The sequence below is a fragment of the Pipistrellus hanaki genome (genome assembly GCF_964339955.1).
Source record: "Pipistrellus hanaki genome assembly, chromosome: 5".
Taxonomy (NCBI): Eukaryota; Metazoa; Chordata; class Mammalia; order Chiroptera; family Vespertilionidae; genus Pipistrellus; species Pipistrellus hanaki.
The window spans coordinates 86,216,211-86,288,299 of record NC_140507.1 but is presented as its reverse complement, the minus strand read 5'-3'; the positions used below and the strand labels follow the sequence as shown (position 1 = coordinate 86,288,299).

The window sequence follows — 72,089 nt, the reverse complement described above, 5'->3', positions numbered from 1 at the left end:
ATCAAAAAGTGTAATTTCGTGTGTAAAATCTGTATTGTAGAAGGGCATGCTGAGATTAATATTCACTGCTATTGAAAGAGAAGTGTGTGTTTCAATCAGCATTCCAAGACATGTGTGGATTCTGAGTGCTTGATACTGTAATGCCATTATCTTGCTCATTATTCCCATCGGGAGGAGGGACAGTTCCATTTTCCAGTTGGGGAAGCATTGGGTTAACTGCCCTAAGCCCACACACTAGCCATTTCCAGGCTTGTTCTTTCTTGCTAGTAAATGCCACCATCATTCAAATATGTCAAACAGAGAAATTTATAAAATGCACTTAAAACTTAAGTGGTTGAAAGAGCTCGTTGTTGCCTAGCAACAGAGCTTCCAGAGATAAGTAATGTGACATGCTGAAGAGATCTCTAGAGAAGAGGGGAAACCTTGCTTCCAGCTGTAGCTTTCTCACTGTATTAGGTGGAAAAGCATTTCGGTGGTGGGGGAACTCAATGATAAAATGATGTCCTTGAACTAGATGGTCATTAGGCTTCCTTTCACTATTTTATCTATTACTAGAGGCCAGGTGTATGGATTTGTGCATTGGTGGGGGTCACTTGGTCTGGCCTGCACTCTCTCATAATCCAGGACCCCTCAGGGGGTGTCAGAGAGTCAGTTTTGGCCTGATCCCCTGATCCCCACAGGCCAGTATGAGGGGACCCCCCCCCCCACCACCAACCTCAGTACAAATGCAATGGGCCTCTAGTATGCATATAAGATTTTTGGTTAGTCTCTTCCTGCCCTCCTCTTCCCCCATTCCCTCTGAGATTCATCAGTCTGTTTCATGTTTCCATGCCTGTGCATTGAGCATTTGACCTTGTTGGTGGTCATTGTGCATCATAGCTACCTGCTGGGTGGCTGATCTGCCTTTAGGCCAGTTGCTTAGGCTTTTACATATATATAGATTGGATGAACCATCAAGTTATTACAGCCTTAGCCTCTGAAACATGGCATTGGGTTTTTGATCCTAAATTTATAATTGATTACAATATCTTTGGCCATTTACAAATAAAAAATCTTACCTGTTTATGTAAGGTACCATAAATGGTTAATATGTGGTACCTTTGCATTGTTTACTTAAGAACAAATATTTCTTGAGGAAGCATTTTATGCAAGACACTGTACTTGTGCTAAGGGAGTAAACATAAGTAAATCATGAATTCTATCTTCCAGGAGCTCCTACCTCTTTAGAGGTCAAGAAAATGTACATAAATATCTTTAAAACACAGAGAGGTTCATGAAAATTGGAGTGTCCTGAGAGATCACCTAGCAAAGAGTCTTTTCATCAACACCCCCCCCTACCCCCCCCGCCGAGATCTGGAAGGCTTTTGATTTATGAAAAGGTTATATTGTGAGTCCTGGAAAGTCTTATGCATCTGCCATATCTTAACAAAAGAGGAAATTGAGGTTCATATTAGATCACACAGCTAGTAAATGACAAAGGGACAATTCAAACTCATTCTTTCTGATTATATATTTAGTATTTTTTCTGCAAAATACAAGGTGGAAATTGATAGATGTATACAAGAGGTTTAAAAACAAATGTTCTTTGAAGGAGGAAGAAGTCACATCAGGAAGAAATTAGGAAAAAATGGAAGAGATGGAATTTTAATTAGGCATTGAAGGACACAGTGACTTAGGTCTCTGAAGATGGTAGAAAAGAAATTCTTGCCAGAGGGAATATTATGAACAAAAGAAACAAAATATGGATAGTAAGACCATATCATCCAGAGGTCTTGATTTTAATCAGTAGGAAATTGATATAAATTAACATGTTTTAAGCAAAAGAATGGCACCATCATATTTATGGTCTTAAAGAAGTTCTATTTATAATAGATATAAAATGCCTTTGTAAATATCAGTTAGGTGGCTGCTGCAATTGTCCAGGAAAAGGCATGAAGGCATGGGTATTTTCAGGTAGGGAGAAAAGAATGGCATCAGATACGTTTAGAAGCAGCAAGAATGGTACTGTGGGATTAAGTGAAGAAGTGCTAAATGACCATTCTGCCTAAGGTCTGGTGACAGGACAGGAGTGATGTCAGGGCCACAATTATAGATTTTGGCATCATCTACCCACAGGAAAATATTACTACGTTGAAGGTGGATAAATAGGCAAAGAAATGATCATCTATTATCTATAAACCCGTGTTCACCAAATAAAGTAGCAGGGACTATATTTTATGTTTTAAATATACTTTTAGAAAAATTCACAGATATTAAACATGAAAATGTCTTTAGCAGTTGCAATAGGGCAGAAAGTGCATTTCCAAAGAAAACCTCATGTCTTATCTTAGTTTCTTTCTTTTCTCCCCAGAGGTAACCGCTATTCCCACTTAGTTTTGCTTGGTTTCTCCCTTTATAGAAACACAATAATCTAGCATATTCTCTTTTGTGTTATTTTCTTTTATTCAAAATTGTGCTTATAAATCCTTCTGCAATATTCCATGTATCAGTAAATCATACTTTTTCAATCCCCGAAATAAATGCTAATGAGGCCTAAGTCCTATCTAGTTAGCTACGCTTTAGCTCCAATTTCCAATGCCATCAAGAATTAGAGTGCCCATCAGGAACCAGAGACAGAAGCCCAGGCCTGTGGTCTAGAAACTGATGATCGACAATAGTGCGAAACTACAGCTCAATTGACAACTGACTGTGAATAACTACAGATAGAAGAGATTCTGAGGTTGGTGAAGTAAGACCAATTCTTGACTCTATCTAAGGGTGCCAGCCAGTTTCCTCATGGACTTTGGTGTCATCAAAATTGGCATGAAGCTGAATTTTCACATGATAGGTCAAAAGCTATAATGAAGCCAGGAATAGGCTCATATCATGATAGTATAAAGTCTTCCAACCCTATGTTTTCAAGGGGGTCTAACTCCAAGTGGATTATCTGTGTGTTTTAAAGACAAAATTAGAAATTGTATTGCCTTATCCTTTTGGAAATGACTTCAATTTCTCAGTGGAATGTGAAATGAGGACAAGTTAAGACTCTAAGTTAAATGTAAGACAGAGAATGAGAAGTGCTTCCCTAGTGGGACTCTAATGAGTAGACATGAGGAGGAAGTGCCAGCAAATTAACCACGCTGGGTATGCATGAGGAGGAAATGCTAGTAAATTAATGGCCTCAAAGACAAAGCGTATAATAAACATCTCATGCCCAGGGTATTCTAATAAAAAAAAGAATGCAAACTGTAATAAGAATTCAAACAAGAAAATTAGGTAGCAAACCCATACTCTTGTTTTCTTTTGCAACTGTGAGGATTTCATTTCCAAAGTCCTGACCTAATGAGCAATGCATTGCTTTATGTAAGAGCATTGTTAAAATGCTTTGATTTGTTTATTTTCTCTAGGACATGAAAGCAACCTGGGGGATCTGGGATGTGCAAGATGCCTGTTCTTGTTCATTGGTTATTCATTGTTGCCTTCTCTTTCCCTTGCTCTTCATTGGCATTTCAGTATCCATAAATACCTTTAATAGGATATCATTGATGAATTAATGAAGCTATTTTCAAAACCATAATATTTGCTGACACATACTAATTTTTTTTTTATGTGCAGGCTCTGTCCTAATGGCTTTATGTATATTAACTCATTTAATCATTGAAATAACCTTCTGCTGTGGACACTTACATTTATATTTGAGGAAAGTGAGGCATGAGGAACTTACAGAACTTGACCAGGTATACATGTGTGAGTTGTGTAGTTAAGATTCAAATACTGGCTTTCTGAGCTCAACGTACAATTTTAGCCACCAAACAATGCTGCCTCTTAATGATAGGTGAGCACCTTAGGCAATAAGAAGACAAATCCTAATTTATCCAATAAACCAAACATTAGGATTATCTATAAATTAGATATTGTTCTGCTCCAGAACAGCAAATATGAGTAAGGCATCTTTTTATATATGCCTCAAACCACAGATGCGGAAAAAGGTACAAAAGTTCAAATTTTGTGTCTAAGCTTATTAAAACAAACAAACAAACAAACAAACAAAACAAACAAACAACAACAACAAAAAAAACCCAGCGGAAACCGGTTTGGCTCAGTGGTAGAGCGTCTGCCTGCGGACTGAAGGGTCCCAGGTTCGATTTCCGTCAAGGGCATGTACCTTGGTTGCGGGCACATCCCCAGTAGGGGGTGTGCATGAGGCAGCTGATCAATGATTCTCTCTCATCGATGTTTCTAACTCTCTATGCCTCTCTCTTCCTATCTGTAAAAAATCAATAAAATATATTTTTAAAAAATAGAAAATAAAATAAAATAAAATAAAATAAAAAAAAAAAAAAAAAAAAAAAAAAAAAAAAAAAAACAGGCAATGCTGAGCCAGGAGCAAGTTCAGACTTTTCTAGCACCTGATTTAGACAGTAGATTTTAGCCACAATGTTTCACAGAAGAATTATTTCTGTAGCTTATTCATGCCTGCTGGATAAATCCTTTATCACTATTTCATTTCTTATTTTTCTTTCTGTTCATGATCTAAATAGACTTCCGAAGTCTATTTATTTCTGTAGCTGTAGGTAGCTGAGAAGACTAACTCCCACCTTACTTCAACCTTGTAGCACCTTGATTTGACTTAAATATAAACCATTCTCAAGTCTGGTTCTGGGAACTATGAGGCAGGAGTTTCTGGAGCATTAGTGTTGCTAGAATTACTGCAGTATAAAGTAGAAAGGCATTTATGCTGTGTTTATGTAAATTCATGCAGCATAGTCAAGGCAGCCAAAGGAAATGGAAGTGGAAGCAGTCACTGCACTAGCCACTATATAGAAATGTAACATGGTGACACATTTCCTGTTCCCCACCCAGTGAATTTTTATTGCATTACTAGAGGCCTGGTGCATAAAATTCATTCACAGGGGTGTGTGTCCCTCAGCTCAGCCTGCACCCTCTCCAGTCTTGGACACCTACTGGGATTGGGCCTAAATGGGAAGTCAGGCATCCATCTCACAATCCAGGATAGCTGGTTCCCAACTGCTCACCTGCCTGCCTTCCTGATTGCTCCTAACCATTTCTGCCTCCGGCCTGATCACCCCCTAACCACTTCCTTGCCAGCCTGATCACCCCTTACCACTCCCATGCCAGCCTGCTTGATGCCTAACTGCTCTCCTGCCAGCCTGATAGCCCCTAACTGCCCTCCCCTGCAGGCCTGGTCACCCCTAACTGTCCTCCCCATCTTGTGGTAGCCATCTTGTGTTTACATGGGGGCAGCCATCTTGTGTGCTGAAGTGATAGTCAATTTGCATGTTACTCTTTTATTAGATAGGATGCAATATTAGCTGGCCAAGAATGCTGGCTCACCAGGTAGCATGGCTTCACTGATATTTCAGTGGTGTTAATGAGATTTCCACAGATCATAAACATGCATTTCTGTGATTCCCAGGTATACGTTTTTACAATATTCTTCATGCTGCTTTTTAACAGAGTGAGTTGGTATTTTAGAGAATAGTAGTAAATGGCAATTCTATACCAAGTTTGGACTTGATAGTGATGGGCTTATCAATCTAGAACATTGACAGAATCCAGGGAACTTTAATGTTTTAATAATTATTGAATTTATTGGGGTGACATTGGTTAATAAAATCATATAGATTTCAGGTGTGCAATTCTATAATATATCACCTGTTCATTGTATTGTATGTTCATCACCCTAGTCTGCTCTCATTTCATCATCATTTATCCCCACTTTTCTCTCTTCTACCTTTCCCAACCCCCTTTTCCCTCTGGTAATCACCATGCTGCTGTCTGTGTCTATGATGTGTTCATTTTTTATTTTTTAATTCTTTTTTTTAAATACATTTTATTGATTTTACACAGAGAGGAATTGAGAGGGATAGAGAGTTAGAAACGTCGATGAGAGAGATACATCGACCAGCTGCCTCCTACACACCTCCCACTGGGGATGTGCCTGCAACCAACGTAGTGCCCTTGACCAGAATCGAACCCGGGACCTTTCAGCCCTCAGACCGACTCTCTATCCACTGAGCCAAACTAGTTTAGGCTATTTTTTAATTCTTAATTTTTATTTTCCCTTAGTCCCTTCACCATTTTTATTCAGTCCCCCAAACCCAAGGGACTTTAAAAGTTCTAATCTTTCTCTGTCTCTGAGGCTATAGAATGTCAGAACCACCCCTGCTCTGAGCTCCCACTCCTTGCTATTTTTTGTTTTGTTTGTTTTATTTTTAATATATAACTATGACTTGCAAAAATCACTTATAAAGATTTTTCTCATTGAGCAAGCAATAAAAAAGGATGCAAAACACTTGGGAAATGCAAAATGCTCTATGTATTTAAGCATGGTTCTTTTCATTCTAAACCCAGAATTATACACATAGGATTACCTTGCATGAAAACAAATATTGCTTTTGCTTAATTTGGGGCACAGTAGAGGCACTTGAGTACAATGGTGCAGAGTGAAGAACATGGATTTGGGTTTAGGGAGACCAGAATTTTATTTCAACTTTGTCACTTATGAGGTATGTGACCTGGACAGGTTGCCTCTCAGAGCCTCAGTTTTCCAATCTATATAATAATGTTAATTGCAGACAGTGTCATGCCTCTCAGATTTGCAGGGCTGAATGAAATAGCATAGGCAAAGTGTCCAGCAAAATGTCTACCTTCCAGTTTTCCTAAACTTTCAAATGCTAAATCACTAGAGTGACCAGTGCTCAATATAAGATGCATGCTAACTAGTGGTACATCCCAGGAAAGTTGCCACAAAGAAAGAAAAACACCCTGTTGGTGTCATTCCTCTTATCCCAGCCACTCTGCTTGGAATAAAATCCATGAAGACCCACATCAGTGTTGAATGAGTTCACGGAACTCTTCTTAAAATAGCCTCATCATGGGTGATTGCAAGTTCACTAACAATGAAGAAATTGCATTGGCAAAGGTCTCAAAGAAACATGGTGCTGTGGAAGCCATATTGGGCAAGTGACAGGTGTTTAGAGATCTAGTTCCCTCTAGTTTCAGGTCACCTGGGTTGTGTGGGTGTCAGTTTCCTCACCTGAAAAATGAGGAAAATGGCATAATGACCTTCATAGCCTTGAATTACTCTGAATCTGTGAAATAAAATTTCCTGATGAAAGAGATTTTCTGCAGCTCAGCAAATAGGCCATCTGCTAAAAAAGGAGCTGTAAGCTTTCAGAGCAGGGAAGAAACCCATCTCATGGTTTTCTGAATGGGAATTTAGCTTAAACAGACTCTGGAGCCTTGGCTGTTGGCAACGCAGTGGGCTCCATCATTGAGGACCACAACATACATGACCTTATTCCAAGTGGGAATGTTGCCTGTAGAAGCAGAAATATTTTTCTAACAGTGGTATTAACAGAGCTATTCCAGACCTTGAGGAAATTACAGGAAAGTCATTTGGAATGTTTTTTTCTCTTTTTTTACATAATATTCATGCATTTTAATAAGTTCATTGGGCATTAAGATGCCACAATACATTTTGTTCTTACCTAACACACTGGGAATCCAAATGTGTTAATAAAGGTCTTGATTTTCATTTCAGTCTCCCCCATATGAATGAAGATCTTCTAGGGCAGAGACTGAAGCTATTTTTTTCTCACTATATTCAGAGTACATAGCATAGATACTCAGTTTAGTCTCAGCATGGATATTCAGTTTATGATGAGTCAATGGTCACAAAGATCATAGGAAATACTTATTTGTGAGCTAAATAAATGAACATTCAGTTCAATGACAATCTATTTAAGTTTGGAAGGAAGCACTATTCATACTCTATTAGATCCCATTAAGGAATTTTCACCTCTCTGAGTTTAGATATCTACCTTAACTAGTGAGAAGCCAAAACAAGGTGATTTAAAAAGTATCTCCCAGTCATAAATTCTATGTTTTTATTCTATATTTATACTGAAACAATTGATAATCTCAAAGTTGTATTTGGAAATTATATAGGTGTAAGGGATTATAGAATGACTTTTCTTCTCAAAAATATAAAATCAATGCCTACTTAAATTTCAAGTTCCTTAAAGCTGGTATTCAAAATTCTTATAGCACACAAATAGTCACTTCAACATGATACATTTTCCAAGGTTATTTTTAATATACAACACTTAATATATAATAATTTCAGGATATCAATAATATTTCTTGTCACAATTATTTATCCATAACCTTAGAAAAACAACTCCAACTCTTAGAGTAAGGAATTATAGTTTTATTTTTAGTTCTTATTAATAACTTATATATAGGGGGTGCTGCTGGGTCCTCTGGCTCAGGCTGTCTCTACAAGGCTTCAATCCAGCCATCAGCCAGGGCTATGGTTTCAACTGAAGATTCAACTGGAGAAGAATCAGCTTCCAAGCTCACCCACACTGCTGTTGGCCGAAGGCCTCCCTCAGCTCCTTGCCCTATGGGACATCTCCATACAGCTCACAAGGTAGCAAGTGAGAGAGAAGGGAGGTCAAGCATGGTCTTTGTTACAATTGTGAGAATAAACAAGTCATCTTTTCTGTAAAAAAAAGAAAAAGAAAATATAAGTTTAAAAATGACATAAAATCTTATTTTCTTTCAAACACAATGAATGAATAAAAAAGAAAACAAAAAGAAAGCCCAGTGACAGTGTAGGGATAGAGAGTGGGTCTCCTTTAACTAGAGACTTGATGTTGATCAGGAATACAGATCTGGCTGCAATCAGGCAGAAACTTAGCTCTCCAGCACATCTGGGAAGAAATTCTTGGAAGACAACACATATCCACCAAGTTGAACATGTATAATATTCAAACAAACTACTTCTGCTCAGGTACACCAGGTGAGTAGCACATGAAAAGCATTGATTGTTGAGAATGGACTGTCATAATTTAAAACCCTTTGCTGAATATAATGAACAACATAAACTTATGAACAAAAATAGATCCAGAGACATAGAAACAATGAATAGACTGTCCAACTTCAGAAGGAAGGCAGGGGAAGTAGGGAGGGGGAGATCAACCAAAGGACTTAAATACATGCATATAAACATAACCCATGGACACAGACAGTAGGGGGATAAAGGCATGTGCTGGGGGGTGGGAATGGCTGGGAAGAGGTCAGTAGGGGGGAAAGGAGACTTAGGTAATACTTTAAACAATAAAGAATTTAAATTAAAAAAGAAGCCCTTTGCCTTATAATTCGGAACAAACTATTTAAACACCCTGGCTTAATAATACTGCTATTTAAACGAGAAAGTTCTAAGAATATAGCACAGCCTTTAGTCTTTATTAAATGTTCAAAAACATATTAATTTTCCCTCTACTAATTTTGTATTCCTTATCCTTCCTTCTGAGATAAAAAGAAGAAGTCATATGCAGACCATTTAGGTGATTAAAAAGCATAGATCACTTCATGACCTATAATCTTATTGGATTTCATGCCAAAGGGACTCTGCAACCTTCTCTGATCATTTTCATCTCTTTGGCTTTTTCTGCATTATTGGTTCTTCCAGACTGCAAATCAAACAATATGTCCTAATAGATGTAGGATGGGACTAAAGAATTGTTATTGACTAATTTCCTCAGAAATGGAAATTAGGGAAACTTTCCTGTGGGCATCCACTTCTGGGTGAGTTTCTAGACCCTTTGAAAGCTTTTCAGTCTCCACATACAGAACTGTATCCATAGTCTATTTATCTGCCATTTCTCTATTTTTGTGCAGAGATTTAGCAAAGCACCATAGCACTCTCTTAACTAAAGATTTCAAGATTTCCATATGGCCATTATGGAAGAACTAGAGGTCTGGTGCATGGATTCATGCACTGGTGAAGTCCCTCGGCCTGGGCTGCCGGGATTGGGCCAGAACCACCTCTCCAACATCCCCAAGGTCCTGGATTGTGAGAGGGTGGTTCTCAGATGACACACCCCAGAATTCAGCTCACTCCTCTCTGGTTCCTTGTGCATCACCCTTGAACCACAGATACCAAGTCACCACACAGCCTGACAACTCCTGCGTTGAGCATCTGACCATTGGTGGTCAATGCACGTCATAGCTACTGGCTAGTTGGCTGGCTGTTTAGGCTTTTATATATATAGATTTCTTTGGCCTCTATTGGCTTCCACATCTTCCTGAAAGTCCAACGTGTCTTTCTGAGGATAGTGCCATCAGAGCTCCAGATCCTGCTAAATTAACTACATTGCTAGAACAGAATTCTCCCTAGTGGTGATTATGGTTAGCATATAACTTCCATGTTTTTCTATTGATGAATACATCTAATTTTAATATTTCTACCTAACTTTCAAGCTCTTCTATCAAGGAACCTTATCCCATCCATCTTCCCTTACTCCTGAGCACCTACTGCACACAATCTGTTACTGCTGAACCTCTTTGCCTTTACCGAGAAAAAACCTTTTCCTGAAATGCTTTCTAAACTCTTAATGAATCCCAAATCATTTCTTGTCATTAAGGTCAATTTGGAATCATCCCATCTATAAAAGCTTTTATGATTAGTCCAACCTGTGTGATTATGAGTTTCTTACCATCCCCAACTATTCTCCCAAAATTATATGATTAGACTGAGATTGTTTTATTGAATATGTTACTATCCTGTAAGCCAAGCTTTCTCTCCTTGTGACCCCCATCAACCATGCCTCTTTTATCCATATTTTATGCTTGAAAGAGGTGTAGTGAATAGAAGAAAGGAATAATGAGAAGATGGAGAGAAATATTTGAAATGATTTAAATCTTTAAAGCTTTAACTGGTTTGGCTCAGTGGAAAGAGCATTGGCCTGTGGACTGAAAGGTCCCAGGTTCGATTCCAATCAAGGGCTTGTACCTTGGTTGCAGGCACATCCCCAGTAGGGAGTGTGCAGAAGGCAGTTGATTGATGTTTCTCTCTCATCAATGTTTCTAACTCTCTATTCCTCTCCCTTCCTCTTTGTAAAAAATCAATAAAATATATTTTTAAAAAACCAAAAACTATTTTTGACCTATTTTCTAAGATTGTAGGAAATTGAATTTCATGAGATTTGATGAAACTTAACCAGCTACAGGCTGATTTACTTTAGGGCCATTGTAATTGCATATGGCACCAAATGAGAGAAAATTATGAATATTTCTGCTACCTCTGCATAAAACTAAGGAGAATTTTCACTTTGTAGCCATCAAGATCCAGGCAAATGCCACACTCAAATGGGGATAATTAATGAGTATTCAGGAAAGGAGTAGCAGGAAGAGAATTTATTTTGTGAAAAGTTGTGGTAGGGTTTCAGGACATTTAAAATATGGTAAAACACCCTGAGATTATGAATAGCAGCTATCTCTTACCACCCTTAGTCAAAAGTTGTCAATGGAGGGAGCCATTACTGGGCGAGTGACAGAGAGAGGGGGAGAGGGAGGGCGGGAGGGAGAGAGGGGAAGAGGGGAGGGAGAGAGAGAGAGAGAGAGAGAGAGAGAGGGAGATTGCTGGTGGAGAGGGTATATTTTGGTATAGAAGTCATAGCAACTTCCAGCCCTATTTAGAAGGATCAGGAAATAAAAATGCCAGCTGCATTTGTCTCTAATTCTTATTTTAATCTTTATTGTTCAGATTATTACAGATGTTCCACCCCTTCCCCCCACCACCACCACCACCAAGAATTGTCAGTCAATTCCCTTTCTATGCCTCTGGTTCTATTACATTCACCAGTTTGTTCTATTCATCAGACTTTTTGTTCATTTGATTTTTAGATTCACTTAGTGATAGATATGTGTTTGTTGTCATTTTGTTGTTCATAATTTTTATCTTTACCCTTTTCTTCTTCCTCTTCTTAAAGAATACCCTTCAGCATTTCATATAGTTCTCCCTCTAATTCTTGCCTGTTGTCTCCTTTTGGACAAACCCAGAAGGAAGCTAGAAGAAGAAAATTTCCCTGCTGCAGTCATTCTTAGGCAGATAAAGGGTGAAAATGATGGACAGTGAATTAGAGGGCACATGGAGAGAACCCAGCAGAGGCAGCCTGCTTTTATTAAAAGTTTTGAATGATCTAGAGAAGGGGTGTAGATAGTGCAAACCAAAATACAACCATCCAAAGAAATGTCTTTGCACCTCTTGTATCTAGGGGAAAATTTTAGATTTAACCTATGCATACTTGAAAAATTGGGATGTGAAAATGGGAAAGATTTTAACCACATGAATGTAAGTATTAGCATCATTAGCTTAGTGGATTTTTAAATTTTCCTTGTGACATAGTTATTCTTCTAAAAACCATGACAACTTCTCCTATGTGTGTGCATCCTCTGAATCCACTAGTAAAAATTATTCTTGTGATAAAAGAAAAATTGCCCTGTCATCTTTTAAGTACTGCAATGGAATGCCAAGTAATCTAATTGCTGCATCTAATCAGCATAGTAAATCACTTTATATCTTTATGTTATTATTGAACCCTTGATTATAATTGTCCTATATTGGCAGTGTTCCTTATAGCAAAGAGGCAAGTAAACCCATCACCCTGAAGAAGCAAGCTCTCTGTGCTAGACTTCTTATCCAAAAGCAGATGCAGATATTTTGTCATCAGTCAGATGTCTGGCGATGCTGTCCCCCAGTGAGGCTGTTTCAGCATTGCAGCAAAGGAGGCTTTTGTCCTGATCACTTGCAGGCTGGTCATTTCCTCTATTTCATTATTTGAGTGGCTCACAAAGGTCATACATGGAAATTCAATACAAGAGAGCAATTTATCCTTTGTGTGTTTGCCAGTGTATATGCAGGTATATTTGCTCAATTTTTGAGTCCTCTCTGTGTATGACAGTCTGGCATTCTTTTCTGTCCCTTCTTTAATGCAAGGATTCTCACATGCCAACATGTACGGAGAATTCACACAAGCCTAGTGGCAGGCATGGGCTCCCATCCCTGGAATTATTCCAGTCCATCTCCTATTGCAGCCAATTCTCCTCAAATTGTCTCTCTCTCCAATTCCAGTTGATTCTGGATGCTTCCTTTATTGCAGTGTTATGGGCCCACTTTGCACATGAGCCTTGGGATCAGCTTCTATTTTGTCTCTCAGTTTTACATTGTCCTGGCACCATGGAGGGATGATGATGGCATAGTCTTGGTGCTCCCTGAATCCACCCCCGAACACACCCACCTCCGCCTGCTCTACCTAACTCTCCACTGGGGGAAACCAATTTGAAATAATAGGGAAAAATTATAGTGAAGGTCAAAATATTGCCTCTCTGGGTGTTTCAATCATAAAATAAAAGCATTAAATTTCCATCAAAGTTGTCCAAGTTACTTACCCAATAGCCTGGAATGTATTTTCTTAATTAGATTACTGATATGGTGTTGGCTACCTGACTTATCCTCTTAAAAAATGTTGATTTCATAAAAATACATGTAGTTTAAAATATCATGTAATATTCAAAGACTTAAAATGAAAGACAGGCAACCTCAGGCCCATACTTTCTCATTCCTGGTCCCACTCATTACTCACTAAATATCCAATACTGTGAGTTATTTCCACTATCAGCGCCTTCGATCTTTCTAATTAAGTTACTTATACTTCCATTTGTACATTTGTTACACTTAGGAATTATCTACTGTCTTTCAACCAAAATAAAAATAAATAAATAAATAAATAAATAAATAAATAAATAAATAAATAAGATTTATCACTCATTTACCTCCTTTCCCTCACCACTTGTGTTTGCTAAATTTTCCAAAATAGTTCTAGCACAATGCTTTAAATTTCCATATTTGAACAGCATACTTACATGTGATTACAGTTCTTTCCATGTACATTTTTTCTTGGAGTTAATATACCCTAATTTATAATTTCTCATATAATAATTGATTGAATTGAAGGGCAATCGGATCCTATTACCAGAATTATCAACATCTATTACTAGTATTATTCACTATTTACTCAACATTATTGGGCTTTATTTTCAGTACCTAAAAAAAGTTAACACATTTATTTTAACTCTAAACCAGTAGTTGATGAGCCTATTTTGTATTTTACCCGGCACTATTTGTTTAGAATTTGCCATAGATAGTCAGGGTCTAGCACAATGCTTTAATAATTGAGTAAATTATTCCACTTAATGTATTTTAAAGTCATTTTAAGGAAAATGTTTCTCAATAATTTTTCCAATGTGCTCCTATAATCACAGTAATTCACTATATTTATTTACATGAGTCAGGTAAAAATGCCTCGTATGTAATCCATTATCACCTACAGCCTGATATGCTTCCCATTTACATTCTCTCCCAGCCCCTACCCACCCCCAGTTACTGCTGAGGCCCTGGGAAGGGGCTCCTCCCCCATAAGGAACTGCCCAGCTTCACTCAAGAAAGTCAAAGCCCTGGCAGGGGAGCCTCTTGCCCCAAGTCACAGAGCAGTAATCAGCAGAGTTGGATTCGTGCTAAATTAAAAGTTAGCCCAACAGAAAAACATTTTTGACCACAGAGCCCCCAACCCCAGGGGAGGGAGTGGCTGGTGGGTCTCAGAGTCTTGCCTTGCGATTGATCGATTGATCGCAAGTCTCAAATGACAGATGGTGACTGTTGCTAATCAATGACCACTTTCTCTTTCTTGGTGAAAGAACCCATGAAGCCTCCTCTACAAAAGCAAAAACCTTTTCCTCTATCTCATCCCTGTCCCCTACTTTGACATAAAAAGCTTTGTGATGCTGACGGCTTCTCTCTGTTTTTACCATCCCTGGTCTCCTAGCAAGTTTAATAACTTCTAAGCAGGACAGTCCAGTCCTTTCTAATCCACCCTACAAGTATGACTCATTCTTTTTCTAAAATACAAGTTTGATCCTGTTACTGTAATTTAAATCCATTTAATAAGGTCTCATTGTCTTTAAGATAAATAGCTTAGGATACCCTCATGAGTCATGGTCACAGTGGTCGGCAAACTCATTAATCAACAGAGCCAAATAGCAGCAGTACAACGATTGAAATTTCTTTTGAGAGCCAAATTTTTTAAACTTAAACTTCTAACGCCACTTCTCCAAAATAGACTCGCCCAGGCTGTGGTATTTTGTGGAAGAGCCACACTCATGGGGCCAAAGAGTTGCATGTGGCTTGCGAGCCACAGTTTGCTGATCACAGCCTAGAGAGCCTACCTGACAGCTGCCGTCACTCCACACTTTCCTATACATCTCCTAAGTCAGCTACACTGTCTAGTCACTAGGAGAGACCCCATCAAGGCTGGAAGGCATACTCTCTGATTCTCCTTGGAATATCAATTCTTGGCTTGGCAAACCTTTTCCCACTTGTTAAAAATCTCCCTTTGTGCCAGTCACCACTTTATGCTATCATTCCTTTAGGATCCTGTCTTGTTTTCCCATGAGGCTTGGATTTCTTAAGCAGAGCTTTATACACATGTATATCTGTTGAATAAAGAAGCAAATGAATAATTAAACAAGCAGGATTGAAGTGGTACCAATCTTTATTTATTTTGTTATTTTCATGCCAATTTCCCTCTGAAGTCTACAAGTATTATTGCTCTTTGTCTCCAGTTTTTGTTTGTTTGCTTTTAGAAGAGTCACCTGGAGAGAGGAGGTCCTGGTGAAGATGATTGTGCCAGGCCAGCACAGTCAAGGGTTCGGGGAGCCTGAGGGATGGCGGTGAAGGATTAAAGAAAAGACAGAGGAAGAGAATATAGCTGGGTCTCCGTGGATCTCCTATGCCTGAGTAAGGACACGGAAAGATCCCACCTGTAAACCTAAGCCAGTGGTCGGTTTCCCGCTCAGTTGACTAATGAGTTTGCAGACCACTGGCCTAGGCTTTGTTTTATAGTCAGAGACAAAGGAGGAGCTGGTCAACATAGTTACAATGTTCTTGTGAGTTTCACTTGTTTTGGCTGCACTTGCTGCACCTCCCACCGCCCATTAGCTACCCAGATACAATCTAGGGATCATTATGCGGTCAAGCTTAATTATGCTAAGAGGGCTATGCCCTCTAAGCTGGGACTTGTTTGTGGCTTTGCCAACAGGTCAGTTCCTGGTTTAACCTTATCCCTGCTCCCTACAGAGGATGGCCTCGCCTGTGCTGTGATCCCAGAAATGATGCTATGTGGTCTGTTGCTTTACCTTTTGTCTGAGTCTGGGTGCTCGCTCACTTGAAGATGCCAGTGAACCCCAAGAAAAGTATGGAGTGCGATTGGGCTGGTGCCTGATAATCCACTTCTGAAGTTGGGCTATTGAGTGACAGTGTCCAGCTGATTATATTTTCAGCATAGAAACCTGTCAAACTACCAAGGCAGCATTAAGGAGATGGAATGAATTGATTTATTTTTCTTTCGAATTGCTTGGCAGTGTCTCAATATTCAGGCATCAAATTTGCTCAGTGTGCTACTTAGCTTATTTCTTCCTCCCCTCAGCCCGTCTAAAGGCTGCAGTAGCTAATGCTATTTTAAACTATGTCCTTCTTTAGAGAGTCTATGAAACATGTTTCAGAGAAGATCAACTTAATCTCTAGATACTTTCCCTGCTGGACCTGAAGAGGCATATCCCGGAGACAGGACTTTTGTGTTTTGGGCTCTGTTTTTTTCATGTCACCACCTTTGGGTCATTGACATAAACTTTTATATCAAGAGGCTGATGCTGATAATAGGAGAGAACAGAATAGTTTACATGTAGGAAGAGAATGATTTTAAATGTTGGAAGACTTGTTTAAAATAATTTGTATTTTTATGTCTAGCAATAGACCTTTGAACATTTTCTTCCTTCTAATCATTACTTTGAAGAACCTGGAGAAGATGTGAAGTAAAATTAATACTCTGCAGCTTTATGACAAAAACATAGGCTCAGCCACTGCCAGCAAGCCCCTTTCTAGACCAGTCACCTTTCCCGGGAATAAACTAGGGTCATCCAAAGGCCAGCTGTGATGTCACTGCCCGTTGGTGGCTGGTAGGCCAGCCGAAGTGGAGTGGGTAACAGCTGAGATTGTAGTTTTGGTCTGAGGCCCATGCACATATTTCTGTTTTCCTTTTTACAGCTGGATGTCTGGGCCCTCTCATCCTTAGCTTCCTCGCCCGTAAAAATACTTGTCATAGAGCTTTGCAGTAGGCAGCACATGAGAAGGTGGAAAGGTCTAGCAGGTGCCTGGGGGTCAGAAGGTACAGCGCAAACCCTCTCTCTTTCCTACGCGTTAAAAGTCACCGCTCACCCGGCGTGTCTTTATTTTATTAAAGCAAGGAGGAAGGTTTCATCCAAGGCTCTGCCCCTTTATTGACCCCTGCTATCTCCTCACCCACTGTCTGCTGCCAAGCGTCAATAATACTGTTGGTTTTCCTTCTCTGCACACAGATGGTGGAGGCAGGAGCACAGAGCTTCCCCAGGAACGCTACACTGAACCAATACATCACTCAGGCAGAGGCCTGTTCTGTTGAGAAAGCATTTTTAGAGCCTGAAATAGTTGTAAACCCCGCCCCAACCCACCAAAAAAAAAATTCCAGGGTCACTAGCACCCCCTAGAGAGTGGCCAGGAGAACAGAAAAATGATTAAAGTTTCGGGTGCATCTCCAAATACAGCTCCACATGAACAGCAGCGTCTCAGACCGGGTCTGGCTAACCTGGGAGGTGACAGCTGCCTGGCTTTCCTTCCCCTTCCTGGCTGTGTAAACCCATGTGCCATTGTTACTGTGGCTGAGAAGGTTGGGCAACTCGGTGGGTAAAAAATGGGAGTGGGAGTGAGATGTATTAACTTCTCTTACACAGGTCTGAAGGCCTGTGCCTTTTCCTGAGCAAAATTACATTTACACCAACAGCATGGTAGGCATTGAAAGTGTAGTCTTTGGAGTAAAACTTCCTAGCTGGGTGTTCTGACTATACTCCTTAATTGGTACTCTCATTTGGCAAATTATTTGACTTTGATTTTCTCACAGTGTAATATGAGGATAATAATAGTAGTTAATTCATAGAATTGCTTTAAGCTAAATAAAGTAATATATGTGAGGAGCTTAGAACAGTGCCCGACAAGTAGCGTGTACTCAGTATGTGTTATATTTGCTCTCTTTGCAGTAAGTTACCAATGTCCTTGAGCAAGAAGCACTGACTTTCAAATCCACTTACCTAAGATTCTGTAAGTCACCTCTGATACAATTGCTTCCCAACTAGCACTCCTGTGGTCCTGAAAGCCCCCTTCCTTCTATGTCTTTCATCCCTAGAGACCCCTGAGGTTTAAAGTTATGTGTATCTTCTTTTCTTAGCAATCAATACCCATTACAAATAGCTCAGGATTGCAGCTTTTCCTGGAGAAAGATGTTAATGGATTCTGCCCTGGCCACAAGACAGTCACTTCCCTACCTAACCTAACAGCTCCCGAGTCCCCTAAAAGCCTGACCTTCCATTAGAAAGTGATCAGGAAGCTTCCAATAAGCTCAGGAATCTAATCAATATTTCTCATTCCCCGATGATTAGTAGGGAGGCATCAACTGTCATCAATAGTCCACCACAAAGTCATATAAGTCAAGCAGGCTGTGGTTTTCCCTGGCATTTACTATCCCTTATGTGTCCCTGGGGAAAAAGGGAGCCCTTCAGGTTTCCATGGCAGCAGTGGTTAATTTTCTGGTCTTCAAAAAAAGTAGATATACAGATAATATAAAGCAAAAAAACAAACAAAACTCAAAACTAGACACCCATAAGTAGTTTTCAAAAGATGGAATCATTTTGGGCTATTGACAAATCAACTTTAAGAAGACTGGTCTTCAAAATGCAAGTGAGTCACATCTTTCTAATTTGAAATCTCCATTCAAAGCTTTCAGGTGCAGCCCAGCTCTCCTCTGTTTAGGAAGGAGTATGGTCCCTGTTTGTGTACTTCAACTCTCAACCCTGGCAGAGAAAGTGGTGTGTAGCAAAATTCCCCCAGACTTACAATTTTAATAACGAGAAACAGGAGTTTAACAAATTTCATAGTAAGTTTATTGAAAGTCACAATTCTGAAGGTCTAGGGTTGTCTGACAAAGGGATGAAATAATGGAATTTTCTAGCTCACAGATTTCGTTTACTAGACTGCCACCTAGTGGTCATTGTAGGAACTTAACCGATAGAAAGTCCTACCACACATTTGCATGCTAATAAGGGGAAAGCTCATCTTTCTTTAGAATATGACTACCCAATTTTAGTGCAACCAATGCAATTTTTAAAATTCCACAACCATCTATCAGGACAGAAGCTTCGAGAAAAAGGCAAAGTGGCTATGTGGAGCTAGTTGATATGAGATGATAATTGATGCTTTATTGGAAATGCTGGTTTTGTTTTAGCTCACCATCACTGTATTCCTGGCAGAAATGAAGTAAAAATATATTTGCTACTCCTTGACACAATAACATATAGGTAATATATAGCAATAAATACAGGCTCTGGTGTATTTTTCTGAGTATTTATTTATTTATTGATTGATTCTTAAGAGTTTACTTGAGCAAAAATTAATTCGAATCAGGCAGTGCCAAACAGGAATTGGTCTGGAGCACAGGAAGAGACATTTTCCCTTTCTTCTGAGTGTTCTTTTATAACTTGCCTGAACTCCAACTGCAGAACCTTGCTCATCTTCTGCCCCCTGAAATACCCAGCTGGTTTCTCTGCTCAGGTTTTAATTCATATTTTTGTATTTCTTTTTCCCTATCGGTTACCCTGGATCTGCATGGCTCAGTAGCCAGTGATTAGAGCAAAGGTTTTGTTCAAATTCCCCGAGCTGGTAAAGCTTCCACCATTGGCCATTAATCTGCATATATGTTGAGGAACACAGTCAAAATTCACTCAGCTTTCACCCCTGTCTGTGATTTTACTCTCTGTGATGCTATGGGAGTGCTCATTCCTCCAAAGGTCTCTCTCCAGTCAGCAAGGGGGGTGTAGATAGCTCAAACCATCCATTCTTCTCTCTTTCCCAGGTCTCCCATCCCCATTCTGCATTGAGCTGATCCTCTCCTCACTGTTGCTGAGACTTTGTTTCCTATAGGCACTTTTGCTGATTATTATTTGAATTCCTCCTCCTCAACCCAAACCCAGCTCACTGAATGCCATTACAATATGTAAATACAAGACTAGATAAAAAGTCCTGGAAGGGGCAGTGTGTATATGGGCCCTGAAATTCAAGCTTCATTAAGTTCCAGATAAATCGCCTCTGCCAAAGGCAGAGAGCACATGACCCAGCTGCAGAGGATAGCAGGGACTCCAGGGCACAGCATCCAGGGCTGCCAAAGGTTCAGTCTTAGTTAGGCAGAACCAGCATCAGGAAGAGTTCTCAAGCTGTGCATGGAGCAGGGCAGCAAGATTTTCATGGGACTAAAGTGGAAGACAGAGGTCTTTAGACTGAAGGTTGGGCAGGTCTGTCCATTCACAGTAGGAGACCTGTCAGCAATTGTGGGTTCAAAGGAAAGAATTCAAACCCCTGGAGGTGGCAAGGGCCAGAAATATTAAGACTATGAAATTATAACTGGCTCATAACCAGGGACAGAACTGGGCCTCCAAGGGAACCATTGGTAGGGAGAAGCTTCCTAATCTATAGACAGTATTGGAAGGAGAAGATCCCTATGAACCAGAGCAGGTAGTGGCAACATTTGAAAGGAGTGCAGGTAACATCTCTAAGGGATAGGAAACAGTATGGGCATGCATGAGGAGCACTACCTAAAATGGTAAGATTCTTAACTACCAGAAGGCCCTGGGGTTATCTGAAGAGAAGGAAGCAGATTAGAAGTCTATAGCTATTAGGCAGGAAGCAATGAGGCAGGAAGATTTTGGGAGTATCAGACACATTCATAATTGGAGGGAGAGAAGAAATTTGAAAAAATCACGGGAAATGAATAGTTACGGAAATGTTGAGTCCAAGTCAGAGGAAGTGAGTGGTGATGACAAGTTCTCTGGAAGAGCATTGGTAACAAGAACAAATCAAGAAGGCTATCCTTTTATAGGGGGAATAAGATGTCACCAAAATGTGTACTGTTCAGCAATGTATGTATTGTTCAGGTGACTATGAGTCTGTGACTGTCCCTTCATTTTGATTATGTAAATTGTCACCTTCTGCTTTAAGTACATATTTATCAATATTCTTTCTTAAAGGGATGCTTTTAAGTAGAGCACCAAATCCTTAATCAACTGCTTAGGTATAAAGTGCTGAGTCACTGCTGCCCAATCTACACTCTTTTCTCTCATCGGTCAGTCAGCTTAGCATCAAAATCTCACCAAGCACAACCAGCCTTCTTCCTTGATTTGCAGCTTTTATTTAATTTAATCATAAAATTTGCAGTTAGCACTTAAAAACTTTATTTCAAGGAATGAAAAAGAATTGGATGCAGCTTTCACAGCTAACCAAAAGAAAGTAGAGAGCACACTGAGAAGCACTGGTATGAGAAATAGCTGAAATCATTCCTAGGACAACTGAATCAACTGACAGAGAGGAGTGGAGACAGCACAGAAATCACACAGTATGTGACCAGATCCATCTATTATAAGGATCTCACAAGCCCTTCATGGAAATCGTATTTCCTTTCTGTGGGAGTAAATTTTTTGAACTTCTTATAACCCTCTGACTTCTCTGTCAGGTTAAAGGAATTCTAAAGAATTGAGAATTTAAAAATTAAATTCTAGGAATTTAGAATTAATCAGGAACATCTCAAGCCCTCCAATCCTGTCAACACAATTTTAAGGATTATTTTGCAATTAGGGTGACTGTTCTGTCTCCTTCATTAAAAGGAAATGAGTAAAACAGTCATCTACCTTTTAATTAGCATTGAATTCTTTGGCTTTCTGTGGGAGAGAATTTCACTTCACCCAGAATGAGTGGTAATCATGTCATGTTCAGATAAAGGTAAGTACTTTCATACTCCCTAGGAACTAACCTTATACAAACGCTGTTTTGTTTTTGTTGTTGTTTTTTCGCTTCTTAGACTCAGGATTGTAATTTATCATCTTCAAGGTTTTGATTCCTTTTTAAGTAACTATACTAAAATTTTATAGGGAAATACCAGAGCAAGGAGACTGTTTATATTGGTAGTAAGCTAAAAAGGATTTGATAAACTTTAATAAGTTTTGTAGCATATATCTACACTACAGGCTATGAATTCTATAGGCAAATATTACAGAAAGAAGTTATTTCTCTTCAGTGTTTTCTGTCTGGATATAAAACATTTGAAAAACTACCAACATTTGTGTAGCGAATATTGAGTGAAGATCATGCATCCAGCAGCCTCAACTTAGACTTGCGCAGCCATTTTGGATATCCAATTTCAAGCTCTAAATAGAAACATATGATTAAAAATAAGTTGTTTTGGTAAAATCTATAAGCATGTACTATTTCAGTTACTTATTCATATCTACTAATGGCAATAATCTTTCTGGATATTGCTGCAGTACGTTTATGGACATTTCCCAGCTCTCCTGAGCCAGGGCTAATTAAGCAGTTATTGTAAAACAAATGAGCCTATCACAAAAGAAAGAAAACCACTTAGTTTTTCATTAAACGGAGCCAGTTTGCTTGCACTAGGAGTGCCTCTCTTCACACTCCAGCATGAGACAGGTTCATCATTGTGAAGAGGTAGGGCAATTAAAAATATTCCTTCTTCACCATCCCAACAACAAAGATGTATTGGGCTGGATTTCTTATAAGAATGCTTTGTGGGGGGAAGCTTCGTATTAAACCAGTACACGGTAGACACTCAATAATAGTCAATGACTGGATGAAAGAAGGAAAGAAAACAAAAACTCTGAAATGCAGCCAAACAGTTCTAATTTTGTCTCCCTTTGATAATTTTGTCTCCCTTCACAATTTTGATAAATTTTCTAATACAGAGATACATTTTGTAACATACACAAAAGTGACATTCTGCCTGAGATATAGTCATTTATTGATTCGGTAAGAGAAAACTTTGATAAACCAATCATGGGGGGAAAAATCTTTACCACTAGAAATGATACCATTTCTGTGATTGCCAGTACTATGATGTCCTTTAAAATACTTCATGAAAGCCCATGAGTTTGTATACACTGGCCAAGAAAAGTTTGAGAAGAAAGTTCTGTTTTTGTCATTATTATTTTAAAACTCTGACACTTGAATTCTAGCTTCCTCTTTTGGTCAGGTTGAAACTCTTAGATTAAAGCATGCCCTGCTAGATTATTTTAGAAATGTTAGCACATCAGAGGAAACAATATTGACCATCATATTCTTTTTTATAAGAGCAGAGGATGTTCTTAGTCAGTCAATGAGCACAAAATGAAGCTAGCCTTTGAAAAATGTAAACGGGGGTTGGGGAAGATACCACCTGTCTTGGGAGCCTACCATGTTGGCATGTGGATTGGAATCTTCAAGGCCTCTTGGTTCTCTACTTGCAGGTTTCTATAATAAATAAATGTTGTGTCAGGAACTGCATCAGGTATTATACATAAACACATGTGCACATGTGCACATATACACACAGATGACATCTTCTTGATTCATGAAAAATCTAGAATAGTTTGTAAATTCCTATGGGATAGGGTGGGAGAGATGAATCTGGTTAAGTGAAGTTTTATCAGAAACTATTTTTCCTTGTAAACCTTGTGAATCTCTCCAACAATATATTTGGTAATAGATTTGCAAACATTTCTCAAGATATTTCATTCAAAAAGTATATCAATTGAAATTCCAGTAAAACTATCTTATGAAAAGGCCTGTACTGATTGCATGTGCAGCATCTTCTTAGATCATCTTGTGTGATAGGCAGGTTCTGTGGAAATACAAACAAAAAACTATCTTTTCTTTAATTTTTTAAAATTGATTTTATTTTATTTTTTTAAATATATATTTTATTGATTTTTTTTTTTTTTACAGAGAGGAAGAGAGAGGGATAGAGAGTTAGAAACATCGATGAGAGAGAAACATTGATTAGCTGTCTCCTGCATACCCCCTACTGGGGATGTGCCCGCAACTAAGGTACATACCCTTGACTGGAATTGAACCTGGGATCTTTCAGTCTGCAGGCCAACGCTCTATCCACTGAGCCAAATCAGTTTTGGCTTAAATTGATTTTAAAGAGATGAGGAGAGAGGGAGAGGGAGAAAGAGAAACATCCACGATGAGAGATAATCATACATAGTCTGCCTCCTGCATGGCCCCTACTGAGGAATGAGCTGGAAATCTGACCAGGAATTGAACTGTGACCTCCTGGTTCATGGGTTAATTCTCAACCACAGCACCACACTGGCCTGGCTGAAAACTATCTTAATTGCATCCTTTTAGCTATGAGTAAAAATGACATAATGATAATTGCTAATTTACAAGAAACATACAATTGAGAGTCTTGGTGCTTCAGCACCCTGTTCTCAGTAAGAAGCATCCTGCTCTGTGACCTTGAAGATAGAGATGTAGAAACAGCCACCAGCATTTTGGGTGATCTTAGAAAGCCTGTAATATTCTTTTGTGACTTAGTTTCTAATGCATGAGTGTGCTGATCTGGCTAATTTGTTTCTCTCTCGTCAAGACTCATCATGGAAAACACCTCCTCAGCCAGTGGAAAGTTCTCAGGCTGATCAAGGCTTCATTGGAAGCCATCATTAGATGTTGACCCTGAGAACCTGGGCCAGGACTAGGGTGAGGTGAGCGAGGCATTTGTCTTGTCACAGGAACAACATTCAAAAGAGACACACATACTCAGTAATTGTGATAATACTATAAAATGAATTTCCAAGATTTCATGATGAACACAATTCCAATACTGTAAATAAAGACCATCTCTGACTGCATACTCGCATGAACCATTGTGCTCTTCCCGCCTGAATCCCAGTCCTACAGAGAACTAGAAAGTGGCTTATTTTTGCCTCAAATAAGACAGTTATATTATATTATTGGATCTTTTCAAGGAACCAATGAATGGTCAAGTGACATCAAAATTATTACTGCAGTGAAAAAACCGGCACAACTAACAGAAAGGAGGCAAGGGCCTATAGCAGTGTGATGCAGAGGGGACTGGAGAAATGGGTTAGAGGCCTCTCCAGCGACTCTGCAGCTCTTCACTGGTGAAGGGAAATACTATGAACCTGCAATTGGTATTCAAGCCAGGATAACTCTGTTCCAAGCCCATGAAATAAATGTCCAGCCATCCCTGGAATACAGTCCTAGTAAATGTACAAATATTAAAATATATGGAAACAGACTTCTTCCTAGGTTGTTCTCTTGTGGTGAATGAGTTTCAGATTTTAACTTTAAAGCCAATTTACAAATGAGAAGGGTAGAAGCTTTTGTCTGTATTATGTTATGAGTAGCATAGGCAAGCCTGTTAGCCTCTGAATCTTAGTATCTTCAATTGTCTGGGTGCCTGCAATTCCACAACCATTATATCCCTTTGCAGACCTTCAGAACTGACTAGGCTAATATAATACACAGATGCCTGACGGAGGTTAACCCTCTAAAGTGCTTTCCTTTAACCCCGGCAGATGTTAATGTAACTAAAAACGTGTTCCAGTGGAAATAGGGCCTAGGAGAGGCATTGGTGTAGAGCAGAGCTTAGCCAAGCCCCATTGATGTAACAAGGAAAGGACAACAGCGACTTTTCCCAAACCAGTTTTGCTGAGAGAATCATCTTGCTGGATACATAATATTATATATGCTATTTTATGATAAATATAACAAGTCTAAACCAAGCATTTGCATACACTTTCTTAGTTAAACCTCAAGGTAAACATACACATTGGCATCATTATCTGATTTTGTCTCAACGAAATCTTAGTATAGCCACAAAACATCATCACACAATATTTTCCACCCATTTGAATACACAATTAAGATTTGTTTTTTTGTTTTTGTTTTTTATCATCTTGGGGTCACCACTGGTGTAATAAAAGCACAAATAGATAAACATAAGAAACCATCATATAATCAGAAAAAGGTGATCTGTCTGTCCCTAAATACTTCAGTGAAGTTCAGAAGAAGCATTTCTGCTCTAGGTCATACGTGTGTTCCTGGGTGTAGGGTGGAAGCAGGTTCTACATTATTATGCAGAAAAAGCACAAGGGCATATGGGACATGCAGAAATATCAAAGCATTCAAAAACTCTGGAGCTGTGTAACCAGACCACTGTGAACCGCCAGACTCCCTGTTTTAAAATATTGGCACCATTATGTTTTCATTGGCATTTGCAACCCGCTGTGGTCAGTTGATAGTTCGTCTCAAAATTTAAAGTTTATACTCCCTTCTTGAAACAGTCCCATTGGGCAGTTTCATCAGGGTAATCTTATCAAGAATGCTTTATTCATTAATTACTTTTTAAGAGAAATGCCTTTATAGTTTCTTAAGCTGCACTCACAGTTGTGTGGGTTTTTTTTTCTTTTTTTGTGCGTGTGCGTGTGTGTGTGTGTGTGTGTGTGTGTCTTTAGTGGGCTAACTACATAGAAAATCATGGCTGTTGTTAAAGGCACTAAGCAAGCCACTACTTGTAGGGACTTCTGCAGGATTGGCAGTTCATTTTTTAGGTCTTCATATGTTACTATATATTGCATATATATAAATTACATATTGCTAAATATATATTTCTGAAGTTTCAATAACCTTTCCCTTTAGTGTAAAATATACACAGAGATGCACAAGTACTAAGTGTAGAGATGGATGGCTTTTCATAAATGAATACCTCCGTGTAAGCAACCCCCACCTAGATCCAAAAGCAAAACTTTACCTCCTGCAATGAAGTCCCTCCCTTCTCTGTTGTAACTAGTCCCCTGACTTCTAATACCATAGGTTAGTGTTGCCAATTCTTGACCTTGGTATAAATTGAATCATGTAGTTTGCTTGTGGATTTGGTGTCTTGCTGAAGAGTATGTGAGATTTATGTTGTAGATATCAGTATGTCATCTATTATTCTTTATCTTTAGTTTCCATTGTATGAATACGTAGCAATTTGTCTTACTGTGAGAACAGTATTGTGAGTGGCTTCCAATTCCACAGGATGCATTTCTGTTGGGTTTATGCCTATGGCAGGAATTGCTGGGTCACAGGCCATGTGTATGATCAGCTTTAATACGTAATACCGATTTTCCCCATTGTTTATATTATGTTTGAGAGTTTTCATTGTCCATATCCACTAGTATTTGGTATTGTTGTCCTTAATTTACTTTTAATCAGTTCATGGAAAATACAATACAGATAAAACACACATAAATAGATTCAGGGCTTAATGAACCATTGATGGTGAATATCCTTATAATCACTGCATTTGTTGAGAAATAAAACTGCCATTTCGTTTCCTATCATTATGCTATCCCCTCTCCCTCCCCAAATTAGTCACTTTCCTGCCTTAAAATAATGAAATCTTCATTTCATATTAGTATATTTTAGCCCCAAATATTTATATCTCAACCGTACAACTTAGTCCTGTCATTTTTAAAAATTTTAATTTTTGTAAGAAAGAGATGCATGTATTTATGTGCATTCATCTTTCACCCATATATATGATGTTAGCTATAGGTTATTATTGTTGTTGTTTTTATAGATATCTTTTATCAGGTTCAGTAAGTTTCCTTATATTTCTACTTTACTAAATTCTATCGGAAATATAAATTAGATCTTTTGAAAATGTTTTTCTTCATTTTCTTGAAATAATCATATGATTTTATAATCTTAGTCTGATAATACAGTGAATTAGCTTGAGTGATTTCTTAAATGTTAAATTTGACTAGTATTCCTGGGATTCATTCCAACTGGTCACAATGCATATTCTTTTTTTATATATTGTGAGATTTAATTGGTTAAAAACTAATAATAATTTATGCACCTATACTTATTAAAAGTATTGGCAAGTAGTTTTTTCAGTTGTAATGACTTTGTCGAGGTAACAGAAAAATACGGAGCTCACGAAATGAGTTGGAAAATAACTCTTTTCTCTCATTTTCTGGGAGAATTTATATGTAATTGGTATTATGTCATCATTAAATGTTTAGTAGAATTCACTAGTAAAGCTATATGGGCATAGAGTGTTCTTTGTGGAAAGGTTTTTACTACAAACTCAATTTCTTTATTACATGGATATAGGGCTATTCAAGTTATTTATTCATGAATAAGCTTGAGGATTTGTAACTTTTAAAAAGTTTGCTATCCCTTGACATGATCATATTGAAATGATGCTTTTTCATAATATTCTCAAATTATCAATTTAACAAGTGTATAATCTCCTGTTAGTCACTTTACTGATTTCTGAAAGTCTCTTATTATTCTTATCAGTCTGGTTGAAGGTTTATTAATTTATTAATCTTCTCTACAAAACAGCTTTGTGTTAACTGATTTTTCTCTGTTATCTATTTCATTGGTGACTAATCTAACATTCTATTTTTTCCTGTCCTCTGCTTACATTGAGTTTCATTTGTTTTACTTTTTCTTGTTTCTTAAAGTGAAAGCTGAGGTTGTTGACCTGATACCTTTTGTCTTTTCTAACATAAGAAACTAGTGCTGTAAGTTTCCTTTAATTACTAATTTCAATGTTTCCAATAAATTTTGATATGTTGTGATTCGTTTCCTTGTAACTTAGAATACTTTCTAATTTTTCTTTCAGTTTTTTTCTTTGACCCATGGATTCCTTGGAACTTGTTATCTACTTTTTAATTGGGGATTTTCCCAGTATCTTTCCATTACAGATTTTTAATATGATTTTATTTTAAGTACATATTTTGTTTAACTTCAGTTCTTTTAAATGTACTAAGACATTTTCCCCTTAAAGTGGTTTATGCTTGCATTTTTCCACTAGTGCACAAATCAATATTGCATTAACCAATACAGTTTTCTCTGAAATAGTGTCCTGGTTTGCTTGGGTATTGCCATTCTCTCCCTCCCCATATGTAGACTGAAGGCTTGGTATGAAACTGTGTTAAGTTATTCTGCATCTTCTAACTGATTTAGATTTAGGGCTACTTCAACTTCAAACACACATTACTTAACTTTTTAAGTTAATCAACTATTGCAAATGAAGTTTTCTTACGTGTAGGGGATGAATATCAGGTAGGATTGGCTCAGTCCTGGTTTGCAGCTCATCACCAAAGTATCCTTTATTCTCCACTCCCAGTCTCTCCCGAGGTGGGCTGTCAAAAAGGAAGTGGAACATTGATACAAGATAGGGAATACACCTGTGGTTAATATTTGATCAACAAGGAGATTTTTAAAAGATGGATACTCCTATTACAGCCTATAATAATTAAATAAGATGGAGAAACCAAAATTAGGATTTAAAAACAAAATAAATAAACAAACAAAAAACAACAACCCTGTAATTTCAATGTGCCATCAAGTTTGGGAATGACTGGGATAAACATTGGGATTAAATCTTGATATACGGCTACTCTTACTTGTTTTTTTATAAGAGGTTATGTTTTGCCTCCATCAAGTACCGTCTATGGACACAAAGCCAATATATTCTCAACAAAGCCAATAATGGCCTTCTTCAACACAGAGGAAGACAGACATACCTCTGAACCTGCTTCAATTTAAAACAGATTAGGTAGCGAATCAAAAAAGCAATTCCTCCAATACCGATGATACCCAGGACAAGGACTACAACCAGGATGGAGATATCTAGAATGGTAAAAAACAAACAAACAAACAAACAACAACCATGAGATGAGCTTCAACCAGGACTTAAACTTTAAGACAGTAGAATATTAACATTTAACTGAGCTGTTACAGACCAGTTCTCTATTCCTTAAAATACTTTGATTCCTTCTCCCCACAATTTTTAAATTTTAAAGTAAAAGGCTATAATATTATACAAATTACTATCTATGTTAGCAATGAACACTCCTTATGTTTAAGGGAACCACAATCAGCAGAAAAGTTTTGATTTTCAGTTATTATAAAGACTATAGAAAAAGCTTTTTTGAGTTATGGGCTCTTAGAAGACCGAATGAAAATTTAGAAGATACATTATTTCTAAAAACAATGGGAGTAAATTCAAATGTGAGTATTTAAACAAGTGAAAAAAAATACCATATAAACACATGCAGAAACACAACATATATGTAACAGACTCAGAAAATAAGAAAAAAGATTTTTCACTAGCTATGCTTTTGATATATGCAGGACAGTATATTCTAGGATGCTCACTTGTAACATTTAAGGATTCTTCCCATTCCACAACTATCTCTTCTTCCTCACATTGGCACTGTAGCTCACTGCCATCCACCTGGAAGAGCAGTCAATCTTAATGTTACCAAATAACTGACATAAGCTGTGTTTTGTACTTCACTTAGTTTAATGCTTGCTAGTTCTACATCACATGCACACATGCACACACTTTTTATTGAGTAATTAAACTGTATACTAAAATCAATTTTTTAAAGAAATAAGCAAACAAAATACAAGAATCAACCACCTTTGAAGTTGTTTGAGCAAGAGAATGATTCCAAAAAATTAAAACCAGGTAAACAAGATGGCTTGAGTTATCTTTCCAGAAGGCATCAATTATATTAAAGGAACAGTCCCTGCTAAAGTTGAATATATCACAGCCAAGGAATAGACTCTAACTAGGCTTAATAATAATGAGGTAATATTAATGTGGTATAAAAGTTAGGGAATCATGCTTGGTTCATTAGAGTATTGTGCAATAGTTAAGAATATACACTCTTTCTGTGCTTAAATATCAACTTTTCCTTTCACATAAACCAAGTTTAATGTGTCCTCCTTTTGTAAAAGCAGGCAAAACAACTTTTCAGTTGTTACGAAATTTAAAATTTTATATACATACATATATATATATATACACACATATATATGTGAATAGGAATATATACATATACATATATATTAGTATATAGTATTTGAAAGAATATATATATATATATATATATATATATATATATATATATTACTGATTAATTGGGCTTAGGAAGATGTTACCCACAAACATTACTGCTAGGCACTGCTATTATTGAATAGTATCGAGTAAAAAGTGTATATAATGATTTGATGTTTTTTTCAATAGTTTTAGACAAATGTTGACATGATGTAATTTAACTATAAGTGATATTATGATGGATCCAACCTTAAACTTTAGGGGTCCATCTCTTGCTATAAATTCTGCCTCTTACTGAGTTTTCATTTTATACATTCCTCAGCTCAAGGACATTTTATGTGCTTAAGTACTGGGTTTCTAGATTACCAGTCTAATAATAAAACATATACTTGCAATATTGGATATATATATAAATATATATATATATATATATATATATATATATATATATATATATATATATATGGTTTGATTCTTTGGATCAATTTTATTTATGTGAAAAACAGTTCCCAAATGTACACTTGATTTCAAGATCACTATACAAACATGTACATGAATACACACACACATACACACACATACACACACACACCTAGGAATAAGTCCTATGTAAATAAATGTCTGGTAAAACATTAATTTAAAAAGGAGTCAAATCTTACAGCATTTTCATTGCACTGAAAAGAGCAATTAGTTGAATTGTAGAACTTCTCAAAATTCACACATTCACCATTGATGCACACCTAGAAATAAAATAACCAAGATACATTGGAATTACTTGTTCTTAGAATTTACATAATTTTTTTCTATTATAAATAATTGCAGGTAGAATCTTTTGTGAAATAAGAAATCCTCTATAAAGGTTTGATGGCCATCTCTACCTATAAAAAGCTATTATGCAAAGTGTCCCCTTAGGAGTTTGGGAGACCAGGAGTTTGATCGCTCACTATGATATGTGTTGACCACAGGGGGCGGCGCAGAGCATGGCAGGTGACCAGCAGTGGTGGTGGCAGGGCCCTGAGGGAGTGAGGGAAGGAGGAAGTGGGGAGGCGGGGAATCTGATTGGCTCTGATCACTGGCCAGGCCTGGGGACCATACCTGTGTATGAATTTCGTGTACTGGGCCTTTAGTTTGAAAATAATGTACTGTGCATTCAAATACTGTTTTACACAAACTTCTTAATTATTAAAATGTCTGCATCATTAATTCTTTAAACATTAATCTGCATGTGTTTTGGGCGTCATATCCAGAAAGTCATTGCCGAGAACATGTCAGTTAACTTTCCTCTAGGAGTTTTGATGTTTCACCCCTGACATTTATGTGTTTAATTAATTTGAGTTAATCTTTGTTCATAGCCTAAGGTAAGTGTCCAATTTTATCCTTTTGCATATGGATATCCGGTATTCACAACTTCATTTATTAAAGAGACTGTACTTTCCCCATGTATATTCTTGGTGCCTTTGTCAAAGGTTAGTTGACTATATATGCATAGATTGCATAGATTTGTTTCTCAGCTCTATTCTGTTCAATTGGTCTAGATGTCCATTTTATGCCACCATCATGTTGTGTAAATTACTATATAGTTTGGAATAAGATGCTTCTAGCTTTGTTCTTTACTCAAAATCACTTCGCTTATTTGGAATCTTTGTGGTTCATACAAATTTTAGAATTGTTTTCCTATTTCTGTGGAGAATACCATTGGCGTTTTGGTAGGAATTGCATGGAACCTGCAGATTATTTTGGGTAGTATGAGTACTATAACAGCATTAATTCCTCCAATTTATGGGCACAGCATATCTTTCAATTTGTTTGTGTCTTCAATTTCTTTCATCAAAGTCACATTTTTCAGTGTATAGATTTCAACTCCTTAGTTAAAAAAATATTTTAAAGTATTTTATTGTTTTTGATGATATTGTAAGTGGGAGAATTTTCTTAATTTTTTTTTCAGATAGTTGGTTTTCATTTTTGTTGACTTCATTGTATGTAGGTAAGTATAAATGTCCTTCTCTTTCTATGAATTCTTCCTGGTATTGAGTTTTCATTTTAAAAATATATATATATTTTATTGATTTTTTTTTCAGAGAGGAAGGGAGAGAGATAGAGAGATAGAAACAATGATAAGCTTTATCTTGCATACCCCCTTCTGGGGATGTGCCTGCAACTAAGGTACATGCCCTTGACCGGAATCGAACCTGGGACCTTTCAGTCCACAGGCCGACGCTCTATCCACTGAGCCAAACCGGTTTGGGCTTGAGTTTTCATTTTATGCATTCCTCAGCTCAAAGACATTTATTGTTATTATTTCTTTAAATATATTTTACCTCTATTATGTTTTATTTATCTAAGAATTCTTAGCTCTCTCTCTTAGATATGGATTAGATTTCTTAGAACTATTTTTCCTGTTTACATTCATTTTTTTACTTTTTTGTTAATCTTCAATGGAGGATTTTCCCCCATTGATATATATTTTTTCTTTTCTTTCTTTTTTTTTTTTTTTTTTTTTTTTTCAGAGAGAGTGGAAGGGAAGGGGAGAGACAGAGAGAGAGAAACATAGATGTGAGAAACACATCTATTGTTGCCTCCTACATGCACCTGGACTAAGGCTGGGAATTAAACCTGCAACCCAGGTATGTGCCCTTGACCAAAATCGAACCTGCAACTGTTTGGTTCATGGGCCGATACTCTAAGCTCTGAACAAAACCAACTAGAGCTATTTTTAAAAAAATTCTTTATCTTACTTTTCTGTGTTAAGAAGTTAAGCTTCTAATTACGATTTTTAAAAAATATATTTTATTGATTTTTTACAGAGAGGAAGGGAGAGAGATACAGAGTAGAGAGTTAGAAACATCGATGAGAGTCTTCAATCCACTGCCTCCTGCACGCCCCCTACTGGGAATGTGCCTGCAACCAAGGTACATGCCCTTGACCAGAATCGAACCCGGGACTTTTCAGTCCACAGGCCGATGCTCTATCCACTGAGCCAAACTGGTTTTGGCTAATTTATGATTTTTATGTAGTTCATATTTGATGGCTTGCTACCCAAATTACAAATAAACTAGCAGCCATGATTTATTTTGTACTTTGAAGGCTGTACTTCTTAATTGCAAATTATAACATTTTAGGATTTATTATTCTTTTAAATTTTATTAAGTATAAATTTAACTTTTTTCAAAAAGATTATCCTCTTTTTAATATATATATATATATATATATATATATATATATATATTTAATATATACATATATTAGAGTAGTTACAGTACTCTTTCAGGAGGCTATAAAGTCAGGATAGGGAATATCTATATATATAAAAGCCTAAAAAGCAACCATTATAACTGAATGACTTAAACGAATGGAACGACTGAATGACCAGCTGGTAGCTATGAAGCACACTGACTCAGACCTTGCTATTCGGACCCTGACAGCCCAAATTCAGTTCACCTGCACCCTGGACCCAGACAGGAAGCAGGAGGGAGCCTGATTCCTTGCAGAATTAGCCATTGGTTAGCTTACTGCTGGGTTCCCAACAGCCCCTGCACCCTGGACCAGACAGGGTGAGTTGGCCCTAGTCAGCTCAGATTGACAGCCAGGCATATGGACTCCACCTGTGCACAAATTCATGTACTAGGCCTCTAGTAGTTAATAATCTTGTAATAACTATGTATAGTGCCAGTTAAGTACTGGCAATATCAGGGGCACACTTTACAAAGTATATATGACTGTCTAACCACTATGTTATACACTTGAAACTAATATAAAATAAAATAAAAAATAGTTACTATGAGAAACTAGAATTTCTATGCATTTTAAATTCTATATGTCTAAAAATAGTATTTTATTATAAAAATAAAATGAAAAATCCTGTTCCCAGTGTCTTTGTGATACCTCTACAGACTGGCATTTACCACACAAGGATTCTCTCATTAGGAATTGGTTCAGGAACTGGCTCATTTTGATATTTATTTAGTCATTTTAATGGGAAACGATATAGTTAATTATTTGGTCTTTATTATGTTTGTGTGTTGTTGTTGTTTTTAACTCCAATCCTTTTTTATATTCTGAGTTTTTGTTTTCTAATTCAGCTCTCTAATACATTACATGAAGGGAATGTTTGTGGATTTTTGCATAGCGAAGGGAAGCCATACCACAGAAAGTACTCAATTTCAAAAGAGCTAATTTAAAAAAATAAATTCTTATATGCTTTTAATACATGCTTGTGTTTATAAACCTGGGTGAGTTGGTTGTTGTTTTTAGTATGCATTCTTAAGTTTTAACTTGCAGTCATAAGCCCTTTCTAATCTGGCCTCATTCTACCTGTGCAATTTAATTTTATTCCAGTTCATCCAAAGCCACACTGAAATGATCAGTTATCTGATCATGCCATAAACATTATGTAGGTATCTATTCATAAAAAGTTGTTGCTCATTTTCTGTGTGTTGGAAAATGTTGTTCATCAAGTCAAAGCTGAAATGTCACTCATTGTAAGAAGTCATTCCATGTTCTATAAGGGAAGTGGGTCTTTGGGCCTCAAATGTCCATTGGTCACACCGCTTTGAAAGCCTTTGGGTTGGGTCGTAATAATATAGTACGCTCCTCTTTGCATTATCTGTGTCCAGCACAGTCTCTGGCACCAGAGTATGTGCCCAGTAAATATGGCCCAATGAATAAAAAAATGAAAAATGTATGGCTGCTTCAAATCCAAATTAATTTAAAAATTATGTCTATAATTTTATTCAGTTTCTCTGTACGGTACAAATTAAGCACATTTATAATATTTACACATCATTTGGTATAATAAAGCTGAAATAAAATGAATATTTGTGAAAATGTCATTGCTACTCTGCTCAATATAAAAATTACCAATTTTTCCCTCTGCTTCCTCTTATATAGGCCCTCTGGACCCAATTCTAGAATCCAAAGATGTTTTACAGTGGCTGAGCCAAGAAGATTTAATCAAACGAACAGTTTTCATCTTACCATTTCATCTCCACATTTTGTTCCAGGAGCAACCAGCCCCAAATCTCTAGGATTGTGGTAATAATATAAGGTTTTGCAGTCTGCGGTGATATTCTGCTTTGGAGCCTTCATATGATAGATCTTTTCTTCTCCGAGGAAAGATGAGTGCTGCCCTCCGGTGCAGAATATCTTTCCACATTTGATATCTCTGGAGGAAAGGGACAGTATTCTCAGTCTTGGGACCAGGATAGAACTTCGGACACTAAGCTTGCCCTGAGGTGGCCTGGTCCCTGCTTTCTAGGCCCTGGCTTGCCAGCCGGCTGCGGAAGGGCCAGGAGCAGGGTAGGTTGTGGTGTAGTCCAGTCCTGACCCAGGGAACTGAGATGAATAGGCAAAGATATAAATTGATCATATTTCTTTCTGATATCTTTGTGGCTCTCACACATCTATATTAGCTTAAGCTTACAGAAGAGTATTTTTTTAAAATATATTTTATTGATTTTTTACAGAGAGGAAGGCAGAGGAATAGAGAGTTAGAAACATCAATGAGAAAGAGAAACATTGATCAGTTGCATCCTTCACACCCCCTACTGGGTATTTGCCTGCAACCAAGGTTACATACCCTTGACCAGAATCGAACCTGGGACCCTTCAGTCCACAGGCCGACGCTCTATCCACTGAGCTGAACCACTGAGTTAGGGCCAGAAGAATATTTTAATTAGTAATTTGAATTAGCATAACTTGAATCAGGAGGCTAATATTTCTTTCTTATTCTCCCTTGCATAGAGCACAATAAACCCATGATATGTGATTATTATAATCTCCATTTTGAGGATTAGGAAGTAATTGGAAGAAAAAGAAAGTTCAATAACTGTCCATTTTCACCTGATGTTGTTTTCAGGCCAAATCCTGTTCCATGATGCAAAGCCCTGCCAAGTATCACCAACAAGCATAGACTCAGCTCATGCTCTTAAAAATCAGATCTAATTTCCAACTCTTCCATTTCTCTTCCAATGTCAGCTTCTACTTTCCTTGTTAGGGCTTCATTCTTTCCTTCTCTCTTCCTCCTTTTACCTTTCCTCTTCCTCCTACTTGCTCCTTTCTCTTTTTTTTTATTCCTCCCTTTCCCTCTGAAGAATATAACATCTTTCCTATCTTCCCTCCTTATAGTCTGTGACCTCCAGCAAATACATACAGCACATACATGCCAGCTGACACTGTCAGGGATGCGTGCTCCCTCTTTCCACTTCCCTCATCCCATTCACCGCGGCAAAAAGAAGTTAACAGCTGCCAGAACAAGAGCCGCTCTGATCTGCCAAAAGCCTCTTGGAGGCACTAATTCTTCTTCCCAAGGCACTTACTTGTCTTCACAGGGAATTAATTTGCTTTTCTGGCTTTTGCAGTATCCGAATTTATCTCCCTTTTTATTCATGATGTAGCAGAGATCAGGGCTTCCTTTTGCTTCTGGAATGCAAAATGATGTAATAAAAGTAAAACAATGAAAGCATGAATATTGTTAATTATAAAATACTTTATTTTTTTCTGATGTAATTGACATTTCAATATTATGTGATGGTGAAGCAGAATGGAATAAATAAGTAATTTAAAGATTATTCTATTCCCTCAGGATGATACTTAATATGGATATAAAAAGTAATAAACATACTTTAACCCACATACTGATGATACAGTCAATTAATATTAGAGGTAATATCAATTAATATTAAATATAATATATAAAGAGGTGCTAGATAATATCTTTAAAAAATTCCACACATGGCATTATTTCCCATCTTTCCCCCTGTGTAGAGCAACAGCAGAGGAATAGTAGCTATTAGCATTATCACTGTAATTGTCTCACCATGATCAAACAGTTGGGAGCACTGGTCATCCCGGGTGGGACATCTCCCCATGAAGCAATAGCCTTTTGCATTCTTGCAAGGAGTTCCATTTGGTTGGAATTGGTCCTTGGGACACCCAGAGGAGTGGCCCGTACACGCTTCAGGATAATCACATTCATCTTTTGCTGGTCTGCATACAGACCCGGCTTTTTTCATCTGTGGAAGAAAAACAAACTGATTAAATCTTCGACACATTTAGTTAGGTAAGGTTCAGTCAGTAGGAGGAAGGTTGACCTGTTTATCTTGAAAAGTTTTTAGGACTGAATCATACCTTCCTTTTCCATTCCACGGAGAGTTATCATTTGTAAATGCTTTGGCTTTGATTAATTTAAGCAATGACAAGTTGGTGTTTTTTGAAATTTGGTATTAGAACAGCATTGGGCAGAGTTGGGATGGGCATGAATTGAGAAATGAATAAATGTTCTGTTCATCTTGTCTTCTTCACTCCTTGCCCCTGAACTTCTCCCCTCCCCCAACCACTACCATCACACACACACACACACACCTGGAAGCCCCTGCCTATGAGGAGGAATCTCCATTCCCAAGAAATCAGATTTCTCCCATAAAGTAGAACCATCCCCTGACTCTCATTGGAGGGCACTGCGTGGACATATTCTCTCATTCAGCCATTCAATCTGCATTTAATTGTGTGAGTTCTGAAACTATTTCAAGATGACTAAGATATGCTTCCCTTGTGATTTCACAATCCAGTTGGGTAAAAGAGGTGTCAATAAATGCTTGCACAGAGTCATTGGGATTTCTGGTTATTTTGCCTAGAAACACATCTTCAATTCCAGCATAATCCTTTCCCCTCTTTGTTCACTCTTGTTGGGATGCCAATCCACACCCCCACCCCAACCTGAGGTTGAATAGTTTGGTAATTACTTACAAAGAAGCAAGAGTATCGTTAGCCATGTAACTCCATTTCTGAAACACCAAGCACTGTATACCCACTTCTCCATTTCCCAGACCAAAACACTGTGCAGTGCTCAGAAGTCAGAGCACCTCAGGAGGGTGCTATTGTGTACAAAGAAGCTGAGCCCCAGTCTGGGATTAGTGGCCTAGGATTTTAATGGTCAGACAGCACTTTGGTCCTCTGCTCACTTAATCAACTAAAGACAGAGAAATCTGGTGCTAACAAAGGATCTTACTTGACAAGATTCACAGCATTCTCCTTCCGCACAAGTAAATCCTGGCTTCAGCAGACATTTGTCGGCATCGCAGCAGGGATTAGTGCACTCCTGGCAATAACCAAAAATTAAAATCAGGAATTGGATTGCAGTTTGGCTCCTGTTTGAAGAGTTAATTAGCTGTGCTTCTGGGTAATTTAGCATCACTTGTTTGTCAGAGTTAAATTACAAAGGCCTGGTCCTTAGCTATGACAGCTATACAAGGTGGCGCAGAAGTAGGTTTACAGTAATGCGATAATAAATAAGAATACAAGAATAAACTCGTTTTGTATACTCACTACTGTAAACCTACTTTTGCCAAACTGCTATAAAGACTACTGCTTGCCATTGGTGTTGGAGACTTTTTCTTGGTTTCCTTCCCACCAGGTTGCTCAGTATCCCAAAGTTCATGACCTCCCATTCTCCTGATGACTGTCCTCCAGGAGGGTCTTGCTGCTTCTCTATTCTAAAGGTTTGATGTGAGATCATACAACTTCTGAAGATCTGATTTCACATTTTCCTTAAGAACCCAAGTATTTCAGGCTGACATTTATTTTTAAATGCATTTAATATATATATATATATATATATATATATATATATATATACATATATATATATATATATATATATATATATATATATATATATTTTTTTTTTTAGAGAAATGTGCTAATTAACCAGTACGCTGTAAGGAGGCTACACACACGATGTTGGGAGGGGGGAGGCAGGGGCCTCCGTGCCTGCACTGGGGCAGGGCCTGATCAGCAGCCACTGTGACTGCTTCAAGGGCCCGAGAGAGAGAGGCAGGGCCAGACTGGCAGCAGCTGCTGTGGGGCCTGGGGAGCAAGGCAGAGCCAGACCAGTGACTTGAGGGTGGGCTGTGCTTTGCGATTTCAAATCGTGTGCTGGGCTCCTAGTTAAATAATAACAGCAAGCTGGACACATAGGCTCTATCTGCTCCTAATTTAAACTGCAAACAAAACTGTCTGCATCCGGTCATGTAAGTTACTTCCTATGTGAGGGTGAAAGTGAACCATGACAAAGTATCTGCATGGGCAGAGGCATCAATTTCAAAATTAAGCCTCTGTCCATTTCATGAAAGGCATTTGAAGTCTTCATGTTTTGTAACCTCTGGACATGTCACTATTCCCACTCTGATTGTGGAATTCCTTAATTGCCATCCTACTAGACGTTTTTTTAATTAAATTTATTGGGGTGACATTGGTCAACATATCATATAGGTTTCAGGTGTGGGTTTCTTACTTTTTGGAATTGTGCCATGTCTCTGATGCACATTCTCAGAATGAGGTATTTGGACCTGCAGCATCAGTATAATTTTTCAAGTTGGTAGGAATGAAATATCTCAGCCCCACTCCAGACCAATTGAATAAAAAAAAATCACATTTTATCAACATCTCCAGCTGATGCATCTGAACGTGGTAATTTGAGAAGAAATTGTCTAAGACAGTTTCTTGAAATAAATAACTTCTACGTTGAAGAAAAGCAGATGAAGAGTTACTTTAAAATTTGCCTCAAAGGATTATTCTAACTTTCAGAGACCAAGACTGCAATAAATATGTGAAAGGTTATAAGTTTCCCGCTCAATTATAAGACAGTTTTTTTTAATAACATGAGCTGTCAAACCAGGCTATAGCTAGCCTCATAATTTCCAGAGTAAAACAGGACAGACTGTGAAGGATTTTGTAGAGGGAATTTCTACTGTGCATGAGAGGCCAGAAATGACACAAATGGGCCCTACTTATAGAGTCCATCTATAATAATAAAAGGGTAGCCAAAACCGGTTTGGCTCAGTGGATAGAGCATCGACCTGCGGACTGAAAGGTCCCATGTTCGATTCCGGTCAAGAGCATGTACCTTGGTTGTGGGCACGTCTCCAGTAGGGGGTGTGCAAGAGGCAGCTGATCGATGTTTTTCTCTCTCATCAATGTTTCTAACTCTCTATCCCTCTGTAAAAAAAAATCAATAAAATATATTTAAAAAATAATAAAAGAGTAATATGCTAATTAGACAGGGCATCATTCCGGATGTCCTTCCAGATGAAGCCGGGGCAGGAGGGAAGCCCGGGTCCCAGGTGCCAGAGGGAGGCTGGTGCTGGCCGCCTGAGGCAGGAAGGCCTGCTCTGACACAAATTTCATGCATCGGGCCTCTAGTTAATATATAAAGCAGCAATTGTGATGGACTGGACCTCCAGCAAGATCATTATACACAATTTATTACTCAGTAAGAAGCCTTTGATAAGGCTGCACCAACAGCCTATTTCCTAATAAGTAAAAAAAAAAAAAAAAAAAAAAAAAAAAAAAAAAAAAGAAGCACAGTTTTAAAAGCTTTATAAGGAATATTATGGATGATTAATGGTTACATCCCTGCCTAGGGTCTAGCTGAGCACAAACTTTGTACTTTAAAGATGTGCCCTGGCCAGTTTGTCTCAGTGGATAGAAAGCCGGCCTATGGACTGAAGGGTCCTGGTTTGATTCTGGTCAAGGGCACATGCGCAGGTTGTGGGCTCAGTCCTCAGTGGGGGCATGCAGGAGGCAGCCTATCAATGAGTCCCTCATCATTGATGTTTCTATCTCATTCTCTCCCTCTTTCTTCCTCTCTGAAATTAATAAGAATATATTAAAAAGAAAATAAAAGACATCATTTGCAAATACCTGAGCAGAGCCACAGTCACATTCTTCTCCCTCATCCAAGTTCTTATTTCCACAAGATGGAGAATCATTTGAGTGATCAGTAAATGGAACATTAAACATGCATGCTGGCTTATACTCCTGCAGGAATTTCTCATACTGTATTCTGTTGCATTTACTGAATTTTAGTGCAGGAATGCTAGAGATAAGTTAAAAGCAAAGATTAATCATATCATTGCATACTGGTAGAATCACTGTGAAAATTTTATAAATAATTTAGAAAGAAAAAAATATAAATACTAAACTCTAAAAGTCTATTTATTTTCCCTACTCTTGTCTTTCTGTTACAGCAGTGACTGGACTATTCATTATATAAAATGTCTTACTGAAACACAGCCAACAAATACTATTATGGTGAAAATGTGTAGACCTTATCTGCTCCAGGAAATCCTTTGTGAACCTTGGTTTAAGCTGATGGTCCTTGCTTTCTGCTCCAGTACCACTTTTTATTTTTTCTTGAAATAATCTATATACTTGGTTACCATTCATGTAAAATCACAGCTTCTCAATGCAAAGACTGTGTTACACATTCAAAAAAATTTTTTAAAGAAAAGCACCAGTTGCCCTAGCCTGTTTGGCTCAGTGGATAGAGTGTTGGCCCTTGGACTGAAGAATCACGGGTTTGATTCCTGTCAAGGGTACATACCTCAATTGCAGGCTTGATCCCCAGACCTGGTTGGGGCACATGCAAGGGGCAACCAATCAGTGTGTCTCATATCAATGTTTCTCTCTTTCTGTCTCTCCCTTTACTTTGAAGAGGGACAGACAGAAAGAAAGAAACATGGATATGAGAGAGACACATTCTAAAAATCTCTCTAAAAATCAATGGAAAAATATCCTCAGGTGAGAATTAACAAAAATACATTTAAAAAAAAAACAGAAAAAGAAAAGCACTCTGGAACAGAGTAGTTGTCTACTAACATTTGTTGAAACAAACTATTCATTTAATAATATCTAACACATCTTAGGAATGGGATATAGTTTAAAAAAACTGAAATTGACCTCCCTCCTATTTTCTTTTTATTTTGACTCCTTTCTATTCTTATTGACACATAGATCAAATACAGAAGGACATTTAGAGTCCTGAATACATTAGATAATTAGATAAGGATGGTGGGGCCCTGAAAATAAATGGCTCATTATGTGGATAACCATATAAAATTAGATATCAGTTATTGAATTCTTCCTTTATGAAGTCACTGTGCTTGGGTGCTTTGGCTACTTTCCTCCATTTAATCAATATATAGAGCACTGGTTACCATCAAGTAATATTTTTCTTACTTTATACAACGCACTACATGCACCTACTGTGAGAGTTCAGAGATGTGCAAGGCTTGGGGCCTGACTGCAGCTAGTTCAAGGCTGAGAGGAAGCTGGGCATCCTCTCATTCTGTATCTGGGGAGTGCCTTGTATGTGTCTGGGACTTTTCTAGTCAGGGCTCTATAACAAAGAACATAGAAAAACCAAAACAAAACAAAAAAAGAACCCTGACCCATGAAACATGGATTCCAATGGAGAAGGGAAATAACTAAATATGTAAAATGTAGAATGCATTAATAGTTCTTAGTACTCAAGGGAGGGTTAAAGCAAGGACTGGGGGTGTGCATACTGTTAGAGTATATGTGTGAGTGGACAGGATTGAAAAATTGGATCTGGTAGCTACGAAGGCTTTGCTGAGAAAGATGATAAACCAAGGCATGTGGAGTATGTTCCTCTCCTGAACAGCTTGTTATAGTAACTAAATAATTGATTGTCATGTGCTTTTACGATGTGCTCAGATGGAGTTTTAGAATTTCTCTTATTACATCACTAGGAGATACACTACCAATGGGTATGATTTAGCTCCCTGATGGAAGCACCTTACTGGAACTGCTTTTGTAATAGACCTTCTGGAGTATACTAGGAAAATTCCATATAATCACAATATACCCCTACAATATGGAATTTGAATCAAAAGTCACTCCCAACATATTTAAATGTGTTCTCTATATCATTTGAGCCTTACCTTCCACCTCTATCCATCACACATCTTTCCTGAGTGCAGGTACATGGGGAATCGTCATGATGCATCCCAAGGCTATGCCCCAGATGATGGGCCATTCGGCTTGCAATCACATTAAGGTCTGGTAGAAGATCCTGAGGCCAAAGGGAGATGTGCATTAGCAATTTCTACAGGAGCGCACTGTGGTAAATAGTGCTTTGAACTAATGGTTGAAACCTGTTTTCTAGCTTCTGGTTAACTAATACTTATTAGAGAGGCCCTGGACTTACCTCCCTCTTCTGTCCCTCAGTTTCTTTAGTTATAGAATGAGGTTGGACAAATGATGTTTTGAGTGTCTCTAAATCTACCATTCTGAAATTCCTTTTTGTGGTATAATAATTGTCATTGTTGGAGTTATACAGACACATGCTTACAAATAGCTAAAAACGATTTACTAATGCTTTTCCCCAAAAAATAAACATTACTACCATCCATATACAGATAATCAAAGGGGGTAAAAATAAAAAACGTGCGTGGTTCATGCTTTCAATGTGCAGCCTCACATTGCACAAAATGGTTATGCACTCATGAGAATGCAGTTCCTGCTTGAAGAAAAGCAGGAGGTCAGTACGGCAAAATCCAACATAAAAATGATTGTTACCTGTTTGCATTGTATTTAACATTCTAATCTTTATATTATCTTTAAAAATATGAATTTCCAAAGGGGATGGAATGTCAGGTTACTGTAGAAGTAAAATGCCACTATCTTGGTAATTTCATCTTGCTCATTTAAGTTTAAAATGTACTTACTCTAGGTTATAATATCACAATTTGAGTGGTGGCTGCCTATATTAGATTAGGTTGACTCTTTATGCAACATTTAAGTTATTAAAACTCCATAGGAAAACACATAATCATACAATACATAGTTCATGAATTCATTTTAATAAGTTCTAGCGTTTTATTTTAACATCTTAACAAGACTGGAGGAGCATTGCAATCAGTAGGTAGGCACTAAAAAATGTAATTCAAGTCTTGATGTTTTCAAAAATTTGTTAAATATGGTTACTTCAACAGTACTAACTAGAAGCTTAGTGACTTGAGAAAGATCAGATAAACAAGAATCAGAGTCAGCAGTGTGAAGGTCTTATGCTTTTGGAAAACAAATAATAAGTCTGCCTTAATATGATATTTTATATGATCTATGCAATTTCTTTTCAGCACAAGAACAATTATCCTCACTTGCTAAATCAGTCGAGTTTAATGGACTTTATATGTCCTGTGCATAACTATACTTAATATGCAAAATAACTTTTTAAATCTTTGCATGTTAATTTGTATATGATGTTATCTTAAACTGTGAACACTGATTTACCTTTATTATTCATCTATAGTTTTTTAAATAAAATATTTCCTTTCTCATCTAATAAAAGCAACATGGAAGTTTGATCATGAGTTGGTGGGAATATATATGAAGAAATAGTCCCTTTTACACAGAATATTTCAGAAATTTAATTCAAACATTTTATTAAGTAGTATAACATAAATAAACACAGCCCACCTTAACGACACTGCAGGAATAATTGGGCAGGCACATACCCCCTGGATAAGAAATTCCTTGTGCATTGGTATAAAGCCACTTCCCACTATAAACAAAATGAAAATACACTCTTCAATCTGAGATCGTAGTTTAATTAATACGTACTGTACATTGAACTGCAGTGAACTCCCACACTACTAGTGCCTTTGCACATAAGAGTGTCTTTTCTTTTTCCTGGAGTTAAGGATGACTTCAGTTGACATTAGCTCATTTTAAAACTATGGTATATTAGATGCATTGAAAAATCAAGCAATATTTAGTTGAAATCATATAAAATATTTTTTTTAATAACAATGGTAGAGTCCCATTTTACTTGACTTCAGTTTACCCTGCATTCAGCTCTGGATAAAAAATAAAATAAAATAAAATAAAAAATTTTAAAAAATTAAAATGTTTAGAGCCCGGCCAGTGTTGGTCAATGGTTGAGCATCACATTTCAATTCCTTGTCAGGCTCAATCCCCAGTGTGGGGTATGCATGCAGGAGGCAGCCGATCAATGATTCTCTCTCATCATTGATGTTTCTATCTCTCTCTTCCTCACCGAAATCAATAAAAACCTATATTTTAAAAAAGGTTTAGAAAATATAACATAGTGAATGGACTCAATGCATGATTAATTGGTTGTGGTTGAAAATTTTAAAAAATGTTGAATCAGCCATAAAAAATTGCAGAGAATTTTATAGCTATGATCAAAGATTTAAAAGAGTATCATGTGAAAACAGAACTATCCCTAGATTAACTAAAAAGACAGATGTAGATGTGTATATCAAATGAATGTAAATGCTTTCAAGAAAAACATTTGGAGTTGGAACACCTTAAAGAGAGCTATCATGGCTGGAAGGCCTGTGCCCTCTCGCTGTCCAGGACTGAAAGCCTTCAGTCGGACATCCTTAGCACTGCCACAGAGGCAGGCGAGACTCCCACCACCACCGCTGTGCTCACCAGCCATGAACCCGGCTTCTGGCTGAGCAATGCTACCCTGCAGGAGTGCACTGAGCACCAGGAGGCACCTCCTGTGTTGAGCATCTGCCCCCTGGTGGTCAGTGCACATCATAGCAATCAATCCTCCTGTGGGGCTGAAATTGGCTCTTGGACATCTCCCTAGGGGTCCCAGATTGCAAGAGGGTTCAGGCCAGGCCGAGGGGCCTCACTAGTGCACGATCAGGGCTGGAGAGGGACTCAGGAGATTGGCCAGCTGGAGAGGGACTGCAAGAGGGTTCCAGAGGGTGTCTGGCTATTCTCGCTAAGTCCCAATTGGCCGGATCCCAGCAGCAAGCTAACCTACCAGTCAGAGGATCTGCCCCCTGGTGGTCAGTGCATGTCACAGTGAGTGGTTGAGCGGCCTTAGCATATCATTAGCATATTATGCTTTAATTGGCTGAATGGATGATCAGACACTTAGCACATTAGGCTTTTATTATACAGGATATGTATATATGTGTGTGTGTGTGTATGTATATGTATATGTATATGTATATGTATATATGAAGATGTTCTCTTTTTCTTTCCTTATGATTTAAATGTCCCCATGCCTCTATTTTAAAGACTTAGTATTTGACTATACATCTTGAAGGAACATGGAATTCTAGACTCTGAATTTCTTGGGAGAATACCACCTGTGGAGATGAAGCACCTTAGAAAGCAGGGTCCAGATTCTGTCTGCTCATAAACACTTAAAACCAAAAGTCACACCATGACAATGCCATATATAGGGCCTCATCACTTCTAGATCTTTGTGAATAGAGAAGGGAAGATATATAAGAAACTGAACATCTGAGAAATCCCAAACATAGTGCCCAGTTAGTCATTAATATCACTCCCCTTCACATCAGTTCTCTATCTGTAGACATACTATTAGGGAGAGAAGTTACCTCTCAGAGTAAGAGACACTCATGGAAGTAAAAGATTTCCCACTTATACCTATTTAAATGTTCTTAAATTAATTGATTAATTATTTTAACACATGTCTAAGGATTAGGCAAAGGGGCTAATCTTGCCACTACAGAAGTTATGATGATATTTTGCTTCACTACCCATATTTTTGAATTATACTAGTTCATGAATATCCAAGCCCAAGCCAGGTACATGTTTCCCCTGGAAATATGTGCTCTGGGCCATCCCTGTATGGAAATCAGAAATGATATTACACTAGAGGTCTGGCTCACTCTCATTATTCTAACGAAGGGCTGGAGCTGACCTCTGACTAGAGGCTTTGGAAGCTTCACAGTTCTGAGGTCAGACTAAAAGTTAACATTTTGATAATGGTCAAAAAGCACATTTGCAGGCTGTGTTTGCAGACTTTAGGAGAAACACTGCTATTATAGGTAGATGAAGTAGGTAAAGTGGGTACCCATCTCTTACAGCAGCTTTAAGGGAATCAGGAGAGATGCTAAAAGACTCCAATGCTCCAAACTTGTTCTTCCATAAATTAACATTCTTTACTATATCAGGGTATGTGAAACATAAGGTTGAAGTCACTTCAGCTTCACAATTATTTACCATTTCTCTACTGGCTGAGTGCTGTGCTCAGGTATTTTGAATAACAGAAATGATTTTAAAATGGCCCCTATTTTAAAGAATTAATTACCTTAGTATTCCAGATAAATTCAGACTTTTTCTTAGGAATTTTAGGGTTATGGAAGTTTTAATTTATCACATTAGTTTTCTGAAATTTTGAATGATAGAGAAGATGCTCTTGAAACACTAGTCACTGGATGAGCACCCATTGTTGAGGGGAAATGTTCAGAGTATAAGGCGTTTTCTTAGAAAAAGTTGATTTTTGGGGAGTGTTAGAATAGTATGGTGTGGAAAGCTGAAGGAGTGAGAGTTGAAAGCAGATAGGTAAAGTAAATGGATTCTGAAATTGCTTTACTTACGTAACAACATTTCTCAACCCTGCCCAGGAATATGAATATATTAAATTTTCCTTTCTAGTGTTCACCACTATTAGGAAGGAAATTCTTAAAAAGTTCATATGAAATTTTTCTATATAGCTAGACATAACATTCTGTCCCTGTGAACTATCCAAAAATGTCAATTGCCTTAAAAATATTTTGTTTTTATTTGTTTTGTTTTCTTTTTTTTTTTTTTTATAAACCTCCTAAGGTATGAAGGGAAGTAGAGCATTTACATACCTGAGTAACAAAACATGATCATAATTCTTCTTCTTTTTAAGGATTGCCTGTTGCCAAGCTGAAAAACGTAATAAAGTCATTTCTATATTGGAATCAACTTTTATTTTATCTCCACTTGTCCACATCTCAAGGCCAACCAATGTAACATGAATGTCGAAAGTTTTATAAATCTGTTTAAAATTAAAAAAAAATATTTCACAAAGTCAATTTGCAGAAAGATCCTTGCCATTAGCATATTCTTTTACATAAAAAAAAGAAACTTTTGCAGTGAGTGCATGCCAGAGAGACCTCCCACACCTTGAAGTTCTCATCCATGTGCCTGGACCCAGCCTCCCAGAATCCCATGCTGACAGGGCTGCCATAGCAACACAGAGACACCCTGTGACCACCCCAACCCTGGGCCTAGGGAGTGTCCTGCTGGTCCAACCTGGTGATCCCAGCCAAGGATCAAAGGACTACACTGCAAGTATCCAGCCAGAGGGTCTGAGGTTGCCATCCTACTGCAAGTAGCAGGGCCATGTAGCAAATTTCAGGCTGAAGATGCTGGGCCCTCATAAGGAGTTCCACACCAGAGGAACTCTGCATGTAACCCTGTCAACCCTGAACATCTGAAGCAGACAAAGGAGGGACCATATCCATGGGAGAAGGGATTAAAACTCATAGCAATAAATGTGTAAGACTCAAAGCAATAAAAACCAACAATCCAAAAATCTATGGGACACAGTAAAAGCAGCCCTGAGAGGGAAGTTCATAGCATTACAGGCCTACCTCAAAATAAATAAATAAAAAAATAAATAAATAAAGGTAATAAATAATCTAACCCTACAACTTAATGAGTTAGAAAGAGAGCAACAAGAAAAGCCCAGAGTAAGTAGATGGAAGGAGATAATAAAGATCAGAGCAGGAATAAATGACATAGAGACAAAAAATATATATATACAAAACACCATTAGAACCAAGAGCTGAATCTTTGAAAGGATAAATAAGATTGATGACCCTCTAGCCAGGCTTACCAAGAAGCAAAGAGAGAGGACCCAAATAAACAAAATCAGAAATGAAAGAAGTGAAGTGTCAACTGACCCCACAGAAATGCAAAGGATTATAAAAACAAAACAAAACAAAATAAAACAAAACAAAAACTATGAACAGCTCTAATCCAACAAACTGAACAACCTGGATGAAATGGACATATTCCTAGAAAAATACAATATTCCAAAATGCAATCAAGAAGAATCAGAAAATCTGAATAGGTCAATAACAACTGAGGAAATTGAAGCAGTAATAAAATGAAATAAAAATCCCAGAAACAAAAGGCCTGGTCTGGACAGATTCATAGGACAGTTTTATCAAACATTTAAAGAATTAAAATCTACCCTCCTCAGATTATTTCAAAAAATTCAAGAAGAAGGAGCACTTCCAAGCTTTTACTATGAATCCAGCATTACCTTAATCCCAAAATAAGACAAAGATGCTACAAAGAAAGAATTATAGGCCAATACTCCTGATGAACATATATGCTAAAATCTACATCAAAATACTAGAAAATTGCATCCAACAATACATTAAAAAGAACATGCATCATAACCAGGTGGGATTTATTCTGAGGATGCAAGGCTGGTACAATATATGCAAATCAATAAACATGACACATCACATAAAAAAAATTGAAAGACAAAAACCACATGATCATATCAATTGATGCAGAAAAAGAATTTGACCAAATCCAATACCCTTTCTTTATAAAACATCTCAGCAAAATGGGAATAGAGGGCTCATATCTTAATATAATAAAAGCCTTATATGACAAACCTACAGCCAACATCATATCTAAGATGTTAACAGTTGTAAAGAACACTGCTTCTATCATGACCAACAGAAAAAGAATCTACAAAATTTTATTTTTTATTGAAACCATGAGAGCTGAAGTAACTAGGCAAACAGCCCGGAATCTAAGGAGATACAGACTCCTTCTAAGAGAAATTGTACAAGAGCATCTCCCAGTGGCAGAAAGAGAGAAAAAGAGATGCTGCTTGTCAAACAGAGAGAAAAGAAGAATCCACCAAGCATTTTTAAGGAATTGCTAAAAGACAAGGGTGGGATAGAACAATAGTACAGGACCCTCAGGGAGACACAGACACAAGGAAATATGCCCATGCACATTACTACGAAGTAATGTCTTTCCCAAGAACACAATGGAGGGCCGGTGGGAGACTGGAGATAACCTTGCCTGAAGAATGGGTGTAACTGTTGCCTTGGAAACATTTTGAAACCTCCCAAGCCCCTCTCTTGAGAAACAAAAGCCTTAAGCTGCTATACGAACTTCAGCAACCTTTTCCTTTTACACCCTCAGAACTCAAGTGAAGACCTATTGAAGCTGAAAGAAGGGGAAAGTAACATCCACCCCTAGAGAACTGTGAAGAAACTATACTGAGGCCAGACTATTCAAGGGCTCCCACCCAAGGAGGAAGGACATGAACTTGGAGAAATATCTAGCCAATGACCCATGGGCAGGACTTTCCTAAGACCGAGGATTGATCAGGATAACAGAAAACACTTTGGTCCCACAACGAGGCCAGCAGTTACTGAGCAAAACACAAGAACAGATTACTACTGAAGAAGAGATCTGTGTGAAAGAAAACTTCCTTTGAGCATCAGCCCTGGACAAATGCCTGAGGTTGAAGTTGAGATTGAAGCAGAAATGAATAACCCAGGACTGACTCTAAGCACAAGATAACATTACAGAGATCTGAAGCTCATGGCGCACTATAAGTAACAATAGCAATAGAAACACCCCAAACCAGTGTAATGGCTGGTAAGATTGATTCAATCCCATTTGTCATGGCCTAGTCACAAAAGAAGGGATAAATACTATTTCCTCTGTCCCTACTATCCTATACATAATGTCCAGTATCCAATAAAATATTAAAGAGTACATAAAAAAGCAAGGAAAAACAGCCCACTGTTTGAGAGATGAGTCAACAAAACTAGACTCAGAGATAATCCAAATGTTGAAGTTATCTGACAGGAAATATAAAATAATAATTATTTATATTTATATCTCTAATGGAAAGTATGGATGTGGTAAGCAGAAATTTAACATAAAGTTGTATAAAAATTGCCAAGTATTTGGAAATTAAGTGACACACATATATAACCATTGAATCAAATAGAAAATTATAAGTGATATTGGGTATATTTGAATTGAACAACAATTTAAAATAAAACATCAAAATTTGTAAGAACTAGCTAAAGTACATATACTTATTGTTTGACCCAGCATTCTTATTTCTTAGTCATTTACAAAAATAAAATAAAAATTTATGTTTGCACATACATCTATATGCAAATGTTGAAAGGAATCTTATTCATTATAGCAAAAACTAAAAATTGATCAAATGTCCTTCAACTGGTGAATGAATCACTTCTGACCTAGATGGGGCTACTCATTACAGCATCTTCCTTTGGGCCTTCTTTATTCTAGTAATGGAGCTCAATGACTTAGAAGGAGTAGAATAAGAAAAATATGTACAATTTACAGTATTGCTTTTTAACAAAGGTTATGGTTAACTATAGATTTTGCTGAAATATTTTTTCTAACATCTGTGTCAAAATATAGAAAATTACATGAATTTGCAAACCTTTTTGCTATGCACGGTCATGGAGCAATAATTTACAATAGTGGATTTGATTTATAAATGATGGGTATTAAAATCTTTGTACATTACTTTATATAATTTTGTGATTAGTGACCAATATTTAAAATTTATTTAAATATTTATTTAATAAATGCCATTTATTTAGAAAACAAAAAACTCAGACCTCTGGTTCATTTATTGATGTGAATTTAATCAATGTTTACTCATTAGTCTACTGAGTGAATTTTTGTCTTTTGGGCTGTCTCAGAACCACCCCAGAAATTCAGCCGTATCTATCCTAAAAATTTCTTTCCATTTGAAATTTTTAGCTTGATTTAAACTGTATAAAATCTTACCATGTTGACAAAATTGATCATTCCCCAAATTCGGTTCCTCAGTTTATTGCGAGGATAGTTATTCCTGTGGTACTGCAAATATAAACATCAGACCAATCTCTGTTAATAATAGGAGTTTAATACAAATTCAATAAAATATTTCACACACTATCAGATATTTCAAAGAAAAAAAATATCATTTACATTCCTTGCAGTCAGCTAAAAATATTGACAATGTAAGCAAAAATTTGAAAGTAGCACTTTCAAAAGACATGCTTCAACGTAGCAATTACTTTAAATGTTTTTATAGCTTTGCCCCTTTCACATTTTATTATATTACATTTACATGATTTATCAAATCAAAAGTGTTTTTTTTTTAGATTTCATATTTATCATGCTGATGAAACAAAACTTTTTAAATCTCCGCAGCAACCATTATGTTGCAAGAAAACAGCAACTTTATCAGCCTTTCTGTGTCTATGGTGACCACAAATTATGGAACACACAATCAAGGGTCACCCTAGAGCCAGAGCTGTGAGGAAAGGGACACAGAATTGTCGCTTGCTCTTCTTTCCAGGATAAGACTAGGAAGAAAACACCAACTTTCCTACCCTGGCCTATTCTTTAGTTTTTTCCCTCTAGTGCAGTGGTCGGCAAACTCATTAGTCAACAGAGCCAAATATCAACAGGACAACGATCGAAATTTCTTTTGAGAGCCAAATTTTTAAACTTAAACTTCTTCTAATGCCACTTCTTCAAAGTAAACTCACCCAGGCCGTGGTATTTTGTGGAAGAGCCACACTCAAGGGACAAAGGGTCGCATGTGGCTTGCAAGCTGCAGTTTGCCAACCACGACCCTGTCAGTTTATTATTTTTTTATTTTTATTAAACTCATTTGGGTCACACTGGTTAACAAAATTATATAGGTTTCAGGTGCACAATTCCACATCATCTGTACACTGTATTGTGTGTTCACCACCCTAAGTTATATCTCTTTCCATCACCGCCTATTCTGACTTTTGTTGTCTTCTTTCAAATGGATTCTCTATTTGTGCCATCAGGACCTTGTTCTCAGTATTATCAATGTAGACCTGACCAAATATATTTAACAATAATGTAAGTTACTCTGTGGGGACCAATGGAAATGGTCAAGCTTCTTACCTAATGAAAATAAAAATAAATGTCCTGTTCTGAATCTTGCAAGGATCTTCTAGTGAACATTTCATTGCTGTCCTGTTATAATAAAAATCTACATATCTCAATGATATAACATTAGAATTTCTATGATTACCATCTACCACCTAATCCTCAACTCACCACTCACTAGCTTGACTATCACCATTTCATTGAAACTATTCTTGATAAATGTCCTCTCAATGATCAACCCATTGAACACTTTTCCCTCATCTTCCTGTTCATCCTGTTCATATTTAATATTGACTATTTTCTCTTTCAAGACTTTTCTTATCATCCTGGTTTTCATTATTCTATACATTTCTAGGATCTTACTGTGCAGAGGTTTCTCTTTTCCACCATCCCCTTAGCTTCTAAATAACAAATGTTTTCACTCCAGGATTCCCATTAATGAATGGGTAGGGCTGGCCTAGTATACATAGTTAATAGAGATTCTGAAGTTGTCTTAGGGATTACAGGAATAGAATACTTATCTATCATTGATTTTCACCCATGGGGAAAGAATGAGGGATGGACATGGGATCTTTGTACTTTTATTTCCAAACCTTTGTTAAATGTTTAGTGTTCCTTGGAATCAGACAGTTGTGCTATGCTCTCTCTTTCAACTTGCTAACTCTGGGTGTACACATCCATACCCTCACTCTACCTAGCTGCTTAAAACTCATCATATTGCTTTCAAGATGTGTCAAACCCTCAACATGTTTTCCAAAGCTGCCTTTGTTTTCCCTCTTCTATATTACCAAAATACCCTAACTCTTAGACTTTATTAATAAACTAGAGGCCTGGTGCAAGAAATTAATGCATGAGAGGAGGGTTGCCCCTCAGTCTGACCTGCACCCTCTCCGATATGGGAGCCCTCATGGGATGTCCTACTGATGGCTTAGGCCTGCTCCCCTTGGTTCTCTGCTCTCTGTAGGGCCTGCCTGCTCCACACCATAGTGACTGCCAAGCAGGCAATACTGGGTGTTGCCTATAGACAACACTTGCCTGCTCCTGGGTCACCACAGCAACTGCTGTCGGTCTGATGGAGGCGATGAGATGAATTTGCATACTCACTCCTGATTGGCTAGTGGGCATCTCAAAGTGATGGTCAATTTGTATATTTCTCTTTTAGTAGTGTAGATTATTATTAAGATCAAAGGTTCTCTTAATTTTCTTAAAAAAATTAGTTAACTTTTTCTTACTAACATGCAATAATCCTATCTATACATTAGTGCCTAGAATTTACTAATTCATTAATTTTTTTTTCTTTTTTTGCTTTTCCCATGCATTATATTTCCTCTGCCCTTTTCCACAGGTAGACAGAATGTTTTCTTTCTCTTTTCATTTTCAATGAACAGAACCTTTCTATTTCCCTTTATAGGTCTGGGCCAGCCCTTTATGGCTCTGGGTATCATGCACTAGTCTTCGTATTGTGAGTCACAAAGCCTTTAAGTTTTATTTACTACTCTGAGGCTTTCTTCCTCATTTTTAGCACTTGGAGATTTCTTGTTTTTATTGTTGTTGCTGTTATTTTTGTTTGGTTGGTTTTAGCTGAACTACAGAGTATAGATATAGTTTCATTTTTTGCATGTTGCTCAGCATTTTCATGTTTGTAATGGGGAGGGCAGTTCTTTTTTGGCTCAGTCTGCTGTACTACTAAAGGATGCAATCGTCTCTTATAAAAATCTGTTCTGGGAAGCTAAAAAGATATTGAGCCCAGAATGTAATTCTGAATAAACCTTTTTATTTGTTAGAATCACAAATCTAATTTTATAAGGATGAATGAAGAGCCAATGTTCATCTGAAAACTTACCACGTTACTATCAGCAACAACAAACAGTTCAACATAGTTTTCTAAATGGGTGACCTGGAAGTTTATAAAAAAAATTAATGAGGTATAGTTAATATTCCCTATTTTAACATTTTAAGATAACATTTGTAAGGTAAGAATTGTTAATTTTTATTGATACAAGAATGTGAGGTATAGAAGTGTATTTAATAACTCTAGAAAGTTATCTAAATAAAATCCATATTATTAAAAGATGTGGCCCTGTATATCAGATTGTAATAAACCTGAAATAGCATTCCATATTTGATTATCTTTTTGTTCCTTGTTAAGTCTTTCACATAAAATAAGTTATAAATGAAAAAATATATATATAGTTTTTAACATTAAGTTTTTTTTATTTACAAAGTAAATGCTTAAGAAAACTCCTTTACAAAAAGCATCCATCTATAAAGCTCAGAATTAACAGAGAGCTAATTATTAGCCTACAGTCAGGCCAATAGAACTGATTGTTTTTCATTTACTCTTGCTCCTCTCTCCAAATCATCTGTATTTCAGTAGTCTAATTCCAAGAGGACATGTATAAAAGTTGCTAACTATAGATCTTTTATAAAACACCAATACTAAGAAATTCTATGTTTTCAGTTTTTGATGGCATACATTGAGGTTCATGTATATTCTCTGAGTATAAATCAGGGACATGTTGTTCAAAGCTTGACTAAGTCATTCTTATGTGGACTAAGTAATCTTTTATTGATTGATTTATTTAATTGGACTAAGAATATGGGAAGAAGATGAACAATTTTGGAACTTAAAGGCTAACATCCAGTGGAATTTAAGGAGATATAAATTGGTTGTAGAGAAAATGAACTCATTATTCTCTTAATTGTCCTTAAGAGTTAGAACATTTGACCTAATTAAAGAGAGAGAATCTTGCTTATCAATTCCCCAAAAATGTCAATGAAGACAAGGGCAGACAATATATAGGATAGGCTTCAAAACAATGTAAATTTCATTCTTTTTAGCCATTTGTAGCTCAAATGCTCTAAACCTATACACACATTGTAGAAATTCCCCTTCCTGAAACCAATGGGACAAAATGAGATTTACTGTATGTTACAATCACTTTCCATATAGATAACAAATACAAGTGCTTGAGATTTCAGATTTCAAACAGTAAAGAGATAGATGCAGATAGTATTCATACTTTCTTTGTTGAGATCAGAATTTCTCTCTTGAGATCATAAAGGAATGGAGAAAAATATAACTTAAAAATAAAAAACTCACTTCCATGGATTTAGAATTGTTGTTTGGAGCAGTTGTCCTTTTAAAATTAAGCTCTGCACAAGAATAATTGGCAGCATACTGAATTTTGGGGTTATAGTTGAATACTAAATGTTCTCCCTCATCTGAATATTTCACTGGTTCAATAAGGTACCTTTGGTCATATACCCTGAAGAATCCCCTGTGGAAATTGAGAACACAATGCATAATTAAGAATTTTTATTATTACCTTACTATACAAAACTACTCTATTCCATATTTATTGATGCTGTCTTTTAAATTTTTTATTATCTATTTTATAAATCCTCCCTAATTTGGATTTATTTTCAAATTTAACATAAGTACTTTTTCCCACTCCCTTTTATTTTATTTCTTTCCACATCACCATTTATCCCCCATATACCCTCTTCCAACTCCACCCACCACCCCCACAGTCACCACATTGCTGTCCATGTCCATGAGTTCTTTCTCTGTTTTGCTTAATCCCTCCACTTCCCCCAGCACTCCCAGAGCTATCTGTTTGCGCTCTATCTATGAGTCTGTCTCTATTTTGCTTATTGGTTCAATTTGTTTATTAAATTCCACATTTGAGGGAAATGATATGGCACTTGTCTTTCTCTGACTGGTTTATGTCACTTAGCATAATGTTCTCCAGGTCCATCCATGATGTTGCTAAAGGGTAAAATTTTCTTCCTTTTTATGGCCAAATAGTCTTCCATTGTGCAAATGTACCATAACTCTTTTATCCACTCATATACTGATAGATACTTGGACTGCTTCCAGATCTCGGCTATCTATATATATAAAATATTAAGTGACCAACTGTCTGACCAATATGCACTGACAATTTAAAAACAAACCTTAACTCATGCATTTGTGGTACATATAGAGGTCTCTCTGGAGCTAATCAAATGTGTGTGTTTTGATCTGTCAGCAATATTAAAATATTCCTTCTAATTAATTTCCTTACAATGTGCATGAATCCATGCACCAAGCCACTAGTTATAAATAAGGCTGCAATGAACATAGGGTGCATATATTCTTTTGAATAAGTGTTTTTGGGTCTCTTTGGTTGTGTTCCCAGAGGTAGAATTGCTGGATCATAAGTCAATTGAATTTTGAAGTTATTCTATACTGTTTTTCACAATGGTTGCATCAATCTGCATTCTCACCAAGAGTACACAAGGATTCTCTTTTCTCCACATCCTTGCCAACACTTGTTTTTGTTGATTTATTGATCATAGCCATTCTGCCAGGTGTGAAGTGATATATCATTATGGTTTAACTTGCATCTCTCTCATGATTAGTGCTGTTAAGTATTTTTCATATGTCTATTAGCCATCTGTATAACCTCTTTGGAGAAGTGTCTATTCAGATCCTTTGCCCATTTTGTAATTGGATTGCTTTGTTGGTATTCAATTTTATACATTTTTAAATAAATTTTGGATATTAACCTCTTATCAGATGTACTAGTGAGTATGTTCTCCCACAGAGTGAGTTTCTTTTTCATTTTGTTGATGGTTTCCTTTGTTGTGCAACACCTTTTCAGTTTGATTAGTTCCATTTATTTATTTTTTCTGATGTTGCCTTTTAAGAAAGGAGAACTATAAAGGCAAAGTCCCATGAGACTGCAGCTATTTTGAGTGATAAAAATATGAGATAATCTGTGGTCTTTGAATTCATACCTTTTTGTAAGAGTCAGCTCATCTGGGTTTTTCAGAAGCTTTAACAGTCCAATCTCTAATTTCAAGTATTAGAGTAACAATTCCCACCTGTGGCTATAGATCCCTGGAAAGTCTCAGAATTCTTGCAAAAATGCTATGAATTTTTATGACCACCATGCATTAATTGTAGAATATATGTTAAAGTCCAAACGCTATTATGTGATGAATTTGTTATTAAAGGGGTTTTCATATTTGAAAATGCTGGGCACTACTCAAGTAAACGCCAAAGCAAAAGAGACAGAAGTTTCTTGTTCTACCTTTTGCCTCTCCATGTCTTTCTCCTTTGTAGAGTTAAAGATCTACAGAGAACCGCTACAGGTTTTGCTTCTGACATTTTGCTTTCTAGGGACCGAAAACACTTGAAGTGCTGATGTGTGTGTGGAATTCACATGACTAGAAGTTGAGAGACCTGGTTTGGACTTAATTCTACCACTGGCAAAAAAAATGTTCAGGAGCAAGTCTCTGATTTCAGTATCCTGATATAGAACATGAAATTTCCAATAGTATTCAAACACTGAATCTCTTGATCATATGCTAGAATACTTATCTTGCTTAGGGCTGCCATTAGACATCTCTCTCTCTCTCTCTCTCTCTCTCTCTCTCTCTCTCTCTCTCTCTCTCTCTCTCTTTTAAAATAAAAAAGGAACATAAGCAATGGGCTGAAGTGGATATTCATGTTGAAAATATATAGTAGCTTTTTTTATTTACCAGAATTGGGGAAAAAATGAGAAGTTAATTTTCTTTTTTAAATCCAGAGAAAAAAAATCATAAACAAAATAGAAAGATACTGTGCATTACCTGAGGCCGTTACATGTGCTGATACTGGCAGAAGAATCATATTCATGTATAATGGATCCTTGGTAAAAACAGTGATCCTAAAATAAATGAAGAGGATAATGATATAAGTACATATAGAGGGTGGGGCAAAAGTAGGTTTATAGTTGAAAATATAAGAAACATAGAGTTTATTCTTATATTACTATTTATTAATTACTGTATTATTTTCCATAGGAATGCCTATAAACCTACTTTTACCTCGCCCTGTATTGATATGTATTTCTAAATAAAATTGCTACATATAATACGTTCACAGTATATCAGTATTTCATCCTCACAAATTAACATTTATATTCACTCATGCATTCAATTAACGTGTTATTTCACTTGAAAATTTTTGAAACTACTTTAGAATCTTTTATTTTAATTGCATGATTACTTTCTATAATATTACTACTTTAAACCATCCTAAAATATCTACCAAACTAATCCTCCTGTGTTATTATAATTTTTCCTCAGTTGAGTTGCCTATGAAATCAAGTGTAAGTTTTTGATGACCATTGAAATTAGGTCTCACTCTCCAACCAGGTTCCTTTATGCCTTCCTCTCCTGCTTCAACCAAGTTGGTATCTTTGTGACTTCCTACTTGAAGCTCTGCCCGTGGTGAGTCCAACAGGAATAACCTTCCATCATTTCCATCTGTGTGACTCCTACCTACATGTGACACTTTCCATGTTCCTCCAGGAACCTCAGACCCTTGCAGGCAAACAACCACTCCCTGCATGAAAGAATGTCCCCTGTTTTCTTCCTGTTCTACTTCACATAGATTACATAATGACTTCGATTTCATAGTTGGAAGCTACCTTAAATAGAGAAAATTGATTTTAAAAGTATATCTTTGGTAAGAGAATAATGCTCTCCTTGGTTAGAAGTCTGCAGAGGGCATGTTCTGGAAAGGTGAATAAAGTTATAAAAATAGAACCTGTTTCCATTGAAATACTAGTAATAAATGCACAAAGATTTATTTGGAAAATAAAGGTGAACCCTCAGTGTTGGGTGCATAAGAAGAATGGGGGACAAGGGTTCATTAAATGTGTGACTCATTAAAGGTCAATTATTATAGATGGGGGATTTAAAAATCATTTCATTTATTATTTAGGTTTTATCCATTTAACTTGATTACAGTCTAATCAGGCTGCCCTATACTCCTTTGGTGTCCAGTTTTATCCTTCCTCCAGAATTTTTGGGTTCATAGAAGAAGTCAGTTTGGTAAAGAAGAATACATTAATTTAAAAAAAATATTTATTTGCTTATTAGACTTTTAGCGTTCAAAGGGCTTTGTACTCTAGGATCATTCAGCGACAGTAGTCTTTCTGAAACTGCTTGTAAAGCTAGGATTGGTCTGCAAAATTTCAGGAGGAAAAAAAGAGTCTCAGAGAAGAGATGTAGGAAAGTGTGGTAAAATACCTTAACTCCAGGATGGCTGGTGATTTCCTCTCCTTTTGGGGAGTAGTATGTTTCACTGTAATTTGAGGCTAGGAACTCCCTGGAAAAGAAGACAGAGAAGTGCCCAAGTTTACTCATTTTTGACAGTGCATCCGTGTTTCCCCGAAAATAAGACATCCTCCGAAAATAAGACCTAGAGCATGGAAAGATAAGACATCCCCTGAAAATAAGACCTAGCGCAACTTTGGGAGAAAAAAATTAATATAAGACACTGTCTTATTTTCGGGGAAACAGGATAGATAAAACCAATTATGTGATCCAGAAGCCTCCAGACTGCTGTCAAATCTCAGGAACTGCTCTTAGGCTAAAAGCAAGAAGCAAAACTAATCCCACTCCTGTGGAGCAACTTTCTACCCGGATTTCATGGGTTGCTAAAGACTGTAGAAGAAACAGAAAAATATTCTGGCAGTTTTAGCAAAGTGGCACCTTGAAAAGAACCTGGAGAAAATATTATCTTGGTAAAAATTGCTTGCTTTAGGAATCAAAATTATTGCAAAAATCTCATGCGAGACTATAGACGTCACAGGAGAGGAGAATATGTCTATAACATTTGCTAAAACTCTGTCAACACATAATTTTATATCCACAAAAAAATGATCTTTGAGAATGAAGAGAAAATAAAGACCATTTCAGGTAAAACAAAACTTTCTAGTTTATTTTAATAGGAGTTTAGGTAACATAGCTATGTGCATTTGTCAAAATTTAATGAATGTATACTCAGGTTTGTGCATTTCATTATAAAAAAAATTTTAACATCAAAAGAAAAACCTGCCAACCCTAATGATATGTTTGTTTTTTTAGGAAGGATTTTATTGAAGTTTTTATACAATATAATTTGAAATGGATAAAAACAATGAAAGGTGAATGGATGTGTAAATAGATAAAGGAATTATGATATGAACATGCATAGTAAAATATTAATGAATATTTGTGTATATGTCTAACTTGATGGGATTATGAGGATCTTATATAAAAAAGATGTAATATGCAAATGGTCATTACCCTGTGAAGCATAATGATCAAGTGCTGCGCAATAACCAGATCACAGGTCATCAGGAGGGTGGGGCAGCGAGCTACAAGGGGGCAGCAGAGAGCTACTGGAGAAGGCAGGGCAGCAAGCTATGGAGGGTGGGGGGGGGCGGAGGCGGGCAGAGGGAGTTACAGGAGGGCAGGGCAGCAGGAAGAGCTACAGGAAGGTGGCAGCAAGCTACTGGCTACAAGCAGGAGGTAGGGCAGCAAACTATGAAGGGGGTAGGGAGGAGGAGTGGCTGGGGGAGCTACAGGAGGGTGGGGCAGAAGGTGGAGAGCTACTGGAGGGCAGCAGCGAGCTACTGATGAGCTACTGGTGAACAGATTGGTGCACAGGGCTACTAGTCTGTATATATTAATGGGTTTATAAATGTTCACTATAAAATTCTTTCAATTTTGCTCCATGTGCAAACAGAACTTGCTTTGATATCTATTTTATATAAAATTCCATTAAGAACCATGGTTTTCAAATTTCCTTTGTTCCACTGATTCACAAAGTATTTGTGAAAGTAATTCTTAGAGTATGTAGAGCTCAAAGCACTCCTGTATCCCAAACAGGGAGTCAATTAGAAACAGGAGAGCAGTGTCTATAATTGTTAGGCTGTTGAAATGATGTAGGCTTACATTAGGAGGGTATAAATTCAGATTATGTACAGATGAAAATGATGTAAGTTCACTGCAAGTTTTTACAAAAATGGTTAATACTATAGACTAATAAATCTATGTTATTAAATCATAATAGAACTTACCTTGATCTTAAAAGGTGAAGTATAAAGGTTTTCCTACTTAGACTTATTTCATATAACAGTTCATTGTCATAAGTTTCCTGAAAAACAATATCCATAATGTGAACTAAATATGTACTCCTTCAGTGTGGGCTGAGGGTGGGTAATGGGGTGGGTAGTCTACTCAGAGTTCAGCTCTCCTTTCAGGCAAAATGGTAAATATGAATAAAGCTGAATTTATAAGGAAGTTAATATACGCAGGATTTTACTTTAAAGTTAAAAAAAAGAGAAACATTTAAAGGCTGTTGCTGTAATACCGACTGTGCAGGGAAGTGGCAGCAAGAATAAGGAACAGTAGATAATTTTGAAAGACATTTACATTATAGAGTCTACAAGGCTAGGTGATAGAAGGGGAGGCTGAAGAGAGAAGTTAAGAACTACCTCCAGTTTCTGGTTTAGTTTTGCTGTGCCACTACTAAGAGGAGGATCTTCTGACGAGAGGCAACTTTGAGGGAGGGAGAGGGGAGTTTGTGTTTGTTAAAGGTGAGGTGTGCATCATTAGGACTTTTTTTTATTGCAAGTGTAACATAAAATTAGCATTTTATTGTAATAACACAGTATTGTTAGTGGGCAAGCAAGAAACAGATACTCAATTAAATGAGAGTTAAATCCCATTTTAAAATAAGATGACCTTTATGCATAGATGTGTAGGTGTGTGTGTGTGTTTGTGTGTATAACAGGATGGTATATCAGGACATTTTGAAATGTGAATGAATATAAATTTTATATTAGCGAATATTGAGGAACAATTTTTATATGTCAGATGTGATAAAGTTATTTTTAATCTTGTCATTAATAGTTTTAATGAACAGGATAGTTAACTTTATTTTTTATTTTATAATTTTATGTATTTATATTTATGTTTTAAATTCAGTTTTATTTTAGAATCATTTTAGATTTAGAGAAAATTGGCAAGACAATATAGAGAATTCTCATGTACTCCACAACTCAGGTTTTCCTTAATGTTATTATGGTGCATTTGTCGCTACTGATGAACTAAAATGGATTTTACAATCAACATTTACACTTAACCAGATTTCCTTCATTTTTGTCTACTGTCCTTCTGTGGCCTTAAGATCTCACTTAGAACACCATATTGCATTTTATTGCCATGTCTCCTTAAGTTCCTCTAGATCACATATGTCAAACACAAGGCCCGCGGGCCAAATCCAGCCCGCCAGGCCTTGCAATGTGGCCCGCACTGCGCTGTCATCACTGCACTCCGCTGTCAGTTTATGACATTGTCAGTTTATGACTGTTCAGTAAACCATTCGGCCCGCGATTTAGGCTGGATTTTAGATTTTGGCCCCTTCTCTGATTGAATTTGACACCCCTACTCTAGATAATAACAGTTTCTCAGACTTGCTCTATTTTGGATGACTTCAACAGTTTTGAAGAATACTGGTCAGGTATTTTGCAGGCTGTCTCTCAATTTAGGTTTTTACAATGTGTATAGAGATTTGGGAGAAAAACAAATAAAGTGTCATTTCCATCACATCATAGCAAGAGTACATACTATCAACATGACATCCCTGCTGACGTTAACACTGGTCACCTGGCTGAGGTAGCATCTGACAGCTTTCTCCACTGTAAAGGGATATTTCCCCCCTTCTCTAGTCCACTCTTTGAAGGAAGTCATGAGGCACAGCCCAAGCTTAAAGGGTAAGGAGATGGCTGGGAAGGTCGGGGGGAGGAGATATCTACATCAATATTTTGTTCTTCTGTGATGTCTAGTCTCATATTTATTGACTTATCAAACCACATATTTATATCAACATGGTTTCATAGACATTTACTTTATGCTAGGGTCCAAAACTGTCACATATTGTTTTGTTCAATTTACTGTTTCTTCTTTGGCCATCGCGAGTGATTTCAGTTGGCTCCTATGTTCTTTTAACATCTCTCCTCATGGTGGGTAGAGGTTGTCTGTTTGAGAACTTCCTTACTTCCTGATACAGGTGCTCCAAACTCATCTTGTGTATTTCCTGCCTCAGTTCTGGCTCAACTTGCATATTCACTGTGGGACTTTTAATATCAGTATTGATTAAGTCTTATCAGAAGCCAGAAGAGCCCACCAGCTTTTACACAATGGGTGGTAGAAAGCTTGTTTTGCCCTCTTAGCTGGGTGCTAATAATCAACCAGTTAAGACAGTGGTTGGCAAACTCATTAGTCAACAGAGCCAAATATCAACAGGACAACGATTGAAATTTCTTTTTGAGAGCCAAATTTTTTAAACTTAAACTTCTAACGCCACTTCTTCAAAATAGACTTGCCCAGGCCGTGCTATTTTGTGGAAGACCCACACTCAAGGGGCCAAAGAGCTGCAGTTTGCCGACCACTGAGTTAAGAGAAGGTGAGGAAAGGCTTGGAGTTCAAGACAAATCTATTTGTAAGGAGGTTATCAAACGAAAATGTTTAGAGTAGACATTGTTTCCAAATAGTTGCTTTTTTCATCATCTCAAGCCATCACTAAAGAGGCCTCAATAGTATCATTTGGAACATTAAAATGTGCCTTAATTCTGACTGAGAGACCTAATAAGTGGAAACCTGGAAGGCTGGCTCTTCTAATGGTGGAGGGAAGAAAAGGCAGTGCACTGGGAAAGGTTTGCCCTCTCAAGAAGTGTTAGGTCATGTGAAAGTTATCTTCTCTGACTGGCTTAGCTCACTTAGCATAATGTTCAACTACCACATGATCTAACTCATTTACGGAATATAATGAACAACATAAACTGATGAACAAAACCAGATCCAGAGACAGAAGCATTGATCAGTACACCAAACCTCAGCAGAAAGGTAGGGGAGGGTGGGGGCAAGGGGAAGAGATCAACCAAAGGACTTGTATGCATGCATATAAGCCTCACCAATGGACACAGGCACCAGGGGGGTGAGGACATAAGTGGGGGTTTGGGAAAGTAATAGGGGGGATAATGACACATATGTAATGCCTTAATCAATAAAGAAATTTTAAAAAAGGAAGTGTTAGGTCAAAGTGACAGTCAGTATTCTCTGTGGGCAAATTAAAAACCTAAGGCTCAAAATGCCTGGTAATAAAAATCTAAGGGCCAACATTGAATGTCTTTTACAATATTGGGAATTGAAAATAACTTCATGTTAAGGTTTGCACCCATGATGTGTATTATACAATTTCTACATAAGTAAACATTTATTACTTATAAAAATAAAATGGTAACTTTTTAATTTTAACACCTGAATAAACCACCCTTCTAGCCAATGGGCCACGTAGGCCTTTCTGTTGCTGTCAAAGTTGTCCAACTCTGCCGCAGAGTCTGTCAGGCAAATAAGCCTGCAAATCAAATCCCTGTTCATGGGAGCCAGCTCAGAATAAGTGAGGTTGCCTTAAGTCAGCCTGGAGAGCAGGTAGTGGAGCTCCTCACATAGACTGAAAAATGTTTAATGCAACCCCCTAAAATCTGAGCTTGACTCCTTCTTGTTTCCCAATCTGTCCAGGGCTTCTTTCCTCTTATCCTCCATATCCCACCCACCCAGGCACAGGCCGTAAACTGATTGGGAGTCCTGAGAAGAACTGAGACTTTTCTCTTCTCTTGTTTGCTTCTAATTAGAAACTGAGGTTGCTTTCCACATACCTGTAAAAGCAATACATTTTATTTATTACTTCAAAAATCTATACCTGTAGGTCATAATCATGAGTGTGCCAAACATCTCGCTTCTGTACCAGAGGAAGTCTTTTAGGATAAACCAGCTCTTGGCCCTCTACTGTAAGGACTGCCTTTTCTAAAAGGAAGCATAAAGGGAAAATACATGTGGCATTAACATGCACCCACGGTGACTGGATAACAGAATTACTCTCATAGAGTTCACTTGCTCCCAATTAGCAGCCATGTACAACATCACTGTAAGATAGCAAGGAAGGAAATTGAGAGAGATATTTCCAAAGTAGAAAAATGTAAGTAAAATTGGAAAGGGGGCAAAGAAATCAGGGTGCTTCGGTGTCTTCCATCTTTTAACCTAGTTCTACTTTGTCATCTGATTCTCCTCATGCCTGTCTCTTGATTCTGCCACCTGTCAAAGCCTCCCCTAGAATGGACAGTTTCAGTGCAAATCATTGTTTATATCTCCCCGGGACAGTAGCATTTGAAGTCCTAACTCAAGAAGCTAAATAGAAGGCTTCCCTCGTTAAAGGTTTTAGATACTCTTCAATCGGTGTTAAACAGAATCTACACATTTCCTGTCTCATTGGTAGTCGTCACACCAAGACCCATGTGGAGAAAAGAGCACAGGACTTTGGAATCTGCTTTTTTATTTCAATCAAAGTTTTACCAGCTTATTATCATTATGACTATGAGTAGCACATTTAATCTCTTTGATTTCCTTATCTGCAAGTGGAGATGATAATATAAAGGTTTAAACATGATCATATACAAAGTGGCTCCTGGTTAGCACAGTGTCTGCTGCATTACAAATATTCACTCACCCCTGCCTCCTTGCCCCCGTAACTCAGGGTATTTAAGAGCGACATGGCATTTCATAGAATCATAGAATCTCAAGATTAGCTCTAATGTAGTCCAAAACCTATGCTGTGTCCCCAGCAAAACCATCAAGGGATATTACTGTTTTTATCATTTGCACTTAAACATTGTGATTAAAGAGACATTATCACATTGTACAATAAGAAAACCCTGATGAAAGGATTAAGACATACCTTTAAACTGAGAAGTGAATAAAATCATGAAAATTAAACTCCCAGGAAGCATTCTGAATGACTCTGGTTGAAGAGGGATGCATGTGCTTGAGGAAAATGTGCACAGTTCTTTGTCCTCGCTCCCACAGCAAGGATGCAGGGTCTAAAAGGTAGTTAGACAGTTTTGATCCAGTTCCAGGAAGTGTTACTTGACCCACATTATACAATTTGTAAGGTGCTTGAGGCTAAAACCTGAAGGTTGGACAGCATGTACTAATTAAAGGCAACCTCTGTGCTGGTGGTGCAGGTGGGCTGGGCAGAGATCCCTACCTCACGTCTACTGTAAATGATTCCTAGTGTACTAAAAATTCAAAAAAATATATTCATGTACGCCTCAGGAAAAAAAAATGATTGAAGAATGTTATATATACTTTGATCAAAGAAGTTCTTTCTATTCAAAATGTCACATGCAAAAACTCTAAAGAAAAATTTGATATAACAAAATCGATAGAAATATTGAGAACTTTCTAGCTAAATAATGGCCTTTTGAATGCTGTATGAAACACAAGTTAGTAATCTTTATTTTACTTCCACTCTGATAAAAGAACCCAGGGGGTTATTGGGGGCAACAGGGGGATAAGGGAAAATAACTATATATTTTTTAAAATATATCTTTATCGATTTTTAGAGAGAGAGAGGGAGAGGAAGAGGGAGGGGAAGAGAGAGAGAGAGGAACTATAAGTTGGTTGTTACTGCATGCCCTTTAGTGGGAATCAAGCCCATAACTTGGGCATATGTCCTGACTGGGAAATTGAACCAGAAACCTTTTGGTGTATGGGACAATACTCACCCAATTGAGCCACATTTGCCAGGACTATCTTTTTTTTTCTTTCTTCCAGTTTTATTGAGATGTAATTGATATACAATTCTGTTTAGGGTGTACAACATAATGATTTAACTTAAATATATTGTGAAATGATTGCTATAATAAGTTTAATTAACACCATTATCTCATATTCTTTAACAACTTTTCTATATATTACACAGGAGTGTTTACTACAGTCACTATGCTATCCTTATCTGTAAGTGGCGGTTACATTCCTTATTTATCTTATTACTATACCTTTTGACCACCTTCCTCTAAACTTACTCATGAAAACTTATTTATGCTATCAATTTCAAATTAATTAAAACTAAAAGACAGACAAAACTCTATAAATGCATGCAACATCTATATCCTATAAAAATCCTAATATGCAATTCAACTGAACGGCAGAATGACTGGTCACTGTGACGTGCACTGACCACAAGGGGGTATATGATTAATGCAGGAGCTGCCCCCTGGTGGTTAGTATGCTCCCACAAGGGGAGCACTGCTCAGTCAGACGCTGGGCAAATGGCTGGCACCTCCACTGTATGGGGCAGTACAGAGCGAGGGGTCCCAGAATGCAAGAGAGCACAGACTGGACTGAGGTACCTACTCCTTGAGTTCATGCACCAGGCCTCTAGTATATATATAAAAAGCTAATATGCAAAGTGTCTCCTCGGGTGTTCAACCAGGAGACCAGGAGTTTGATTGCTTGCTGTGACGTGCACTGACCACAAGAGGGCAGCATGGAATGAAGGAAGGCCCTGGCTGGCAGCCAGAAGGCCCCAATCGACCCTGATTGCCAGCCAGACCTAGGGACCCTAAATGGGCATGAATTTCATGCACCAGGCCTCTAGTATATAATAAAAATTGAGGGTAAATGATCCTATAATATAGAACTTCTTCAAATCAATGAAAAAAACAAAACAAAACACACCAACAATCATTAATAGGTAAATGTGTAAAGGACCTGTGCAAAACTATATGTCTGTGTTCTTTTATTATATTAGAAGAGATATTCATTTGCCAATACAATTCTTTATCTGTGTGTGTGATTCTATCCTGTTTCACATTATTGATTATCCTTATAGTAATCCCAAAAACATAGCCAGTCTATGACATTTGAAAACTTTGATAAGTTTAAATAAGCTCGTCTTTCCCTTTCAAAATATCCTACTGTCAATCCTATATTCTATAAGCACCTACCATTATCTTTTTTAATTCCTTTTTCAGCTACACTTCTCACAGAGTTTATATAACTTTTAGTAACTTTCTTATCTACAGTTCATCCTAACACATTAAACTCAGGCATTTGCCTTTATGATTGTACTGATATAGCTGCCTATCTCCAAGGAATTCACAATTGTTACATCTGATGGATATTTTGGTTCCTCATCTTACTTGCCCTCTCAGCAATATTTGGCACCGTTGACCAAACCATTTCCTTTGAAATATTACATTTAACTTCCTAGGGAAAAAAACAAAACAACAACAATGAAGCCTGAAACAGATTTCTATATCAAAGGGGCTCTCTGAGTCTGAATGTCAGACATTTAAAAATTTTTAAATTTAGCCGGGACCAGTTTGGCTCAATGGATAGAGCATCGGCTTGGGGACTGAAGGGTCCCTGGTTCAATTCCGGTCAAGGGCATGTACCTTGGTTGCGGGCAGATCCCCAGTAGGGGGTGTGCAAGAGGCAGCTGATCGATGACTCTCATCGATGTTTCTAACTCTCTATCTCTCTCCCTTCCTCTCTGTACAAAATCAATAAAATATATTTAAAAAAATAAAAATAAAAATAAAAAAATAAAAAAATAAAAAATTTTAAATTTAATTTTTGCTGAATTTATTTGAGTGACATTGGTTAATAAATTATATAGGTTTCAGGTATACAATTCTATAACACACCAGCAGTATATTGTATTTTATGTTCACCACTGCAGATCATAAAGTTTACATGAGTATGGAGATGTTTTGTTTCCTTATTTCTCTGCTGCAAATCAATGAAGCAACCTCTCATAAGATGCTAATCTATTCCCATCTTGGTTTCCTTTGAGGTTGTAGATTCTCAAATTCATTACTTGTTGGCACCAGGATAGGTTCTTTACATAATAATCAATCAGAGTATTTTTCTTGGAGGCCCATAGGCAGAGCTTGTGACCCCTTTTATCTATCTCACAATCCAGATACCCCTAGGGCAGTGGTCTGCAAACTGAGGCTTGCAAGCCACATGCAGCTCTTGGGCCCCTTGAGTCTTTATTAAAGGCCAGTTTGTAGCCTAACTAAGTTAATAACAATGTACCTACCTATATAGTTTAAGTTTAAAAAATTTGGCTTTCAAAAGAAATTTCAGTTTTTGTACTGTCAATATTTGACACTGTTGACTAATGAGTTTGCAGACCACTGCCCTGGGGCTTGCCCTCCTGAGCTCTCTCCTCCCCTTTTTTCCTTCAATTCTGCTCTCTCTCTTTGTCTAGTGCAACTTGGCAAGCAACCCCACAACTGTGAAAGCATAGGAAGGATGGCAAATGACAGAGATGATCTAAATCAGAAATAAGAAGCAGCCCACTCTACAGACCCAAAATGCTTATCTTTATACCACCTTTGTAAAGAGAAACATGAAGAAAAAAGGAGATAAATTCAAGTAAATAAAGAAGATGAACAATAATATAATATCTTACTCAAACTAAAGCTTCACATAGAAACAAGAAATTAGCATTTTTCTATTTGATTTTAAAAGAAATATCATTATAATGCACTCCAAAACCATATTAATCAACGGGAACTTGTAATTCTCTTTGTGGAAGCTAAATTCAACCCATGAATTATGCTGTAGGTGCATTGAAGAGAACATTCAATTCAGAGTCAGGAACTCTCTGTTCTCCTGTGATTAATTCTGCCTCCTCTGGCAAATTATTTATTTTCTGGGTCCCTGAGTCTTATTTATAAGTTAGGACTTTTAAACTATTTGATCCTCAAGGACATAATTTTAACACCAGGATGTTATGTTGTCTTGCTTTTACTGATTTCTTCCCCTTTTCTAAGACCTTCCTCATTGATCTGGAGCTTTTATCCCCATCATACTTTGCATTTCTAACCACAGATTTGTCTATTAATATGCACAGTAAATGTCATGCAATAAATAAAAGTGTCATAAAAGATCAACTCACTCTGCCACCCAAATGGACAAAGTTATTTCTGGGGAATGGCAGACCCAGAGTAAAAAGAGTGTATATAAATTTTACCTCTTAATTCTGATAATCCTATGACTTAGCTAGTGACATTGAACAAATTACTTAATATTCCTAGAGTTTTTATTTCCTCATGGAAAACTAAAATAGTACTTTGTACATAAGAATCCTGTGCAGGTTAAGTGTGATAATGAAACATTCATAACTCATATATCTCTCTCAATGTTGTTGAATGACTGACATTATTTTCCACCTTCAACTTAACTTTTTCATAAGATCTTTATGAAATACACTAAATTTTATAAGGTCAAAATGGTTTAAACAAGATTGACTTAAAGTCAAATGGTGTCAGAATATCAAATAAAATGCAACCTAATTAGATTTTCCCTTATTGGATAAGTAGGGCCAAGGTGATAGAATTTTTAATTCTATTCATACAATTATGTCACCCCTTCTCTGCACCCTTCAACAAGCTGTAATTTTCTTCATCGTTAACCAAATTATAGTAACTCTCTTGACCCTGCATGCCCATTCAGCAACCACAATATTTCTGTGGTTCCTTTATAACAAGGTCCTCTCCAAGAGTTATCTATAGTCTCTGACCCTAGTGCTTTATTCTCTCTTTAATCCACTCCAGTCACAAACAAGAGACAATCTCTTTTCTCCCCATCTCTTTACTGAAATTACTCATCAAGGTCACGACCCTCTGTAGATTTTTAATTCAATGCTTAATTCTTAGTCCTGATTTTATTTCTCTGCCATGTTTGACTTGTTATTTGACCCTGGCTTTTTAGATACATGTTTCTTACTTGACTTCCAGCCCTACTGTTTCTCTTTCATTAGCTGCTCCTTCTTACTTGAAGTTCTTCACTCATTTCTCCTCATTTTATAGGCCTGTAAACAGCAGAGGGCCCAGGTCTCATTCTTTGAACTTACTCTCTTTTCAGTCTATACTTATTCCCTTGGAGATCTTACCATAGCATGTGATTCAAAAATGACTGTTATGCTGTTGATTGCCAAATTCATAGGTCCCAGAAATATTTTTCCCCCTTCAGTTGTCTACTTAGCATTTTCATTTTGATGTCTGGTGGGCATCACAAATTAAATATATACAGAAACAAAACTCCCGATCTTCATCCTTAAAACTGTCCCTCCAAATGTCTTGCTCATCTCAGGAAATGACAATACTG

The 72,089-nt window shown here is 37.2% G+C and overlaps 1 protein-coding gene across 1 annotated transcript; it reads right to left on the bottom strand.

The window, feature by feature from the left end:
• Nucleotides 1-24,867: 24,867 nt before the first annotated feature.
• On the bottom strand, nucleotides 24,868-71,774 carry ADAM7 (ADAM metallopeptidase domain 7; the record flags this gene model as incomplete). The annotated part of the gene is given in 22 exon segments (XM_084883875.1): nucleotides 24,868-24,936; nucleotides 28,887-28,986; nucleotides 29,371-29,476; nucleotides 30,005-30,083; nucleotides 31,352-31,432; nucleotides 35,667-35,853; nucleotides 37,007-37,109; nucleotides 37,507-37,702; nucleotides 38,698-38,787; nucleotides 41,391-41,565; nucleotides 43,433-43,563; nucleotides 44,970-45,054; nucleotides 48,143-48,312; nucleotides 52,134-52,205; nucleotides 55,102-55,155; nucleotides 56,362-56,539; nucleotides 58,881-58,957; nucleotides 60,327-60,405; nucleotides 62,144-62,220; nucleotides 65,830-65,933; nucleotides 69,110-69,176; nucleotides 71,757-71,774. Coding segments are annotated over 22 exon segments (2,298 nt in total).
• Between the last annotated feature and the right edge of the window lie 315 nt (nucleotides 71,775-72,089).